Consider the following 60,948-nt stretch of genomic DNA (forward strand, 5'->3'; position numbering starts at 1 on the left):
AATAGCAGAGTTGTTAAGAATGGATACCTTCTTCGGCTCAGTGCACTCACAAGCGAAGTGACCCTTCTTACCACAGTTGTAGCACTTGATCTTTGCCTTATCCTTCTTAGCACGCTTGCCCTTTTGGCGCTTTGCTATCTTGCCTTCTTTAGGCCCAAGGTTACCAGCTCCTTTGGCATTCCTCCCTTGTCCTTTGCGTTTAGGCCTGAATGCCTTCCGCTGCCCAGATTGGGTGACAAGGATGGTGTTTTGGTGCGCCCCCATGCGCTTTGCCTCAAGCTCGAGATGACGAGAAATATTAGCAAAAGTCTTGATATTTTCACTATGTGTCAAAACAAGCTTCATTTGCCCCCAAGTAGGTTCAGGCAGTGAACGTATCACCGTTGTGACCTGTTGTTCATCAAAGAGATTATTACCAGCAGCCTTTAGGTCACGTATCAATGCTGACATTGTCCTTAGATGTTCAGCTATGCTATGTTTTGAATTCATAACATATTGCTCAAACTTCAAAGTAAGAGCTTGCAACCTAGTTGCTGAAGTTCCTCCAAAGGCAATCTTAAGTTGGTTCCACATCTCTTAGGCATTTAGATAGTTCTCAAACTCCCCAATAAGATCATTGTGCATGCTACTCAGCATAGTGAAGCGTGCACAATGATCTTTCTTAACCCAAGACTTATAGGCCTCTAAGTCACGGCGATGTTGGGCAGTATTCCCATTTTCAGGTTGCATCATCACATTGGTTAGGGTTTCAAGGACCTCTTGTTCATTAAGCAGATATTGAATTTTTCTATGCCACATATCATAGTTGGTTCCATCTAGTTTCTCACCCTCAGTTAGATTAGCAACTACATTCTTAGTGGCCATGTTCACTACATTCATTACACAAGTTGACATTAGCACATACATTTTTAGATTTTATTTCCAAAAAAATCCAACTAGACCATGATATTCCTTTCTGCATAGTAAGATCGAAAATTTCGCTAAGCTCATAATCATCTCTCACTATATAAATTGGAATAACACATCTAATTGATTTTTAAATAAAATTTTGTGAAGAATAAAGCATCACACCATACACATATTAAATTATACATATAACATGTGTCCATACATTTTTTGTGCACAACACATTGTGCATAGGCTCCACTATAAGCCCTATTGGTAATTTCATACAACATGCTAAGACAAAATTTGAAAATTATAGGTAACCGTGAAACACATCCCCTTACATGGTTTCCAAAATTAAATTACATAGCCTTAAAATTACATTGCCAAAAACAATGGCCCAAAAAAAAAAAAAATTACATATTCAAGTATCCTATTACAAAGATTCTATTTGTAATTAAAAAAAAATTGGGGATGCCACGTTACCAAATAATTTCAAAATTGTCTTATCCATTCATAATAACAATAAATAAAAATATACATGTTGCATAAATTACCAATACAATCTTTAACTATAGAGACGAGCCAAAGAGTTTCATAAACCCTTTGGATACATATTCATCACATAATGCATTCATTTAATATCAATTCAATCATATCACAATATGTTAAAAAGACATCATAAATTAATTCAAAGATTGAAACCATGCATAATTATAAAGAAAATTAGAAAACTAATTTCACAATTTTCTCATGTTATCACAATTATATTTTAACATCACAGTTAAAAAAAAAATTGCCACTACAAGTACACATATGTCACATTAGAAAAAATGTGGTCTAAACAAAATTAAGAATATATATAGTTTGCCTATAAATTAAAAATATATATATATAAATTAAAAGCCCACTGTTTGTAAACAATATTACAAACCCACACAACCACTTGCATGTGGCTTATCACTTGCACAGTTTCCTTGTTGAAGGAAACAACAACAATATGTGATACACCAACGTGATATGCACATTATCTTTATCAAGGTGTAACTAATAAAGTAGTGTGGGGCCCTTATATTTGTGTGTATATGAAACAAGGATAGTGTTCTAGTGTAACAAACACACTAACATCAACGTGGGGCTCCTTTCTTTCTTTTTTTTTTTCTTTTTTTGGTGAAAGTAACGTGGGACTCTTACACATTACACAATATTAGATAACCACTCAAACAATTAGTGGTTAGTGGAGCCCGTACGGTACACTATTATAAAACAATTTTCACTTTATTGTTCATCCTCTTCCACGTTAGACATCAAATTTTCAGATTTTATCAAATACAACCATAATCTTTAAAAGACCATAACTTTCTCATTTAAAGTCTAAATTAAGCATGTAAACTGTCTTTTTAAAGCTTATGGAATGTACTTTGAAATCATTAACAAATATTTGACATTAAACAAGATTTAATGGGTCAAAATTAGCCTGTAAATTTCAGATTTCATGTAAACAATCAAAAATTACAGCTTTTTATTTCTCTCTCTACATGCCATAACATGCCTAAAAAAAATTACAGATCTGAAAAATTAAAAAAAAATTACAGATCTGAAAAAATTAAAAATTACTTAAACTTTTAATTTTAGCATGCATATGGGATTATATATTTAAGAGATCATGGCCTCATTCAAGAGTGAAAACAAGCATAAAACGGCTTTGATACCAATGTTGAATAAATATATACTTTACTAGAGGTCATGTAGACACATACCTTTGGTGGAGCAGATCACCAAATTGCCAGATCTTTCACTTTGCTTACTTTACGAACTCCTCACGATCTCCTTTGTGGAACACCTCCAAGTCGCAGGAAAGGCTACTAGAGTCTCTCCTAGTTTCCACGCTTCAAATTCTAGGGAACAGTAGATGATGTCCCAGAGAGACGGCTTATTTTGAGAGAGCACTCAAAACTATACATATGTTTTCTCACTGTGTCTAACCACTATCTGACTAATGTAGGAGTATTTAAATACTAGTAGAGATTCACTTACTATCAGATATATGTGATCCCTAAAAGATCTCATCTTTTAAATTTAAATGACTCCACTATTGATATTGATAACTCATATCAATATCTGTTAAGTTCAAATTTAAACTTACTTATCAGATAACCCATGTGGACGATCCATGGGCCATGGTTTATGGGTTGGACCAAAACCAGCCCAATTTCTAATAAAAACAAATAATTAAGGTGCAATACACAAGTTATAAACTCTTAAAGAATTTATCACCAAAGGACTCATCTCTACAATTCCTCCGGCATTATCTCCTATTGGACCAAACATATCCACCCATTTCAAACCCTAACAATCCACCATTTTCTACACTTCAAACCCTAAACTTCTACACACCCAACAGATCCACAATAATAATCCATTGAACAAAGAAACCCTAACGCACTGTTTGGTTAGTAAGAAATGGAAACAAAAAGTCATCATTTCGCAAATCTAATACACGATTCTCTTTGGCATCCCTTAAAATTTTGCATTTTCAGAGTATCCAAACAGATTCAAGACTCACAATCAAAAAAAAAAAAAACTTGGTCAACAAAATCGAAGATTTGAGAAAAGCAAAACAAGGATAGGAATATCGGTATTCGGATCCGGAATAGGAGGAAGTGAGTGACAGACCTGTTTGGATTTGGACAAAAGGCGGGACGAGAAGGCCATGACTGGGGTAGACTCTCAGCGGCGTCATTTTGAGCTGCTTCTTCTTGTTCGAGCTGTTTTGGTTGATAGGGTGCGTTTATGTGAGCTGAGCCTTTGTTGTTGTTGTTGTTTTGTTTTTTTTTGTTTTTTTTATTATATATATATACTAAATGGGTTAAGCTGAGTTTAATCAAACGCAGCTCCAGACATGGATAAGGCTTTAAGCATCTTTGAACAAGAAATACCACTTTGGCTCTATTTGTATGATATGTAGGAAATTGCATACCATTAACCGATATACGTATAGGAACATGGGTACATGATATTGAATGTCATCCGGGTCAAGGCGCAAAGCCGGCTCGAGCCGCAGGAACTTTTGCTAAAATAATGAAGGAACCAGCACCCCCTACGCTCTCTCTTAGGCTTGTGCGGCTGTGAACAAGAAATTGCATGTAAACATTGGTTGATATATCTCCATGCGTTGCTATAATGTACGTGTCGCCAAATTTGGTGTTGCTACATTATCACATTGCTGTAATAGTTCACACAAATATACATTACTGCTATGGAAGCATATAAAAGAAATTGTGTTGGGATTATTGGTGGTACGTGCTCTTTACATCTTTCGGCCAGGTTTTTCCGCGAGGACCGGTTAAGAGTCAGATTATATTCATATGGAAGAGCTTTTTAGTACTTGGCTGATAGCCTGATATGATATAACAGACTAATAAGGAATATCATTGATAGACAGGACGTGGGTTTTGGATTCTCATCATTAATCAAATGTTGGTCTCTCAAAGAACAATCTTATCTGCTTTCTTATAAGTAAACTATTTTAAGAAATTTTTTATGAGAAAATGAAAAAGTGATTAATGTTTTTTTATATTTTTTTTCAACTTTTTATAAGAAATTTTCTAAAGTGGACAATTAATATATATCCTGAGAGTATATATTAACCAGACTCTTAATTTAATACTTTCTAATGATGACCATGTCTCACTTTGACTGTAAAGTAAGTGACCCATAATAAATAATAAGACTAGTCACTAGAGTCACAAAAATTTAATAAAATATTTTACAATTATAGAAGTGATAAGTATTGAACGATAGATGATAAAATGATATTAATAGTGGTTATATGTGAAAATTAATAAAAACTTGTCAACTCAATTTTTATAGAAAATATTTAAAAAATTATTGCGTACGTATTGTTACTTAATAATAATATATAAACCCCCCCCCCCCCCCAACATGAAGATTGATGTCATATACTTTTATTGTATATTTGTATTTGAATAGTAGGTGCATCATAAATACCTTCACTTACTATTTGCTGAAGGGGTAACAAATCAACCAATATCTATAATATATATATATATATATATATTTTGAGGAAAATATCTATAATATAATATCTAATACTATATATAAAAATAGAAATTGAGAGAAAGTTATGTTCTATAATTAAGTTTAGTTTGCCATGTAGGAAAAATGTTCACTTTAAAAACTGCCTCCTATTAAAAAAAAAAAATGAAAAACTCTAGAAGGACTTCCAAATTAGAGGATGTACACAAAGATGACATATATCTGTTTCTCTAAACATATATACTATGATGACATGTCATCTATTCCTAAAACTAAAAGACTCATAAAATTTTTTATTAAAAACAACTATTCATTTACTACAAAATCCTTTCATTTCTCTAAAAAAAAAAACCCTTTCATTTTCTTCTAAATCCTTTCATTCCTCAATTTGGCCTATTTCTAATATTATTTACTAATCTTTTTTTTTTTTTTTTGGGTGTGGCTATTTAGTATTCACGTTTGACCATTAGATAATGATCAATATAATTATATAAAAAAATAATAATAAGAATCACTTATGCCTGAAGACCCTGTAAACGTTGTATAAAATATTTAAAAAAGAGTTTTTTTTTTTTTTTTAATATATATTGTGGGGCCAGGGAACTTATGATTCGGCCTACGCTTTATTAGGGCCCAGGGCTCATGCCGAGAAGGGTATTTGCCGAGGAAGAATAGGGAAAGGCCGAAATACCGGGGGCACAGCCGAGGATGACCCTGTCCCCGGCACTCTAAGACTTCAAAGAGAAGAGCAACATCTCGTTGAAGGCTGCCCCCAAAAAGCCCCCTGAAGAAGAGGCGAGTAGAATGAGACCCACGTGGGGGTACGGTGCAAAATTGGTTCAAGGTAAATATGTCCCCTCCACATTAAATGCACTCGCCAACGTCCTAACCACATTAATGAGAAAAGACGCCTGAACAAGGTGACTTCGATCATCGCAACTAACAAAAAGTAAGGGGAGGCAGCTGATGGGACAGGTACTGAAGTAGGCACCTGTCTGATCAACAAATGGAGGGCTAAGATCAACCAAGAAGGGATATATAATGTGAAGGTTGATGCGCCAAAAAGAAAGGGCTGGGAAAAAAGGCCAAGAACTAGAGCCTCCCAGACCGCCTCAAGGAGAAAGACTCCTTGAGTGAACACGATTTAATTCTATATAAACACCACGACTAACCACTGTCCGGTGACCAAGACCTAGTTTTTCGACCCCACGCTCTACAAATGATATTGTTTGGGCCTTTTTACGTGTGAACCCAGTATCATTTTTGGGTCGTTACAAATTGAGTCCTTACATATATAAAATAAAAAAAAATTATACAAGTAGATATTCTACTATAATTTAATTCAAATGTATATGTGTGAAGTTCCCTTTTAAAAACTTGAACCCTATCCTTGCTCCCCCTTTCCACCTTACAAGAATTTTGTATTTGTGGAATAATCATCACATGCCAATGGTGCGCGGTGATTAAAAGAGAGTTTTTAGATAATGAAAGTTTTGTAATTATTTAATTATATATACTAATTTAAATTTATATTGATGTAATTATAGAGTATTGATCATTCTTAAAATAGGAAAAATTGGTGTAATTACATAATATTTTTTGGCATAATTACAATAGGATAAAATTTAGTTATAAAATTAGTTATAACCTAAGAGATTAAATTCTATAAGGATGGGGTATAAAACTCATGTTTTACACCATCCAATAAGTGATTGCCACATCATCATTTTACTTAAAATTCAATACATCCTACCACACTTAATAATATCTCGATAAATTTCCAATTTGGTTGGATTTATACATGGGTATTAGAATTGATTGAGCATGATTGTGTTTATTCTTAAATATATGATAGATGATATGGCATGTTGAGATTGGAGGGGTAAAACATGTGTTTTACACCATGTCCTTATAGAATTTAATCTCATTAATTTATAGTAGAAATTGAAGTCATAAATTTTATTTTGTTTGAAATTCATTAACTAGTTTTAAATAGAAATAAATTAATTTACTTAAGGATATTTAATGTTTGTCTTAATAATAAAGCATTATAACCAACCAAAGAATCTAATTATATAAGGATATATAATTTTGTTGAAAATGCATTAATTGGTATGAATTGAAAGAAATTAATGTATCAAGGATATGTTTTATTTTTATTTTTTTAAGTCGATGGGATATATGACTTTTGTTTCAACTTATAAAAATATATAGCTATTTAAGAATGTAATGATACATTAGTTTTAAAAATATGTATTTAATATATAGATACATACCATGTGACATTATTTGTTCAAGTCACCACTCACCACATGAAATCACCGCATGTAGTTAATTTGAAATAAATGAAAGAAAAAGTAAATGATTAACTTTTTATTGGTAATTTGAAAAGGCAGTAAAAGGTAAAACAAAAGTGCAAAACATCCTCTAGACTAATGGTGTCCGTTTAAATGAAAATATTTAAGCAATAAACTTGAAATATATTTGTATATGTTTTATATAACTCTAAACTATGTATGAACTAAATGTGAATATGCACACAAATCTAACTAAATAATTACTAACGTATTAAATTCCATAATAGTGATAGGTTTTTGAAAGGAATGGTAAATATTCAAACACTCATTAATTTGGTCTATTTTAATAAGGTTCAATATTCCTTTAATAAATAAAATTTAATTATAAAATTGATTGTAGTCTAAAGTTACAACCTTACTCAACATCATTAATATTACTACGTATTTCAAAAATATAACCGTTGCATTACAAGTTATTTATGCTCTTAATATACATATTAAATTTTGTGCTAATCGAATATTAGTTACTATATGATTTATAAGATTATATTTTATGCATAATTTTAAATTACAAAAACTTGCAATTTAAACAATTTATTGATAACATAACTATTGATCTTTAATTTTTTATAAATTTTGTAAGCATGGAAGATATAAGAAGAAAATGTAACCCAATGATGGATTTGTCAAAATTCACCTCTAGTAAAAAGATATTAAGTAAGGTTGTAGTTTTAATGAGATTAAATTCTATAAGGACGTGGTGTAAAACACATGTTTTATCCCTCCAATCCCAACATGTCATATCATCTTATCATATATTTAAGAATAAACACAATCATACTCAATCAATTCTAATACCCATATATAAATCCAACCAAATTGGAAATTTATCGAGATGTTATTAGGTGTGGTAGGATGTATTGAATTTTAAGTAAAATGCTGATGTGGCAATCACTTATTGGATGACATAAAACATGAGTTTTACACCCCATCCTTATAGAATTTAATCTCTAAATTAATTTATGCCTTTTCAAATTTTGCTTATTTCTCTACTAAATTGCTTTCTTTCTTATTATTATCATTTTTTATTTTTTTGTGATTTTAAAAGTTTTATACTCATTATTAAATCTATTATTTAACGTTGAGATACAATGAATATGTATATTCATATCTCACTCATCCTTCCATCATCCATAAAAAGAAACAACCTTCTCTCTCTCTCTATTACTAGGCTTCCAATGAGCAATCCCTCAAGCATGCCATGAAATGTACCTCCCTCCCTCCCTCTCTCTCTCTTTCTCTCTCTCTCTCTCCCTCTCTCTCTCTCTCTCTCTCTCTCTCTCTCTTTCTATATATATATATATATATATATAATTCTTTTTAGATATGTGTTTGGAAATACTATTCAAAATGAACTAAAACCAGTTTTTTTTGAAACACAAAAAATTAGGGTTTATGCCAAGAAAATAAATAGTCTTTTTTGACTAATCACTAGCAACTATTTATTTTAATACTTATATAAAACTTACATAATTTGGATAGGAATTGGTTTAGATGAAGATGATGATGTCGTGTTTATTATATGTCTACTCAGTAAATTTGTTACTTTATACTTTAATTAAAAAAAATACAAAAGGAAATCTTTATTAGGTTTATACAAGTTACTTGGTAAAAATGCTGAATTGTATTTTTTTTTCCTCTAGAAATCTTAATACATTGAGTGTGGTTAGGAGGAAGAGAGGTGAGGATGGTAGGGTTGGTGGTGATCAGCAATCCAAGTTAGAGTTAATAGGAAAGAATGCAAGTCTGCAGGTCACATGATATGTGGTTCTCAAGCCCAAGAAAAATTAAAGTGTTTAAAATAGTTGTTTGGAATGAAAAAAAATACCAATTTACCTTTTTGGGAGATATTTTTGTGATAATTGATTGACTTGATTCTTTTAACATTCATTTAGTGATCATCAAATTATAAGTAGTTTGATTTTTTTAAAACTCAAAAGTAGAAAAATTTTTGAACATGGCTTTTTTGTATGGAAATGATATTTGAATATTCTTAGAAGTGGTAAAATTGATCTAAACATGCTCAATAGACTCTTTTTTTTTTTTTTTTTGGGTCATTTGAGCTCTTAGAAAGTGATAGAGTTGGGTCATAGTCAAACTCTATAATTGTATTGTAGGGAATTTAACCAAAATCCCAACCTGTGAGAAACCAAAAAAAAATAGAGGAAACACACGCCAAAGAAAGCAATCAAATGCACAAGATTATATTTACGTGGTTCAGCAATTTGCCTACGTCTATGGAGTTGCAGAGATTTCACTATTATCAGGGAAAAATAAAAATACAAGGTGCGGCTACAATTTTCTCTCTATATAAAACACGGCAACACCACTCCAAATTAAAACCCTAATCACCAAGTCGGTTTCTATAAAAAAAAAAGGGGCTCAATGGACAAAGCCTCAGCAAATCTCCCATTAAAAAACCACGCAATATTGTCTTGTGCATTTGATTGCTTTCTTTGGTGTGTGTGTGCGTGTGTTTTTTTTTTTTTTTTTTCTCACAAGTTGGGATTTTGGTTAAACTCCCTACAACCGGTATCAAAGCCTAGGGTTAGGTTTAAGTGGGAACAATGGCAGAGGAAGCAGGAAAGGCGTCTGGAATAGAAAAGTTTGATGGCACAGACTTTGGATTTCGGAGGATTACCTTTATGGGAAGAAGTTGCATTTGCCACTTCTAGAGGAAAAACCTAAGGCTATGAAGGCTGAGGAATGGCCTCTTCTTAACAGACAGGTACTAGGAGTTATTAGGTTAACTCTGTTTAGGTCTATTGCATACAATGTTGTAAAGGAAAAGATCACAGCAGATTTGATGAAGGCTTTGTCTGGTATGTATGAAAAACTATCTACAAACAACAAGGTACATCTGATGAAGAAATTGTTCAATTTGAAAATGGCAGAGAATGCATCAGTAACACAACATTTGAACAAATTTAACACTATCACAAATCAATTGTCGTCTGTAAAAATTGATTTTCATGATGAGATTCGTGCTCTGATCGTCTGGACTTCTTTGCCAAACAGTTGGGAGGCAATGAGGATGGTAGTAAGCAATTCTACAGGAAATGAAAAGTTCAAGTACAATGATATATGAGATTTAATTCTAGCTAAGGAGATTCGCAGAAGAGATGCAAGCGAAACCTCAAGATCTGGTTCTCCCCTAAACCTTGAGACAAGAGGCAAAGGTAATGACATAAATTCAAACCGAGGAAGATCAAAATCCAGAAATTCTAATCGGAATAGAAGCAAACCTAGATCAGGCCAACAAGTACAATACTAGAACTATGGGAAAACAGGTCACTTTAGGAGGCAATGCAAAAGTCCTAAAAAGAAGAATGAAGATGATTCTGCTAATGCTATAATAGAAGAGGTACAAGATGCACTACTTCTTGCAGTAGACAGTCTACTTGATGATTGAGTTTTGAACTCAGGAGTTTCGTTTCATACCACTCCACACCGAGAAATCATACAAAATTATATTGCAGGTGATTTTGGTAAGGTGTATTTGGCTGATGGTTCAGTCTTGGATATTGTAGGTAAGAGAGATGTTCGGATATTGTTACCCAATGGATTTGTTTGGTTACTGGAGAAGGTTCGACATATTCTTGACCTGAGGAAGAATCTAATTTTTGTTGGACAACTTGATAATGAAGGACATGCAATACTATTTGTTGGTGGTACTTGGAATGTTACAAAGGGAGCTAGAGTATTGGCTCGTGGAAAGAAGACTAGTACTCTATATATGACCTCATGTCCAAGAGACACAATTGCAATTGCTGATGCAAGTACTGATACAAGCCTATGGCACTGCAGACTTGGCCACATGAGTGAGAAAGGGATGAAGATGCTGCTGTCAAAAGGAAAACTACCAGAATTGAAATCCATTGATTTTGACATGTGTAAAAGTTGCATCTTAGGAAAGCAAAAAAATGTGAGTTTCTTGAAAACTGGCAGGACACCAAAGGCTGAAAAATTGGAATTAGTACACACTGATTTGTGGGGGCCTTCTCCAGTTGCATCCCCTGGAGGTTCAAGGTACTACATCACTTTTCTTGATGACTCAAGTAGAAAGTTATGAGTTTATTTTCTGAAAAATAAATCTAATGTATTTGAAACCTTTAAGAAATGGAAGGCCATGGTTGAGACAGAAACATGTTTGAAAGTAAAATGTTTGAGGTTAGATAATGGAGGAGAGTACATAGATGGAGGGTTTAGTGAGTATTGTGCTACACAGGGAATTAGAATAGAGAAGACCATTCTTGGGACACCACAGCAGAATGGTGTGGCTGAGCGCATGAACAGAACTCTCAATAAGCGTGCTAGAAGTATGAGATTGCATGCTGGACTACCAAAAACTTTCTAGGCTGATGCTGTTAGCACTGCAGCTTACCTGATAAACCGAGGACCATCAGTTTCCATGGAGTTTAGACTTCCTAAGGAGATTTGGAGTGGTAAAGAGGTAAAGTTTTCACACTTAAAAGTTTTTGGTTGTGTTTCTTATGTTCATATTGATTCTAATGCTCATAGTAAACTTGATGCAAAATCTAAATATGTTTTTTCATTAGTTATGGTGATGAGAAATTTGTCTATAGGTTTTGGGATGAACAAAACAAAAAAATCATCAGAAGTAGAAATGTGATATTTAATGAACAGGTTATGTACAAGGACAGGTCAATTGTAGTGTCAGATGTTACAGATATAGATCAAAAGAAATCTGAGTTTGTCAACTTAGATGAATTGACTGAAAGTACTGTCCAGAAAAGAGGTGAAGAAGATATGGAGAATGTAAATTCACAGGTAGATCTGAGTACACCTGTAGCTGAAGTTCGCAGATCTTCCAGGAACATTAGACCTCTACAGCATTATTCACCTGTTTTAAATTATCTTCTGTTGATTGATGGCGGTGAGCCAGAGTGTTATGATGAAACCTTATAAGATGAGAATTCAAGCAAGTGGGAGTTAGTCATGAAGGATAAGATGGATTCCTTATTGGGGAATCAGACATGGGAACTGACTGAATTGCCAGTAGGAAAGAAAGCTTTGCACAACAAATGGATATATAGAATAAAGAATGAACATGATGGTAGCAAACGTTACAAGGCCAGATTAGTTGTTAAAGGATTCCAGCAGAAAGAGGGCATTGACTACACAAAGATATCAACAATCAAATTGGTACTGGGAATGGTGACTGCAGAAAACTTACAGCTTGAGCAGTTAGATGTGAAGACAGCATTCCTTCATGGTGACTTGGAGGAAGACCTTTACATGATTCAGCCAGAAGGGTTCATTGCTCAGGGACAAGAGAATCTAGTCTGCAAACTAAAAAAGAGCTTGTATGGCCTAAAACAAGCTCTAAGATAGTGGTACAAGAAATTTGATAGTTTTATGCATAGAATTGGGTTCAAGAGATGTGAAGCTGATTACTGTTGTTATTTTAAGTCTTTTGACAATTCTTACATCATATTACTGTTGTATGTGGATGATATGCTTATTGCAGGGTCTAGCATTGAGGAGATTAATAATCTGAAGAAGCAATTGACCAAACAGTTTGCAATGAAGGATTTGGGTGCTGTAAAGCAAATCCTTGGTATGAGAATCATTAGAGACAAGGCTAATGGTACATTGAAACTTTCACAGTTAGAGTATGTGAAGAAAGTTCTCTGCAGGTTTAACATGAATGAAGCTAAACCAGTGAGCACACCCTTGGGTAGTCATTTCAAACTAAGCAAAGAACAGTCACTCAAGACAGAAGAAGAAAGGGACCGTATGAGCAAGGTGTCCTATGCCTCAGCTATTGACAGCTTGGTGTATGCTATGGTATGTACAAGGCCAGACATTGCACATGCAATGGGAATTGTGAGCAGATTCATGAGTAGGCCTGGAAAACAGCATTGGGAGGCAGTCAAGTGGATTCTGAGACATCTGAATGGTTCATCAGATACATGTCTTTGCTTCACAGGTGAAAGTTTGAACCTGCAGGGTTATGTAGATGCTGATTTTACTGGTGATATTGATAGTAGAAAGAGTACTACTAGGTTTGTTTTTACTCTGGATGGTACAACTATATCATGGGCTTCAAATCTACAGAAGATTGTTACTTTGTCTACTACAGAAGCTGAGTATGTTACAGCAACTAAAGCTGGAAATGAGATGATTTGGCTACATGGTTTCTTAGATGAATTGGGTAAGAAGCAGGAGACGGGCATTCTACACAGTGACAGTCAAAGTGCAATCTTTCTTGCCAAAAATTCGGCTTTCATTCAAAGTCGAAGCATATACAAACAAAATACCACTTTATTCGTTACCATGTTGAAGATAAGTTGGTAATACTTGAGAAGATTTGTGGATCTAAGAACCCGGCAGACATGTTGACTAAGGGTGTCACCATTGAGAAGTTGAAGCTGTGTGCAGCTTCAATTGGTCTTCTAGCTTGAGAACAGGAGGATGAGTTGCAGGGATGAGGGATTGTGTTTTTTGGAGGATTTGTGGTTGATGTTAGTGATTGAACTAGTCTCCAAGTGGGAGATTTGTTGGGTTTTTGTGGAGCCTAGTTTTGTTTGATCCAGTTTGACGACCCGACCCAACCCAAATAATATTGTGTGGTTTTTTAATAGGAGATTTACTGAGACTTAGTCCATGGAGCGAAGGATTGGGCCAATAGGCCCAAGCTGCAGTGCTCATGAAAAATTTTTGGGCCCGTTTTTATATAGAAACCGACAAGTGGTATCAGAACCCATGGTGGTGTGCGGCGAAGGTGGTGAGGTGTTCATGGTCCCTATCCAGCAGGGACAGAGAAAGCCTGAACGGCCCACACACAAAGATCCTAGAGAAGAAAAAAGAAAAAAGGCCAACAAAGGAATATTGCTAATGGTGCTAAATAATGGCGTGGTGCTAGGTTCCCATGGACATGGACGTGCGGGGTTCCCATGGATGTGTGTGCGGGGTTGACACGTGGTTCCCATGGATGGCGTACCAGAAACCCATGGATGACGCGTTGATGAAGTAAAAAGCCCATTAGGCAAGGGGGAGTGAGTAGGACTTGTTCATGACATACAAAGAGGTAGACTCACACGTAAGGGGGAGATTGTTGGGTTACACGTATGAGTGAAGTCCCACATTGAATAAAAATGAGAAGAATGAGTGGTTAATATAACATAATTGAGTACATACCCATTGGGTTTAGACCTTTTGGGTTAAAGTGTGTCTCTATATGTTGTATTAATTACTCAAAGAAGCTCCCCAAAGTGTTTATCTCCCCGACATTGTATAATAGTCATTGTTGTGGTTTATACAAATTTCTATAATTTTAGTAGTATAAATGTCTCTCACAAGTCTCACCTCTTTTTTTTTTTTTTTTGGTTACATCTATTTACGAGATTATGATTGTTGACAAGATATGCTACTAACCTCTATAATTTTTCATCCAATAATCTAATTTTTTTTTTTTAAAGTATCCTAAATTTCTTGATAATGCAAAAATTTACCAAGAAAAATTTTCAAATGATGAAGGATTGAAATCTATTTAAGTTTTAAGACTGACATTTCTTAATTTAGTTTGAATATTTAAGGATTGCGTTCTTTGACAAGATATGGATGTAAGGTAAACCAAGTTTAAAAATTCAAGAGTAAAATCATGCAAAACATGAGTTAACAACTAGTTTTATATATAAAAACAAAGAGTGGAAGAATATGAGGTTCTGCAATATGATACATTCTTTAAGATTTTTATTTATTTATTTATACTTTTAGCTCAACAAAGTTTGTATTTATATGAAAGTATTAGTTCATTAAATGAATTTATAATTGTAGATTAATTTTTTATATTAAATAAATTTATATGATTATTTTTATAAATTTATATAAGAAACTATTTTTATTTGTGATAATAATAATAATAATAATAATAATAATAGATTTACAATATGATATTTGTAATTTCCCAACCAAATTATGTGCTTAATTAATGGGGATAATGTACTTACTCAAATTTTTAGAAATGTGATTTATTTATTTTTTTAGATGAATTATTTTTTGTAAAGTTTACTTTCATAAGGAATTTTAAAAAAAAAATTCAATAATACTTAATGGCTTATTTGAAATTTTCTTTCATTAGTTGGGCTTTTTAGAAAATAGAGCATAATTAAGGAGTGGTAAAATAGAAATTCTGATTTTAAAGGGGTGAGGCAGCAGCCCATTTTTCCTTGTACAAGACACGTCCCCCCATGGCCCCACCCCTTTCTCCCTTATCTTTTCTTTGCTACACCAAAATGATAACCCTTTTTGTTCTCTTTCTTTTGTTCTTGTGCCGTCCCTATGTCACCCTCACCAACAGCCCCTCCCCTCTCTTACCGAATATCTCTTTCTCAATAGAACAAATTAACTGATTATTATGGAAAGGTGCTGATTCATTACGTATTTAATTTATGAATTGAATAGGCTTTCTTGTTGGTTTATAAGTTTAATATATATAAAGGTTGCTGTAAGAAATTTCCGTTATATTGCTTGGTAAGGCCAAAGCTTCATAAACATAGAACTTGGTCTATGGATTTTGCTGTTTCAGCAAAGTAATGATTAAGTACAAAATTTTACAAGGGGCTAATGTTATTAAGGAATTAACTATATGTCAGCTACTAGACTTTCAATTGCAATCTAACAATAATTTATAAAATTTCAATTGCAATCTAATAATAATAAAAAAAAAAAAAAATGGACTTATGTATCACTATAACCTAAATACTACTAGTAATTAGTCACATTGGCTGAGTGTGTCAAAGAAAGGAACTCACCTTTGAGACTTGTCTTTTAGTACAGTATCTTTTAAAATGAATTCTAATTGATTGAACTTTATCATGCTCAAAGAAATGACAAGAATCTTCTTATTTTTTGTGTTTTATGTTAGATGCATGCTTCTGGTAAACATGCACTTAAGCATATGATGTATGAATTTATGGTACCGTGAGGAACCTCTTTGAGGTAGGAATTAAGATTTTCTTGAGTTTGAGAGTTAGGTTGGGATTCATGTGCAATTTTATGTAATTAAGAAGAATTGTTAGTAATAAGTTTTGATCCTTCATTTAAGTGATGAGAATGTGGACACTTGAGCTCCTCTTATCATAATCTCTTGTGTGTTTTGCTTTTAGGTATGGTATATGTGAAATGGGCATTAGGTGAGCATGAGATTTGTTTAGTAAAATTATGATTGTATGCAACATTTCTAGTTAAAATGTTTTAATACATAATAATTTTAGTAAAGAGATATGTTCATGAACTTTTGAAATCTTATATATGATTTTTAAGCATATTGGTGCTATTAAACATATCACAAACATGATATTTAAGAAGGGAGATGATTTACTGCATAAAATAGGTGGCAGCAGAATGAAGCAACAAGTGTCCAAGGGTCACGCGCAATGCACATGACCAGGTGGACCCTTGTCACTTATTTTTCACTGCCACCTAACCCACTATGTAGCAAACCCTCTCCCATTTAAGAATGATGTGGATATGCTACTTTTATGAAATGTTTGTGTAAAAGAATGATTTTTAGAAAGCTTTGGTTTTGGGTTATGTCCATTGTTATGATTTGAACTCGGTTAGTAGGGGTAAATATCTGGCTTTCCATGGAAAATATTAATTGATTGGCAATTAAAAGTGGTGAGGTCTCCGTTGTATTCACCCTTGTTGGAAAATGCCAACTTGTGGAGGATGCCAGCTAATCCTCATAGTTGTTGATCTGAGCACATTGAAAAGGGTGTGATATATTCAGATATGATCCTGGGATTTTCTAGTACTATGGGGAATGATAGATTCCTGGCACAATGTGCTTGAAACGTCCCAAAAGTTGTGACAAAAGTTATTTAATATAAGTTCCTCATTCTGTCCTTTTTTTATTACATGAAAGGAAAATAGTGTATCTTCAAACGAAAGTTCATAATTTATTTTAAGAATTATATGAAGAATATTTATCAAGTCGTCATATTCATAAGATATTTGATTTACATGCATTCTTATTAAATGCTAGTGTAACTTAACCTTATTGGGCTTTGCAACTCACCCTATTATTTTTCAGCACATAGGTTCTTTTCCTAGAAGCAACGAGAATATTAGAAATGGCAAGGGGATCTATGGTTCACGTTTGTTAGATTGTATAGCTCTTATGCTGTATAAAAGGTATAAATATTTTGTTGTATAGAAGGAATCAAGATGTACTTGATTCTTATGAGCATAGATGTTAATTTTAAACCCAAGACTGTTAAGCTTGTTTTAAAACCCTAGTTGTATGTCTTGGGGGTTAGGTGTGTATATAAGGTTTTTGATAAATGTTTTGTTACGTAATATTTTCACGAAAACCTTAAGTTTAAGTTAAGTTGTTAAACTTGCAAATTTGAAAATAATAAAGTTTTAAGTTTTATGGAATTTTGTATATTGACATTTATGCAAGAAATAAAAATGAAAGATGAAAAATGAAATTTTGATAATTATTTTTAGCTTTAGTTGGTTCGTGTTGGTATTGAATATAACTTAATATTAACATATTGGTTATGCTCTAAAATCTAAAGTACAAGTTTGGGTTGTGACAATTTTCTTCCTCATATTTAGTTGATTTATCAATATGATCTAACATACACTTAAATCTAAAGTTATGATAATGATATTAAACTAAAAAAAAAAAAAAAAAAAAAAAAGCCTCGTGCACAAGTGGAGAGCATGCATTGAGGCTAGTGGACGAGAAATTATTAGAACCTACGGGAGGACTGCTGACTTGGTCCTCCCAAGCCTTACCAACTAATAAAACATGACAGTTATTAAAGAAAAAGATGAGTCAGCTTCCATTAACCACACTTGCAAAGAAACTTAACTCTCCATTAAAATGCAAAACTAAACCCACTGGAAAAAATCAAACCCATTATCTTCTTCTTTCTTTTTCTCCCCCTCTCTATTTCCCTATTTCCCCACACTCTCTTCTCAATTGAAAATTAAAATCCCTAGAAGTCTTGGCCATGGAGCGCAATGCAGTGACATAGTCAACAGAGGCTCTCAGAACTGAGATGCCACAAGCTCCAGGGCGGCCGGTTTTGGTATCAGATTCGATAGGGACCTGAGGATTTCGGTGGTGGGGAGAGACAAATTTGGAGTTTTAGGTTCTTTGCTGAGATGGAACCCATGCCCACTTCAATCTCAACATTGATTGTGATGATGAGATGAAGGTGCGAGCGATTTTTTTTTTTTTTTCATCATGGTTTTATTTTAAGAGCAAGTCAGCAGCTAACTTGTTGGAATTTGGGAGAGGAGATTTTTGCATTTGAGTGTTGCTTTTGCATGTTGCTGGGTTCCTTGATTTGAAAGTTGTTGTCATTATTTATTTGTTTTTATGGGAAACGTTGTTGTCATTTGTATAAGGGAATGTGAATAAAACATCAGGATCATTATCCCAAAATTATCAAGGAGGTGTAAATTACTCTAACTAATTCAAATACTTGCTTTGTGTTCATTCTAAAGGCATACACCAACGATAAGGATACGGTTTTGTACATACCACTAACTTTGAATAATTTTCATTTTCTTTTTTCCAAATTAACAATATTGAAGAAATAGCAAAGATTGATGTTCGAAAGTTTGAATCAAGATTGAATCAGTTATATTCAGTTGTGGGTTTGTTGCTGGCTTTGAAGAATTGGTTTTGATGCGAATAACGAAATAGAGTTAGGGAGAAAAAGAAAGAGGCAGATCGCAGATAAGATAATGGGTTTGATTGAAATTTGCAATTTTGTCAATGAGTTTAGTTCGCTTTTTAACCCAAAGTTAGGTCTGTGTAGTTAGAGGAAGCTGTCTCATTGTTTTAACAGCTGTCATGTTTCTATTGATTGGTAGGACTTAGGAGGACCAAATCAGCAGTCCTCCTGTAGGTTCTAATAATTTCTCCTTGTGGACAACTATTAAGATAACATCTAATTCAAAAAGCAGTTTAAAAACCTGTATCCCGGAACAGTTGAAGAGGTTGCACAAGTCTTGCCGATTAATAACATCATTGTAAACGTATCTCCGAATCTTCAAGATTATAAAACCACGTACCAATCACATTCTTTAGTCAGGTTCGTCATAAAAGATGCAGATATAAGGAGAAGGGAATGAATGAAATAGACCTTAACATAATTGTGATGCATGTGTGCGTAAAGACAATTTGAACACAGAGACCGGCGGCAATCTATGCAAAAGTGGTCCAAATCGTTCTTCTTCGCATCTTGATGCATGATGCAAGTACTGAAGTATATGCTGTTGAACATATCATTTAGCCATGGAGGTATCCCAACATAACTCTTCTGTAAAAATCAAATGTACGTAATTATCTTCTTCTACGCTGAAGTGTATATACTTCATCACAAAAAAAAAATAAGTTCCATGCCCACTTTATTAGAACCACTTATTTATTTTTACCAATGAGTTAGGATTAATTTACAGTAAAATTTTACAAATTGGCTACTAGGATCTTTATCCTTGTCTAGCCTTTTTCGAAGCTAGCGCTTTTTTAGTGAAAAATCATGCATAGTAACTACTTAATTTTGAGCACAAATTCCACGTTCTGTAAATTTTTTCCAACCGTACCTCTGTCTGTACTCTGTCATGGGTGCATTTAAAATAGAAACGTTTGTTTATGGTATTTCCAACCGTACCTGCCATGGTTATAACTGGTTGAAAGAGAAAACATCACGTGGTGGCAGAGATATTTAAACATGAGTAGTATATTCATGGCTCCATGGTGTAGAGTTTTGCTGGTTTTGCGTTGTAACTTATTAATATTATTGTGGATGAATGCTAGTTGGCCATGTATAATTGGTGTATTCAGTGGTGTAGGTGACATCACTGACATCCCTATGAATAAACTGTAGAGAAAGGTAGTACTGTGGGACTAAATTTAATGAATACAAATTAAATTATATTTTTTTCAAATTGAAAGAGAAAAACATCACGTGGTGGCAGAGATATTTAAACATGAGTAGTATATTCATGGCTCCATGGTGTAGAGTTTAGCTGGTTTTGGGTTGTAACTTATTAATATTATTGTGGATGAATGCTAGTTGGCCATGTATAATTGGTGTTTTCAGTGGTGTAGTGACATCACTGACATCCCTATGAATAAACTTTAGAGAAAGGTCGTACTATGCGACTAAATTTAATGAATACAAATTAAATTATATTTTTTTCAAATTGAAAGAGAAAAACATCACGTGGTGGCAGAGATATTTAAACATGAGTAGTATATTCATGGCTCCATGGTGTAGAGTTTAGCTGGTTTTGGGTTGTAACTTATTAATATTATTGTGGATGAATGCTAGTTGGCCATGTATAATTGGTGTTTTCAGTGGTGTAGTGACATCACTGACATCCCTATGAATAAACTTTAGAGAAAGGTCGTACTATGCGACTAAATTTAATGAATACAAATTAAATTATATTTTTTTCAAATGCTTTTTTCTTGTGAAATAGTAGAGAAAAATGATTATAGGAAGTAGGATTCTAATCATGAAATTTCATGGTTATAAGTAAACCCTTTTTTCCCGAGCTTACTAAAGATTAAAGTTTTTAGTTTTTAGTTGTTGGGTACATTAGCAAGGGAGGCAAGTATACATGATATTTACAAATTTTGTTTATTAGATTCTTAGAAGCCAATGTTTTAAAGTTAACGCTTTCTAAATTTTATCAAAGGAATTTTTAGTATTGAATATGAAAATTTGTATTCTAGTAGGACTTTGAACCTCTACCTTTTAAAGTAAAGATAGTTTCTAAACTGGACTACTTTTAGAAAATAATAGAATTTTAAATGAAGTTTTCCAAAATGTTGTTCTTTAACTGTTTCAAATTAAGTGATTTTAAATTCGTATTCCTTTTTCCTAGCAGTATTTGAAATGCTTTTTGATAGATTTTAGACCCCTTAAAACCAATTGATTTAATCTAAATTTTATCAAAGGAATTTTTAGTATTGAATAATGAAAATTTGTATTCTAGTAGGACTTTGAACCTCTACCTTTTAAAGTAAAGATAGTTTCTAAACTGGACTACTTTTAGAAAATAATAGAATTTTAAATGAAGTTTTCCAAAATGTTGTTCTTTAACTGTTTCAAATTAAGTGATTTTAAATTCGTATTCCTTTTTCCTAGCAGTATTTGAAATGCTTTTTGATAGATTTTAGACCCCTTAAAACCAATTGATTTAACCTAGGTAATTAGCCAAGTTGTTACTTAGTCTAATTTAACAAGTCTAGGTTATCACAATAACAAAAATCAAATCAAGCAAAGCAGTGGAAAATAAATAACACAAGATATGATTACCCAGGAAACCAAACCGGTAAAAACTTGGAGAGGATTTAACCTAGCTATCCTCAAGGTAAACTTGAATCCACTATCTTGAAAGAATCGAAGTTCATACAATAAGACTTACAAGCCCCCACGCTCGACTTCTTATTATTACCAACTAATAAAACTTACTGACACGACCATGTGCAAACTCCGAATCCACGGACTCCTTCTTTCTTGGATTCACCACCAGATACAAGCACACAAGCTTGTGTTTTCTTTAAGTTTCAATGGTAGCAACTGAGTTGATCATCAAGGTGTAGATAAATATTCTCCTTGAAAACCCTAAACTTGTGTAAAGGAAAGCTCCTCTAGATCTCACAAGAAATTTACACAAACCGTAATATAAGTAACACTAAAACGTGGCTAGGCTTTGCCTTTTATACTTAAGACAAATAAGAAACTCTAAAAATGTTTTAAAACACCTACGGCTGAGTTGGAAAATTCTGCAAAAAAACATTCTGCCCAAGTTTCGATCGATCGAGCCTAAACTTCGATCGATTGAGCCAGGCCGAAATGCATTAAGCTTTTCTGCATTAAGCTCGATTCCAACTTTACATAAACGCACAACTTTGAGCAAGACTAAAACACTTCTAAACACATTATTTTGATCATGATTTGCCAACAATACAAATTAGAGTCTAAATACATAAAATCCTAAGTCTCTAGAACCTAACAAACTCTCCCTTTGGCAATCCATGACAAAACACAACTAGAAGCTCAAAGTTTACAAAATAAAAAGCCCTTTACAAAAATAATGCTCATAAAACAAATTCAATCCTAACTACTATCCATCAGTTGTAAGTATAGACAGCAGCTCAATTGAATCAACCTGTATATTTCCTGAAACGCTAAACAAAATACATAACCGCATATGTGAAAACAATACAAGTAAACAAATAAATTCTTGATTTCAAACAACTCACAATAAAGACATATATCAATGAATAACTCATAAATATAAATCAATAAACAGTTTGAAACAAGAAACATATAAAGTACCAACAAAAAAATACTACTCCCCCTAACATGAATATCCCATAAAAAACATGGCAAGAGCTAAAAAGGTAAAATACAATATGAAGCACCTAGATACAATCTAAACTCCACAATCTCCAACCAAAGAAAAAACTCTCCCCTTGAAAGCAAAAACTCTACAAAGTACTCCCCTTTTTTGTGACGGAATGCCAAAGGGCAAACAAAAATCCATCATCAAAAGGAAGGTGGTCTAAACTATGTCAACTCCGCACGCAAGGCATGAATCTCATCGAGCATGTCCACTAAAATCTATCCATGAGTCGCCTGAATGGTCAAGACATGATCCAACGTACGACGAATGTCTAAATCATCCGAAGCAGTCGATGGAGGAACATCAGCATCAACAGCAGCACCCGATATCTCAGTAGCATCAGCACCTGTAGAAGAGGGAGGAGGGGGAACAACACTAGACGACGCACCTCTAGGACGTGAAGGAGCAACTCTCAAGTGAGCAACCCTCTGTTTAAGAAAGGTGGCACCTATAGGAGCAACAACATGCACAGGCTCACCAAATGGGAAACTATCTAGACCTAAAAAGAGCAAAATCCTATGAATGAAAATAGGATGAATAAGTGCATGCCCTACGACAAAACTCCTATGAACCACGTTCAAAGAACGAAGGAACAAATGAGGAAAACTGATAGACGCTCTAGAAACAAACGCATATAAAAACACACATCGCTCTAGAGGGATGGTGTGGAAATAAGAAATAGGCCACAACGAATGACATCCTATCCTAAAGAAAAGATAGGCAGTCTCGGTAAGTTCAGCGAACGTGATCCAAGAATCAGAACCCCACTGGATAGATAACCCAATGATGTATGACATGACAACATCTAATGAGGGTGACTCATCATAGGGATAGTCAGGCTCCCGAACAATCGGAACCCCAAGAGCCTCAGCCACTACCCGATGGGTAATGGGGAACTCAACACCTCGTATCCAACTCCTAACAAGAGTGTTGGAATCATAGACATGGCAAGAGAGGTTCGAGAAGAATTCTCTAATCAGGGCGATCGAGAGTGGATGATCTATCTCTAAGAGAGGCAACCAACCTCTAGACTCAAAGTTAGCCCTAATGGCCGAATCAATCTCATCTAAAACTACAGCTCGCTCAGCCCATATCTTATGCTTACTGTTCAAAGTATCAAAGGCCTCTCTGCACTTATCATTCCTAAACACCTCACTCCTAGAGGGAGACTCAGAGGAAGTGGAAGGGGTCCTATGGGCTCTAGTTTTCCTAGGCATGGTGTTAGGATAAGGACCAAAACACAGAACAAAAGAACAAAAACACAAAAAACAAAACTAAGGGCAGACTACAAGTTAGCACAAAAAAATATAGAACAAAAATCTATATGATGCATGAACAATTTAAATGAGATGATGCATGTCCTAATGCAGTGCAATTTAGTCCCAAAAAAGTTCAAATTCACAAAATTGGCTTGAACATAGAGGTATTAACACAAAAACCCCAAAATTTGGAAAACCACTTGATCAATTTGAAAGATATTGACGAATTGATCATCATACATGATAGAGTTCAAAAAATAATGACCAAATACATCAATTGACCAAGCCAATTTCATCAATTGAACCCAATTTGACAAAATTCCCAATTCGAATCAATTTCAAACCCTAGAATTTCCAATTTTTCAAAAACCACAAAATTGATCAAATTAAACTACAAGAATCATGATAGTAACATCCTAGAACAAAAACCCAATGATCAATTTCATCAAAAATGGTTTGAATCATCAAAAACCCCAAAATATGAAAAGTGCTGAAAATACCCAATGAATATGCATGAAAAATGCATGAAATCATGAAAATAAAATACAAAAGGAAGGGCAAAAAGGACTTACCGGCCTTGGGAGACAAAAACCTTGCAAAAATTTCGGAAGAAAACGACAAAAAATCTTTGGTGGAGCCTTAGCCAAGTCGGAGAGAGAGGCAAGTTTGAAAAACTTTTGAAAAAGTGCCTTTAAAAAGTCCAATCTGACTTTTTAAAAAAACATGATTCACGAGTTTCGATCAATCGAAAAACAGCCTCGATTGATCGAAACAGACAGAGACTTTAACAAAACATTTTGAAAAGAGTTCAATCAATCGAAAATCAGTTTCGATCGATCGAAACAGACAGAGGCTCTCTCTAATAAATTTAAAAAATTTCGATTGATCGAAAAATAGAATGGATCAATCAAAATGGGTAGAGGCTCACTAAATCTGAGGAAAAACACAGTTTTTTGAAAAACATTTAGAATCAACTCAAAGCATTGAAATTTAAGAACAAAATGCATGAGTATGTGATGATGTGATTGTCAAAAATAAGAATTTTAAGCCCAAATTCCCCAAAAATAAAATTTCTTGTATTCTCCATAAATTTTCAAGCAACAAATTAATTTTGCACAAAATTCAAAGTATTTGCAAAACTTGGTTGGTCAGACCATAAACACACACAATAACATGTACAAAGTTTAGCAAAGAGTAACTCGTGTAGTGTGTGCAACTAGCAAAAACTTGAGATACATGTGAGATGATATGTGAATAGCAATCAATCACAAAATCTACAAAATTCATCACAAAGAATTTAAAAGAGACTATCACCTAAAGAGTCACATCATATAACTCCCACATCTCCTAGATCTTAAGCTTGCAATCATGTAAATTTCTTGAATTTATGCCTCATAATATACATATCAATTTTAAGTCATGTGAGTTTGGCATCAAGCCTAATAGTACACACTAATTTTAAGTATTAAACAATTTAAACCGAGGCTTCACCTTATATTCTTTTTGTACATGTGCTACACTTTCTCGAGCACAAAATCTTATGATATGCACTAAGGTGTTCATGATTGGCTAGTGAATAGTGATGAGATGGTTATTTATGCATTTCTCTAAAAGTTCAAGTCCAACATGCAAAAACATGTGACTTCAAGATTAAGGCAGAGTAATCAAAAACCATAAACATTTTTCCCACACAACATGCACTACAAAGTTTCAACTAGTAAAGTGCAATAAGTAAGCTCATCAAAGCTAAACAAGGTATAAATGACATGTTATATGAAAATAAATTGACCAACCTTGTTCTCAAAAACCAAGAAGAATAGTACAAAACAAAATTTACTTCATTTTTCCTCCCTTTTTTATTTTTATTTTTTTTATTATTAAAAAAAAACACCTAAAATGAAATGCATGAATGTTATGTAATGCAAATCCTAGAAAATAAAAAACAAAACAAAACCAAAGAACAATGGTCACAAAGGGTAGAGCAATAAAGTACAAGGACCAAGAAGACCAAGACAGATCAGGGACACAGAATCATACCAATTACTTGACGAAGAGTCTCAAACTTACTTCTATCAAGAGGTTTGGTGAAAATGTCGGGATTCTGACGTTCAGTAGGAATATACTCAAGACACACAATCTTTCTTTCAACAAGATCCCTAATGAAGTGATACCTAATCTCTATGTGCTTAGTCTTAGAATGTTGAACAGGGTTCTTAGATATGTCAATAACACTAGAGTTATCAAAGTAAACCACCATGGTATCTTGGGATATCTCATAATCAGTTAAAACCTTTTTCATCCAAAGAAGTTGTGAGTAATAACTTCTAGCAGCAATATATTTTGTCTCGACAGTAAACAATGACACAAAATTTTGCTTTTTACTCATCAAAGCAACAAGATTAGCACTAACATAAAAACACCCACCAGTGGTGCTTTTTCTATCATCAGCATTACCAGCCCAATCAGAATCAGAGAAACCAGCAAGAGACAGATTAGACTCTTTACTATAAAGTAATCCATAATCACAAGTTTCAGCAACATATTTAATTATTCTTTTGACAGCATTTAAGTGTGAAACTTTAGGATTAGATTGAAATCTAAAACAAACACCAACACTAAATGCAATATCAGGCCAACTAGTAGTCAAATATAAAAGACATCCAATCATACTTCTGTATAATGTAACATCAACAGACTCACCTGATAGATCATTTGTTAATTTTGCATTGGCGACCATTGGTGTTCTGACATGGGTAGTATTGTCCAGTCCAAATCTCTTGACTAGATTCTTTGCATATTTTTCTTGGTTGATGTAGATCCCTGAGTCCGTTTGCTTCACCTGTAATCCCAAGAAATAAGTTAGTTCACCAACTATACTCATTTCAAACATTGTCTTCATTTTATCTTCAAAAGAATAAGCAAGAAAGTCGTTAGTAGCACCAAAAACAATATCTTCAACATAAATTTGAGTTACAACAAAATTGTTCTTATCATTTCTTATGAAGAGAGTAGTGCCTACAAATCCCCTTTTGAAGCCATACTCAGTGAGATATGCAGTCAATCTATCATACCAAGCCCATGGAGCTTGTTTCAAACCATATAGAGCTCTCTTCAATTTATACACATCATCCGATTCGTGAGGGTCAACGAAGCCTTTAGGTTGTTCAACATATACTTCTTCTTGCAGCATTCCATTCAAGAAAGTACTTTTGACATCCATTTGATATATCTTGAAGTTCAAATGACTAGCTATAGCCAACAGTATCCTAATGGATTCCAATCTTACTACCGGAGCAAAGCTCTCATCAAAGTCAATCCCTTCCACTTGTGTGTAGCCTTAAGCAACAAGTCTTGATTTATTTTTGATAACAGTGCCATGTTCATCTGACTTGTTCTTAAAGATCCATCCATTTAGTTCCAATTACATTTACACCCTTTGGTCTAGGAACTAATTCTCACACATCATTCCAAACAAACTGATGAAGTTCTTCATGCATAGAGTTTACCCAATCAGCATCTTGAAGTACTTCATCTACCTTTTTTCGTTCAAATTGGGACAGATAGTATGAGTGTGTAATTACACTTAAGGCTTTTAACCTTAATCTCATATTATCATTCAGACTTCCCAATATATTTGGGAAGGGACGATTAAGCCTTACTCTAGAGGAAGGACCTTTAACTAGGGATGTGGATGTACTCTTCTGTTCTGATGAAGGACTAAAATCTCGTTGAACCTGTTGAGTCTCATGAACCGAAGTGGATGGTTTAGGACTTGATGGCATAGAAATTGCATCATTCAACACCATTAGCTCCTCATCACTATATTTCCCAATATAATCAACAGGAAGTGAGTTATTAACCTCCATAGGCTTATCTTGAGCTAGAGTAGTACTTTTTGAATGTGCTTCTGGACAAACTTCATCATTGATCACAACATTTGATGATTCCATGACAGTTTTGGTTCTTAGATTATACACTCTATATGCTCTACTAGTAGAGGAGTACCCTAGAAAATATCCCTTGTCACTCTTTGCATCAAATTTCTCTAGGTTCTCTCTATCACGTAGAATGTAACAATCACTACCAAATATCCTGAAATACTTAACGACCAACTTCTTTCCTCTCCAGAGTTCATAAGGAGTCTTTTTGGAATCAGGTCTGAAATACACCCGGTTGAATGTATGGCAAGTAGTGTTAACTGCTTCTCCCTAGAAAGATTTTGGCAATTTTTTATTGTGCAGCATGACACGTGCCATCTCCTGAACGACCCTATTTTTCCATTCAACTATTCTATTTTGTTGTGGTGTCTTGGGTTAAGAGAACTCTTGATGTGTGCCCTGTTCATTGCAGAAAGTAGCTAGCTTTGTATTCTCAAATTCTCTTCCATGGTCACTTCTAATTCTGGCAATCACAGTATCTTTTTCAACCTGCAATTTCTTACACAGATGTATTATCTTCTCAGGAGTCTCAGCTTTATCTTTCAAAAGCACAACCCAAGTATATCTGGTAAAGTCATCCACAACCACTAGAATATACTTTTTTCCTCCTAAACTCTGAACTCGAGCAGGACCCATAAGATCAATGTGCAGTAACTCCAGAGGTCTTGAAGTTTGAACACTAGCCACAGACGGATATTTAGATTTTATCTGTTTACCTATCTGATATGGTCCACATATGCACTTATCTATCTTCTCAAACTTAGGTAAACCAACAACAGCATCACATTTGGAAATCTTTTCTAACTGCTTATGACTTGCATGCCCCAACCGTTGATGCCATAAATCAACTTGATCAATCTTTGCACTAAAACACTTGTTGCTTATGCTTGGTGTTAATCCATAACAGTTGTCCGCTGTTCTTACACCAACACACATACAATCACCTCCTCCATCAAGTATCTCACATTCATACTTAGTGAAGAAAACATTCAGTCCATTGTCGCAAATCTGACTAATGCTGAGTAAATTTGCCTTCAGTCCATCAACATACCAAACATCTTCAAAGACCGGTAACCTTGGGATGTCTACAGTTCCAATGCCTCTGATAACAGATTTGCTTCCATCTCCAAAAGTGACTGTCCCAATCTTTCCTTCAAAGAGGGTCTTGAATAATCCTTTGTTTCCTATCATATGCCTGGAACAACCACTATCTAAATACTAAAGACAAGAATCACATGCCTTTAAGGCGGTTAAGGCAGTATAACACAAATAAGTATTACCACATATTATAAGACCGAGACGTCCAAGGAAAGATTTAACAAACTCAACAAGAGACAAATATACAAAGTAAGCAAGTTGATGAATAAGCAAAAAGAATTTCTAAGAATCCATAACAAAAGGGTCAAGGATCAGCTTAGTGATCAAAAGATTAACAACAGAAGAGCAACCCGCTCTGATACCACTTGATAGATTTTAGACCCCTTAAAACCAATTGATTTAACCTAGGTAATTAGCCAAGTTGTTACTTAATCCAATTTAACAAGTCTAGGTTATCACGATAACAAAGATCAAATTAAGTAAAGCAACGGAAAATAAATAACACAAGATATGATCACCTAGGAAACAAAATCAGTAAAAACCTGTTAAGGATTTAACCTAACTATCCTCAAGGTAAACTTGAATCCACTATCTTGAAAGAATCGAAGTTCATACAATAAGACTTACAAGCCCCCACGCTCGACTTCTTATTGCTACCAACCAGTAGAACTTACTGATACGACCACGTGCAAGCTCCGAATCCATGGACTCCTTCTTTCTTGGATTCACCACCAGATACAAGCACACCCGCTTGTATTTTCTTTAGGTTTCAATGGCAGCAACTGAGTTGATCATCAAGGTGTAGATAAATCTTCTCCTTGAAAACCCTAAGCTTTTGTAAAGGAAAGCTCCTCTAGATCTCACAAGAGATTTACACAAACCGCAATATAAGCAACACTAAAACGTAACTAGGGTTTGCCTTTTATACTTAAGACAAATAAGAAACCCTAGAAACGTTTTAAAACACCTAGGGCTGAGTTGGAAAATTTTGCAGAAAAACATTCTGACCGAGTTTCGATCGATCGAGCATAAGCTTCGATTGATCGAGCCAGGCTGAAATGCATTAAGCTTTTTTGCATTAAGCTCGATTCCAACTTTACATAAACGCATAACTTTGAGCAAGACTAAAACACTTCTAAACACATTGTTTTGATCATGGTTTGCCAACAATACAAATTAGAGTTCTAAATACATAAAATCCTATGTCTTTAGAACCTAACACTTTTTTTTTACTAAATTGAGTTTTCATACTTACTCAAGAATTATAAATATTTTTATAAACTCTCCAATTCGTAAAGGTTCCCTAAGAGAGTTAAGCACCTATGTTTTATGTTCTATTTGATACTATGATCTTCCATATGTTATCATGCTTTGGAATGATTTTTGTTAGGTTCATATTTTTATGTAATTGGCATATTCTATAACAAAAAACATTTTAGTTGTAATTGAATAGTTCTCAGTGGTTTCAAAAACATCATGAAGTACTTTGAAGAAGTATAACAAGTAGTGATATTATTGATACAAAAATGAGTTTCACACACATATATATAAATTAAGTTAGAATAGGATTTTATATTACATAAATACATAAAAAAAACTACAAGTTTTGAAACATTTTAAGTTCTAAGTGTTGGGTTAAAATAGCTTGACCCCGGTTAATTAATTCAATTACCCAAGTTGATTAATTAAGTTCAATTGCGTGCAAATTGTGGAGGCACCAACAAATCACCAAAAATATTAAATGCAATGAAAAATAAATTTAACACGGTGATTTGTTGACAAATGGGAAAAACCTCGCAAGGCAAAAACTACACCGAGTGATTTTAAGGTCATCACTCCCAAGAATTCACTAATCTACAATCAAACGGTTACAAGTATAAGGAATATTACCAACTATCCTAGCCTATCCTGAAATACCAACCTACAGTTGAACCGTCGTTCCAATACCCAATTGGACTTGATTTTGTAATAGCCTTCTTTTCTTTGATGCACAAATCTCCAATCTGTGACTAATCCTTTGCACGGATCCTAGTATGTGACTAACTCCAACCACATGAATAATGTTGTTGGTTGCCAAGTTCTTTACTTTATTAACAGTGAAGATCAAGAAACACTTGGTTACAAAACTCAACGGCGTATAAACACAGTAGTTTCTTACAAAAAAATTAAGCACTTGGTCACTGTCTCCATATATGATGGATTTTAAAATAAGCCTTATATATGTCTAGGGTTGTGAGAAGAGAAACCCTACACATGCACCTATGTTTGGGCCAAATTTCAGATCTGGAAATTCTAAAATCATAATTCTCAATAGATCGATTTTTTGATCCTCTTGTAGTACTCAAGAATGAATCTGGCAGCCTTTAGAAACCTTCTTTTCTGTGATTTTGATGGTGAACAAGGGTATCAACCGTATTGTATATACTCCGTGAAAATGATAAGCATGAATATCAATAAACGGTAATTTCTTGACCTGTAAACGACAATCCCATGGGTTATTGAAATCATTGCATAAATTAGAGTTCAGTGCCGTTTAGTCCCTTGATAGACATATAAATCAGTGCATAAATGATATGCCCTATAAAATCCAAAGCATGTTTAGTTGGTTTGGTTGTGTATGGAAATTTAGTTCTACTTTTAGTCCAATTTTCTGGAATTAAAAAAATTAGGTCAGTTCAGTTATGGTATTCATAAAGTCTAACCAATAATCTGACCAAGTTGCACTCCTAAAATAGTAATGCATTATTGGTTGGTACGCCGTACTTGATATGTTCGCACCCAATATAGTAATGCATGATTGTGCAAATATAATTGGCAGCACAATTATTACGAGTCACAACCCTTACAAAATCAGGAAGGATTCAGGAATGTTAAATGAAAAATATTATTACAGTTGGCCCTTACGAATAACCATCACCTTTAACCTATATATTTATTATTATCTATATATATATATATATATATATAACCGAAGCTTTTGAAATTCTCACAATTTTTTACATCAGCATAATATTAAAATAATAATAATAATAATAATAATAAAACCTTTTTAAAACCAGAATCCAATTCTACCACTATTTTATTTTAGGTTTTATAAACCGGGTATTCTACCACTATTTTCTTTTTCTTTTTTATTTTAGGTTTTATACCCTTTTTCTCTTTTGCCGTTCTCTCTAGCCTCTACCTCTCTCAATTCTCAAAACCCCTAAACCATATCCCATGGGCATTCTCTCACTCCTTTAGTGGCAAAAAGTGCCAGCCTCCCACCACCGTCATATACCGTTAAAGCCGCTACCAGTGCAGGTATTTTAATTTTTGTTATCTTAGATTTAGGTATTTGGATTTGGTTTGATTTTCTTTAATTTAGGTATTTGGATAATTTGTTTTGATTAGTGTTGAATCCATGCAAAATCGAAGATATCTGCTTCTTCTTCAACTCTCTCTCAACCTCTCCATCTTTTCCCTAAAAAACACAACACGAACTGATCTCTGACCTCTGGCCTCTAGGTTATTGGTGTTATATACCATAATTTTATTGGTCTTTATTTGTTTAGGTTGATTGAAATAAATAAAATTTACTGGTAATATATTATTATGCTATAAATTGTTGTTAATTTTAGTAAATTTTAGTTTTTGCAGTAGGGTTAAAGGTATGGTATTCGTTTAGTTTGGATTTCTTAGCTTTTAGTTTAGCTTTTTTTCTTAGCCTTTCTAAGATTTTTTACCCTAGCTTCATTGATTTCTATTTTGTATTCTAGAGTTGATTAAATTGTAGTTTTAACTGCATTTCTCTTTGTACCTGTAATTGATTGAGTTTGGGTTTGGAACTCTATAACTGAGTTTAGTATTGTGTTTTGACGATAATCAAATTTTTTTTTTTTGTGTGGAAACTGAGCTATGGGTTTGAATTTGTTTAGTGGTAGTCTATGGTTGGTCTGCATTTATGCTTGCTTTCAACCAATTTGATGTCAGAATTATGACTTAGGATTTGATCTGCTTTGTTTACTTCAAATTAATTTACTTTGAAGTTAATTAAATTTTAGTTTTAGAACGGTCTCACCACCCTGTTACCTTGCGATTCAGAAAACCTGTTATGCAGTCTTCTTTTCGTCTTTCCTTTTTCACTGATTTTTATTTTTTTTTTGCCATTGATTTCAGGATCAGGTACTAAGTTTTTGCCCTTCTGATTGATTTTTCATAGTTCCAGAAATCCCCCTACAAAATTCTCTAAGCAGAAACCAATGGCTGTCTAAGTGGGTATGTATTTCTTATTTGAATTGTGATTGTGGGAATTATTGTTGATTGAAGAGATTGGCAGTAAAGATTGGGTTTCTAGGGTCGTTTTTGAGAAAATTCAAATAAATTTTTTGGTGTGTTTTGTTTGATTTGTTTCATGTGTTTTGACGATAATCAATTTGATTTTTTTTTTTTTAAATTTTTATGCTTGAAATAGCTGGTCTTCTTTCACTCTCAATAGAATATATATATATATATATATATTTATATATATTTATAGATGACCCCAACAATCCAGCTTTATGGATTTCCCTTTACTTCTTCTGATGTTTCCAATTCAAGTCTAAAATTCATTGTTCCATGGGTGGTTTGAAGGGCCATGAGAATTAGTAATTGGAGAATATCCTATTCCATGAAGCAGAGTGCTTCTAAGTGGACTCACTTTCTTAGCCATCTATGTGTCAATACCTGGTATTTTCTAAAGCACTTTGTGTTCTGCCACTTTCATTATAAATATGATTACGCTAATGAAATTCTTTGTCATAATAGTTGCTCCACTTCTTTTCAATCCTTAAAAAAAAACACCATTATACATATACCTGGGAATTTTCTTTTGTGAATGCATTATTGATTTGAGTAGGTGGTTTTGGGTCAATTTCCTATTTTTTGCAAAATGTTTTTGAGTATATGTTGATAAAATTTTTTGTATTGAACTTTGTTTTCTTTTTTGTATCATAAATTGAAAGATGTATCTTGGAATTAAGTGGTGTGATACATTATAACCAGTAGTAGAATGTGGGGCTTCGTTGTCTTGGGCTACCCCAAAGATGGAACTCTGTGAATTGCATTTGCAACAGATGGTGAAGTCAGCTGTTTTGCAATTCTACAGGGATTTATTCAACTTTTTATGTGACAGTTGTTGGTTTCTATAACTTCAATAGTTTACTGTTGACTTATTATTTTAATATGTGCTATTTTAGCTATGTTTCTTTTGTATCTGTAATTGAGTTTGTGCACACGCTTAGATAAGTCTTAGGTTTTGAACTTTGTAATTGAGTTTAGTAGTGTGTTTTGATGATAATATTTTTTGAAGTGAGTTACATCTTCAATATTTTAAATAGATATTAAAATGGTGATAATCAATTTGAATTTTTTTTTGTATGGAAACTGAGCTATGGGTTTGAATTTGTTTAGTGGAAACTGAGAGAGGTGGAGTTATCAACTTGCTTTCATTACACAACATTCTTGATAATCTTAGCGAAATTGGTGTGGAGTACGTTGAGGTTAGTTTTTCAGTGTTGTTTAGTTTTTCAGAATTGAATATTATATTGCTCAACAACATTATTTTTGTCTTCAAACACATGAACATATGGACATGCAAGGTATGATGCAGCTGACACATTGATTAGATAAGATACATTATTAGATAAGATACATTCAAATACTTGCAAGGCTACATGACTATAACTGAAAGTAACTGCATAAAACAAAATGGAATTCTTAAATCAATTAGAGGATTTAGTTTAGGCTTTTGCTTTTAACATTTGGGTTCCTTTGCCTCTATAAATTACTGGTCACTATGGAAAAAAAGAGTTAAAGTTAGCTAACAGCAGCAACTATGGTGATGCAGGTGATTGTTTTTTCATTGGATAGAATCATAAAAAATTTTATGCTAATCTATTTAATTCTTGAAGAAAATAACATATATAGGAAGAGTTCTCATTTTTTTTTATGAGTGTAAGCTGCCTACTCTCACAATCAAATTGTTTGATGATATGAAGGAGATTAAAAAAGAAAAATTTGCACTACACTGCACTGTTTCATTAAAATCTGCACTATACTACACTGTTTCAAACTTTCTGTACTGCACTATTTCTCTTCTATTAATGTTTCTTGGCTGAAAATTGGATTCTTATTGTTTTGCAGGTAGGGATTTAGCATTTTGATATCTGGCTTATTTGGTAATACAACTACAAGACGAGGAAAGTCAGGTATTTACCAGTCTTTCCTTTATTCTGTACTATTTATTGCATATTTATTGGTAATATGTTTGTAGAAAGAATTTGAAATTGGAATATGATTGCATATTTAAGTTTCTTGGTTATCTACTTGGTTTTATGTTTGGGTTAATTGTTTCATCTCAAGATTTCCATTGTTTTAATTACTTCTATGTACAATTTGTATTTTATCAAATAATCATGTTTTTATTTTATTTTTTTTAATTCTGAAGTTAGTATGTGAATGCTATATTTTTCTTCAATTAAGAAGAAAAATACAACAAAATGACTACAATCTCAAGTAAGGATGGGAATTCTACTTCGTCAAGAAACTTTTTGACTCTTTTGAAGAAATTGACAAAGCAATTTAGCTTAATAAAATGATAGAAGTACGTATTTTTTAATTTAGCAAAATTACAAATATGATATTTAAGATGTATATGTTGTAATACATTCCTCAACCTGTTCTATTGTTAGGCTTACATCAGTGAAACTTGATGTTCAAAGCAATGTGCAACTCACACCAACATCTGTACCCAAGGAAAACAAAAGGGCATATTCAGGGACTGCTACAAAGCAACAAAGGAAAAAGATGCAAAAAACACTTTAAAATTGTCTTTCAATCTCTAAGATTTTCTATGCACAATTTGGTTTTAATGGATTTGTGATTTTGGTACTAAAGACATAGTGGAACAAAGGAAATTTTTTTGCTTTTATGCACAATTTGGTTTTAAATTGAAACAGAGAGGAATTAAACTCCTTTATTTAGTTATTTGAGGATACAACTCTACTTCAACGTTTTTTAAATATTATGAATACAATGAATATTTAGTGGAAGTCATGAAATAAATGAAATTGAAAAAAAAAAAAAAAAGCCATAGCAAAAATACATGGTATTGGGACTTATGTGCAAATTAAAAACTGTTGGGAGGAGCTTCAGCTTAAAACTATGATCTATGTGTCATCTTTTGGGACAGTAATGATATTTTATGTCCTTCTATTATGGATATAATTTTTATTTATTTTTAATTAAAAAAATTAGTAGCATTCCCGTGCGATGTTCTTTTATAATACTTATTAAACCAAATGTAAAAGCATATTATGATTATTGTAATATATTACTTCATAATATCTGTATTTATCTCATTTTTAATATTACTTCATAATATTACATGTTTCATCTTATATCAGAGTCAATTTAGCTTTCAATAATTGAAATTAGAGAGATGTTTAAATCTAAATGTGTTAACATTTGATTTAAAACTATCCCGTGCATCGCACGGGTTTGCGACTAGTTATATATATATAATCGAAACATTTGAAACTCCCACAATTTTCTTTAAAACTAAATAGTGAGAGAGTCCTAACAGAAGTCTCTTTTATATATATATATATATATATATATATAAAGATAAAAGATAAAATCTTTGAAAACCCTAAAACAATCTCCTCTGTCTGTCTCCACTAAGAGAGAAAACCCTAAACTTCAATTTCTTTGGTACGCTTACTATTGCTTTTTCTCTTTTTTGTGAATAAGTTTTTTTTTGCTTTTGTTTTGTGTCTGGTGGAGGTGATCTTGCAACTGTCTGTTCTTCCAGGCCCCATGAGATTTTACATGACTTTCATTGGTGATGGAGTAGTACTTTACAATATATAGTATAACTACAAGTATTGTAGTAAGTTTGCTAACTTTTTGTGTGGTTCAAAGATGCTATATTCTATATTCTTTTAGATTATATAACCTTAAGATTTACCTTATGGAGACGTATGTTAGGTTGTCTCACATCAAAAGTAGATTATTGCATTTGTTGTACAAGTTTTCAATTCCTTTTGTGTGGATATTTTTTCACAGCTGTAGAGTAAGGTATATGCACTATATGTTATCTTATGTTTTCTCTTATAGTGTCATGCTTCTTTATTTATTAATTAAAGATTATATTGGAAGCCTATATTATTTGCACCTTCAAAGTGTTTGACAATGTTTGAGCCAAATTTTTCATCAATTAGGAAGAACTAGATAAAAAAAACTTAGAAAAGCTTTTCATCCTTACTAAAATTATCTCACAATAATGACTTTTTTTTTTTTTTTGTTTTGTTTTTATAATTGTAGGTTTTGAATCTTTTGATTTTTAATTTTATTGGCTTTTGAAAGTTTGACCATCTAAATTTTTGGGTTCAATTTTTTGCAATATCTGAAATAGTTTAGCAAATTTCAACTGTTATAACTATGGATTATTCTCTTGAAGGTAACCTATCTTTCTCTTATATTTCTCTATTTGGTAGTCATATATATTTTGTTTTGTTTCAATAATTTCTAGGCAGTGCCAGTAAATATTTTTTTTTCCTTCCTTTCGGACGTTTTAACATTAGAATTTTTTTGTTATTTTTTTCAATATCTAAATTTGTTAACTAGATTTTTTAAGGGAATGCCTCAATGAAGATATATAGAGAGAGAGATTAAAGATTGGGGAGCTGTAGTTTTATTTTTCCCTTCACCACTAAATTGAAAAGGAAATAAAATCCTTTGAATATTTTTTTTGTTAGTTTATTTGTTTTTCATGATTTCAAATCCTGATGAGAATCACTTTTGCTATGGAATACTAGACATATTTCACCATTAATCTGTTATGAATATATTTGTATTTTAGTGTTCATATACAATGATGATAGGTGTAATCAAGAAACAATAATAATTTATAATAAAAAAACTAACACATAAAACAATTGTAAACTTTGATTTATAGCTTTGTTTTATTTTTTTTATTGTTGGTATGTAAAGAAAAGGTCGGCTAGAGTCATGAAATACATCTTTATAGATTTGAATTTGAATTTAAATTATGAAATATGTTATTAGTAGCTCATCTTCAGCTTGAATTTAATGTCTCACCCTTTTTTTTTTCATATATATGATCAATTTATATTTTTACTCGATTAATGCTCTTTTTTGCCATTCAATTGGTACCTTTTCTTCTTTTTTACATTCATATATTTCAACATCTATTCTTTCCAAATTTGTGTGATGAGGGTTTGTTTTGTTTATTGGCTTACAAGTGTCCAAAGCAATTTTTTTTTATAAAATAGTTCTACTAGTTAAGCCAGATGACTAAAGCAATCTTTACTCAAAATTTGGTACATTTATTTGTCTTTGCTTCCTAACAATGTCATTTTATTCATCTGAAGGTTGAGACTATACAACATTATTGGTGTTAGAGTTTCACTTTTGGTCTTAGTATTTTATTTTTCCTCTTAAGTTGTAACTTCTATAAGTGAAAATTTACAACTTTTGTTAGACTCTTCCTTGCAATTTATTTCAGCAATTGTGTAATTTGGCATTATGTTTCCTTTTCAATCCCATTGAGGTCTAACATCTTTGTTTACTAACAATGTTAGAATTTAGATACATCTTGAATATCAAGAATGATTAATGTAATTTATGAAAGATATTTGATTGAATGAGTATGAAATTAACTATATTTGTGTAATTAATTGTATTGGAGTGTACTTATATTAGTTATATATTTTCTAAATATTATCTCAAGCTCTTGGTTATCACGATATCTTATTGTATGTGATAGATTTTATTACTTTGTAAGTGATAGATTTTATTGGTTTGGTATATAATTTATACCATGATCTTTGTTTTTTATTTTTATTTTCTTATATTGGGGAAGTTATCAATAGCTTTCTCGTGCATCGCATGGGTTAGCGACTAGTAATAATTAATAGTCCATTAGCTAAAAGTTTTGTAATTCAATTAGTTGACATTTTCTAATTTTTTAACAAAGATATTTATGGTTCGAATCTCACTATATCAAAATATTAAATTATAAATATATAACAGTCACATTGGATCCTCTTTAATTTTATTTTTCTTTTTTGAATAAAAACTTTCTAATAATATTACAAACCCAACAATTTCATAGGTTTTTTTTTCACAACATTGTAGATTGCAAGCCAATTTCATTTTAAGCCTTAAGACTAATAAATTTTAATGGGGGGTTTTTAAATGAATTTAAATGGGTAGGAGTAGGGTCCTCTATTCTGTGACCGTCAAGTGTCAACAACAAAAATTAATGTATTCTAGTCACTTTCTTTTGATTTCAGCTAAATCTTCTGCTGTTTATTAAAAAAATCATCTGCTGCATGCAGCCTGGAGGACAAGCTCGACTTGTACATGCAAGAAAGTGACTATTCAAGTGCAGGGTAACTATCAAAATCAAACCTATTAACTAGTCTCACATTATCAAGAAGGATGAGTGTTAGCACTTAACAGTACTACACAGAATGGAATTTAATAAATCACCATTCCTTTTTTGGTACTTGACTCTCTCAGATTGAAGCAACAATATATGCATTTTAGTACTTAAAACAAATTTCATATTAATTTTTTAAAATGATTTTCTTTGAATGTGTTGTTATTAAGGGCATAAAACAATAAATAAATTTCAATTCATAATTTACAAATTAATAATTTAGATAATGATCATTTATATGAATTAGATTTCATCTAAAAAATAGAGAGAAAATTAGAAGATATATTACCTCATGAGTGCTTCAAAATCATCTAATAATACAAGAAATAAATTATTTTTAATTCCATGAATTTGAGATGGCGGAGTTAAAGTATGGACTAAGACACTTAACTTAATTGAGAAATATGTACACGGTGTAAATTTAATCCATATTTTGGCACTTTAATGAGGGTGGTACAACTTTTTTTTCTTTTCAATCTCAAGGGGCCTTTATATTTATTTACATGTAATTAAATTCATCAAAATATATATATATATATATATATATATAACCGAAGCTTTTGAAGCTCTCAAAATTTTCCACGTCAGCACAATATTTAAAAAAAAAAAAAAAACCAAAAAACAAAACATAATTTAACTTTTCTAAAACCCAATCACTGTCTCTCTCCTCCTAATAAACCCTTTCTTTTTCTTTGCCACTGTTCAAACTTTAGAGTTGACTATGTTGACTTAAATATGTGTTTATAAAAAAGCCAACTATGTTGACTTAAATAACTTCCAGAAACAACGAAACTCATTCATTACTATCAGTATGTCACCACTGATATAGTCCGCTATATCTAAAATTACGCGAAATCCAAGGTGGGGCAATTCACAAAGGGACTAAGTGTATGAAAACAATTCCCATGGCTTTGTTTGGTTGCTCTCTGGATGGTTTCATGATTAGAGAGTCAAAGAGTCTAGCAGGACTAGGACGTATAAGGTTTCTTTTTTAACATTAAAAAACAATACTGCCCCTCTTCTTCGTTATGCATGTGATATGTTCTACATACATATAATTCTGTCTCTTAAAATTTTTATATGTATAGTTCACTTAATGCTCTACAAATTGATCCAAATTCCAAAGGAAATGTTGAATAACAATCAGAACAATTAGAAATTTGAGAATTTGGGTTGCTTAATTATATGATTTTGTAATTAGTTTTTTTTCTTCGATGATTTCTCTTTGTGCCATGCTTTGTGTTTCTTAACAAATTCTATAAACCCTCAAATTCATTCACCAAAAAATTACTTCCAAGATCAAACAACACGAAAACAAGTTGAGGCAAATCAAAATATAACCGATCAACTATCTTTGGATGTATTCAATTTGTTCTCATTAATGAGATCTTTGAGTTCTTTCATAAAATAAAATTATAAATAAATAAAGATTTCCAGCTCAGTGATAATGTCCAGGTCATAAATTTTGCTTTTAGAAGTCACAGAACATTCTGTTTGTATTTCTTATATATGTTGTTGATTTTGTTTTTTGCTTGAGTACTTCATATGCCACCCATCTAATGTTGAAATTTGAAATTGATCATTTTGCTTTATTCTTGCCAACTTGGGATCATTGTTTGTTCAATTACAATATACTTAGTTTGTCTTTGGTGTAATATTTGAGTGGATTCATGTTACAAAATAACTTTTTCATTCCTGTTTTAGAACATGCACATTATGTGTTTGACAAAATATCTCACTCTTGCATCTTTTTAAATTAACTTCATGGTTTGTGCGAAATCTTGGTAAGTTTGTTTGTTTTATTTATTTATTTTTTTTTTACACCTCTTGGTTTAAGATCATCTATATAGCATATTCTACAACTTATCTATGATAAAGTATGAATCTTTGATACTGCAATTGTGTGGCCACTATCGAGAAGAAACAATTACGTTAAGCCAATTTTGAAAACTTGACATTTTGGCTAGCTACCACCGACTTAATGTTTTTCATGACCCATTAAAAACCAAGGGATTAAAATATCAAACTGATATGCAACACCAATAAAAATATTTTAAAATTATATTTCTTTAGATCTTAACATGGAAAATGATATATTCAATATTAAAAAAATATATATAATATTTTTTTTAAATTTATTTTCAATAGTTTTCCAGTGCATCGCACGGGTTAGCGACTAGTTTTTTAACAAAGAGAAAGAGACCGGTGTAAATTTTAGGAGTCTTTTTTTTTTTTTTTTTTTGAGTAAAATTTTAGAAGTCAATTTAGTTGAGCTCTACGTGAACTTTATCTATAAATCTAGATACACAACAAATGTTATAATATTTAAAATGAATTGTAATTGACGTTTAATCAATGTGATGTTAGTTGTAATCACTTGTGGGAGTGATATTGTACTACTCACAATTTGTTGGGGTTGGCTCTAAGTTAGGTCTAGCAAAGACCCCACTTGTCCCAAATATTTTTAAAGAATCTACAAAAATGTTTCAAAATTGTAGAAGATAATTGATTTTTTTTTTTTAATAAATAAAACAATGTATATGAATTTTGCATTCTTTCCCCCACCTCAAGAAGACCCCCCAAAATATTAAGATAATAGAAACCCAACCTAGTTAAAACTCCAAATTATTTCACTGCAAATAAACTATTAAGAGTGTGTCAAATAATTTTACAATCAGTTTTCCAAAGAACTTTTAAAAGGGTAGTTAATAATTAACACCAAAATATAAAAACTTAATAATTTCACAACTCAAATTAAACAATAAAATATAATATAAAAAGTTGAATAAATTATATTTAATTAATTTTTAGATATTAAGAAACCCATTAAAATTTATTAGTCTTTAGGCTTAAAATGAAATTGGCTTGCAATCTACAGTGTTCTGAAAAAAAACCTATGAAATTTTTGGGTTTGTAATATTATTAGAAAGTTTTTATTCAAAAAATAAAAATAAAAATAAAATCAAAGAAGATCCAATGTGACTGTTATTTATTTATAATTTAATATTTTGATATAGTGGGATTTGAACCATGAGTATCTTTGTTAAAAAAAAAATCAGAAAATGTCTACTAATTGAGTTAAAAAACTTTTAGTGGATGTGACTATAAATTATTGTTAAAAGTGGTAATTCTAATCATATTTTTCATATAACTCTAATCATATTTTTCATAACGTGTATGGACCAACTATAATCATATTTTTCATTTAACATTCCTGAATCCTTCCTGACTTGTACTAAATGTGCAGCAAATTATATCTGCAGCACAATCGTGCATTACTAATTAAATTGGGTGCGATCATATCAAGTACGGAGTACCAACCAATAATGCATTACTATTTTAGGAGTGCAACTTGGTCAGATTATTGGTTAGACTTTAAGAATACCATAATTGAACTGACCTAATTTTTTAATTCCAGAAAATTGGACCTAAAAATAGAACTAAATTTCCATACACAACCAAACCAACTAAACATGCTTTCAATTTTGCATATCATTTATGCATTGATTTATATGTCTATCAAGGGACTAAACGGCACTGAACTCTAATTTATGCAATGATTTCACTAACCCATGGGTTTGTCGTTTACAGGTCTAGAAATTACCGTTTATTGATATTCATGCTTATCATTTTCATGGAGTATATATAATACGGTTGATACCTTTGTTCACCATCAAAATCACAGAAAAGAAGGTTTCTAAAGGCTGCAAGATTCATTCTTGAGTACTACAAGAGGATCAAAAAACCAATCAAAGCAAGAAACTCTAATCCTAATAGAAGTTGTTTAGGTTATCATAATGTTATATTATATTATGAACGATTTTGGGGGCCATTAGGGATTTGTTCCTAGATGGATTAGTTGTTTTCTGCTTAGGGACTAGATTGGCACTTTCACTTGGCTATCTATTTTAGGTGGGTGTTGGGACTGAGCAAAGATGTATTTAGGTTAATTAAATTAAAGGCTTCTAAATACCCATAAAAAAAATAAAAATAAAAAATAAAAAAAGACTTCTAAAGTGTTTACATATATTAAAAGATGCAATTTTAGTGACTGGACAGATTACAGAATTTTATGGTCTCGAGGTAGGAGTGCTAAGTGTAGGGAATTTAACCAAAATTCCCAACCTATGAGGAACAAAATAAATAGAGAAAACACACGCCAAAGAAAAATAATCACACGCATAAGACAATATTTACGTGATTCGGCAATTTGCCTACGTCCACGGAGTTGCAGGGATTTCACTATTATCAGGGAAAAATACAATAGTGCACAAGAACACTCTCAAGAAACCCAAATCCCAATTACACCCTAGCATTCTCTCACAGAAAAAATAAGAATAAAAGCTGACTGCCTCTCTTTTCTCTATTTTCTCTCATGCGGCTTGCTCACTAGGTTAATTGGAATTTTTCTTGAATCTCACACGGCTGCACTGCATCTTAAACATAATATATATATTTATATATATGTCAAAGTCGGCTGGAGCATTCCCTTTACAACTAGGATTCTATTTACGTTGACTTGGGCTTGGCAATTCAAGTCATACATACGGCCCATTTCAACAAATCTCCACCTTGGCTTGAATTGATCAAGCTACACGAGCAAACTCCTCCATCAGCTCCACCTTAGCCCTTAAGGGCTCACAAGCTGCAAACATCAACCACAATCCTCCATAACACAATTCCTCATCCCTGCAACTCATCCTCTTGTCCTCAAGCTAGAAGACCAATTAAAGCTGCGCACAGCTTCAACTTTTCAATAGTGACACCCTTAGTCAACATGTCTGCCGAGTTCTTAGATCCACAAATCTTCTCAAGCATTACTAGCTTATCTTCAATAAGGTAACGGATAAAGTGGTATTTTGTTTGTATGTGCTTCGACTTTGAATGAAAAGCCGAATTTTTGGCAAGAAAGATTGCACTCTGACTGTCACTGTGTAGAATGCCCATCTCCTGCTTCTTACCTAATTCATCTAAGAAACCATGTAGCCAAATCATCTCCTTTCCAGCTTCAGTTGCTGCAACATACTCAGCTTCTGTACTAGACAAAGTAACAATCTTCTGTAAATTTGAAACCCATGATATAGCTGTACCACCCAGAGTGAAAACAAATCCTGTAGTACTCTTTCTACTGTCAATATCACTAGCAAAATCAGCATCTACATAACCCTGCAGTTTCAAACTTGCACCTGTGAAGCAAAGACATGTATCTGATGAACCCTTCAGATATCTCAGAATCCACTTGACTGCCTCCCAATACTGCTTTCCAGGCCTAATCATGAATCTGCTCACAACTCCCACTGCATGTGCAATGTCTGGCCTTGTACACACCATAGCATACATCAAGCTGCCAATAGCTGAGGCATAGGGCACCTTGCTCATATGGTCCCTTTCTACTTCTGTCTTCGGTGACTGTTCTTTGTTTAGTTTAAAATGACTACCCAAGGGTGTGCTCACTGGTTTAGCTTCATTCATGTTGAACCTGCTAAGAACTTTCTTCACATGCTCTGACTGTGAAAACTTCAATGTACCATTAGCCTTGTCTCTAATGATTCTCATACCAAGGATTTGCTTTGCAGCTCCCAAATCCTTCATTGCAAACTGTTTTGACAATTACTTCTTCAGATTATTAATCTCCTCAATGCTAGACCCTGCAATAAGCATATCATCCACATACAACAGTAATATGATGTAAGAATTGTTAAAAAACTTAACATAGCAACAGTGATCAGCTTCACATATCTTAAACCCAATTCTGTGTACAAAACTGTCAAATTTCTTGTACCACTATCTAGGAGCTTGTTTTAGGCCATACAAGCTCTTTCTCAGTTTACAGACTAAATTCTCTTGTCCTTGAGCAATGAACCCTTCTGGCTGAATCATGTAAAGGTCTTCTTCCAAGTCACCATGAAAGAATGCTGTCTTCACATCTAACTGCTCAAGATGTAAGTTTTCTGCAGCCACCATTCCCAGTATTAGTTTGATTGTTGACATCTTCACAACTGGAGAAAATATCTCTGTGTAGTCAATGCCTTCTTTCTGCTGGAACCCTTTAACAACTAATCTGGCCTTGTAACGTTTGCTACCATCATGCTCATTCTTTATTCTGTATACCCACTTGTTGTGCAAAGCCTTCTTTCCTACTGGCAATTCAGTCAGTTCCCATGTCTGATTCCCCAACAAAGAATCCATCTCATCCTTCATGGCTAACTCCCACTTGCTTGAATTCTCATCTTGCAAGACTTCTTCATAACACTCTGGCTCACCACCATCAGTTAACAGGAGATAATTTAAAGTGGGTGAATAACGCTGTGGAGGTCTAATATTCCTGGAAGATCTGCGAACTTCAACTACAGGTGTACTCAGATCTACCTGTGAATTTACATTCTCCTTATCTTCTTCACCCCTTTTCTGGACAGTACCTTCAATCAATTCATCTAAGTTGACAAACTCAGATTTCTTTTGATCTATCTTTGTAACATCTGGCACTACAGTTGACATGTCCTTGTAAATAACATGTTCATTAAATATCACATTTCTACTTCTGATGATTTTCCTGTTTTGTTCATCCCAAAACCTATAGCAAAATTTCTCATCACCATAGCCAATGAAAAAACATATTTTAGACTTTGCATCAAGTTTACTACGAGCATCAGAATCAATATGAACATAAGAAACACAACCAAAGACTTTTAAGTGTGAAAACTTTACCTCTTTACCGCTCCAAACCTCCTCAGGAAGTCTGAATTCCATGGGAACTGAAGGTCCTTGGTTTATCAGGTAAGTTGCAGTGCTAACAGCATCAGCCCAAAAAGTTTTTGGTAGTCCAACATGCAACCTCATACTCCTAGCACGCTCATTGAGAGTTCTGTTCATGCGCTCAGCCACACCATTCTGCTGTGGTGTCCCAGGAATGGTCTTTTCCATCCTGATTCCCTGTGCAGTACAATACTCACTGAACCCTCCATCTATGTACTCTCCTCCATTATCTGACCTCAAACATTTTACTTTTAAACCTGTTTCTGTCTCAATCATGGCCTTCCACTTCTTAAAGGTTTCAAATACATCAGATTTATTTTTCAAAAAATAAACCCATACCTTTCTGCTTGAGTCATCAATAAAAGTGATGTAGTACCTTGAACCTCCAAGGGATGCAACCGGAGAAGGCCCCCATAAATCAGTGTGTACTAACTCCAATTTTTCAGCCTTCGGTGTCCTACCAGTTTTCAAGAAGCTCACCTTTTTCTGCTTTCCTAAGATGCAACTTTCACACATGTCAAAATCAATGGACTTCAATTCTAGTAGTTTTCCTTTTGACAGTAGCATCTTCATCCTTTTCTCACTCATGTGACCAAGTCTGCAGTGCCATAGGCTTGTATCAATACTTACATCAGCAACTGCAATTATGTCTCTTGGACTTGAGGTCATGTACAGAGTACTAGTTTTCTTTCCACGAGCCAATACCCTAGCTCCCTTTGTAACCTTCCAAGTACCACCAACAAATAGTATTGCATACCCTTCATCATCAAGTTGTCCAACAGAAATCAGATTCCTCCTCAGGTCAGGAATATGTCGAATCTTCTCCAGTAACCAAACAGACCCATTGGGAAACAATATTCGATCATCTCCCATACCCACAACATCCAAGGCTGAACCATCAGCCAAATACACCTTACCAAAATCACCTGCAACATAATTCTGTATGATTTCTCGGTGTGGAGTGGTATGAAACGAAGCTCCTGAATCCAAAACCCAATCATCAAGTGGACTGTCTACTGTAAGAAGTAATGCATCCTGTACCTCTTCTGTTACAGCATTAGCAGAATCATCTTCATTCTTCTTCTTAGAACTTTTGCATTGATTCCTAAAGTGACCTGTTTTCCCACAATTCCAGTATTGTACTTGTTGGCCTGATCTAGATTTACTTCTGTTCCGATTAGAATTTCTGGATTTTGATCTGCCCGATTTGAATTTATGTTATTACCTCTGCCTCTTGTCTCAAGGTTTAGGGCAGAACCAGAACCTGAGGATTCACCTGCATCTCTTCTGCGAATCTCCTTAGCCAGAATTAAATCTCGTATATCATTGTACTTGAGTTTTTCCTTTTCTGTAGAATTGCTTACTGCCATCCTCATTGCCTCCCAACTGTTTGGCAAAAAAGCCAAAATGATCAGTGCACGGATCTCATCATCAAAGTCAATTTCTACAGACGACAATTGATTTGTGATAGTGTTAAATTCATTCAGATGTTGTGCTACTGATGCATTCTCTGCCATCTTTAAATTGAACAGTTTCTTCATCAAGTGCACTTTATTGTTTGTTGACGGTTTTTCATACATACCAGACAAAGCCTTCATCAGATCTGCTGTGGTCTTCTCCTTTACAACATTGTGTGCAACAGATCTAGACAGAGTTAACCTGATAACTGCTAGTACCTGTCTGTCAAGAAGAGCCCATTCCTCAGCCTTCATAGCCTCAGGTTTTGTCCCCAAAAGAGGCAGATGCAATTTCCTCCCATAGAGATAATCTTCAATCTGCATCCTCCAATACGCAAAGTCTGTGCCATCAAACTTTTCTATTCCATATGCCTTTCCTGCTTCCTCTGCCATTGCTCCCACTCAAACCTAACCCTAGGCTCTGATACCAGTTGTAGGGAATTTAACCAAAATTCCCAACTTATGAGGAACAAAATAAATAGAGAAAACACACGCTAAAGAAAAATAATCACACGCACAAGACAATATTTACGTGGTTCGGCAATTTGCCTACGTCCACGGAGTTGCAGGGATTTCACTATTATCAGGGAAAAATACAATAGTGCACAAGAACACTCTCAAGAAACCCAAATCCCAATTACACCCTAGCACTCTCTCACAGAAAAAATAAGAATAGAAGCTGACTGCCTCTCTTTTCTCTATTTTCTCTCATGCGGCTTGCTCACTAGGTTAATTGGAATTTTTCTTGAATCTCACACGGCTGCACTGCATCTTAAACATAATATATATATTTATATATATGTCAAAGTCGGCTGGAGCATTCCCTTTACAACTAGGATTCTATTTACGTTGACTTGGGCTTGGCAATTCAAGTCATACATACGGCCCATTTCAACACTAAGTTCAAGTTTTGTTTATGCTCGCGGTTTTGAGGTAGTGTACACTTCTAGGAGTTGAAGTTGGACGCCCTAAACTTTGTAAGGGGGAATCTTAATTCCAAAGTTAAGCTATGTTGAAGAGTGTTCAAGCGTTTCCTTGTGGAGGTTTTGTGAACTGTAAGTAATTTTGTATGGCATGCATAAGTTTTATTATTCTTTAAATTCTTAGAAATCAAAATGTTTCAAAACTTATGGTTTATTTATTTATTTATGTAAGATAAAATCTTATTCTAACTTAATTTATATATATGTGTGTGAAACTCATTTTTATATCAATAATATCACTTGTTATACTTCTTTAAAGTACTTCATGATGTTTTTGAAACCACTTAGAACTACCCAATTACAACTAAAATGCTTTTTGTCATAGAATATGCCAATTACATAAAAATATGGTCCTAACAAAAATCATTCCAAAACACGATAACATATGGAAGATCGTAGCATCAAATAGAACATAAAAAAAAGGTTCTTAACTCTCTTAGGGAACCTTCAAGAATTGGAGAGTTTAAAAAATATTTATAATTCTTGAGTAAGTATGAAAACTCAATTTAGTAAAAGAAGCATTTCAAATACTGTTAGGAAAAAGGAATAAGAATTTAAAATCACTTAATTTGAAACAGTTAAAGATTGTCAAAAAACTCAAGATCTTTGCCATATCTAGTTTAAGATATCAAGATCTCCACTAAATATGGACAAAGAACTTGCCAGAAAAGGGTGGAAGAGAGGGACAATAGTCGGATCAGCTCTAACGTGTTGAGAGAAGCCAAAACTGAGACTCGAATTGACTTCATTAAATCTTCATCTCACAAACAAAATTGTCATCAATTGCCATGGTGATCAGATTGGTCGGCCTTCATATCAGATCAAATCTTCATATCAGATCAAATCTTCATATCAGATATAAAGATTCGGCCATCATATTAGTAGCTTTACTATATTGTTAGTCTTATTTATTGCAAGTTATGTTTTGGGGGAAGATATAGTAAAGCTACTGGCTAAATGTGTGGTTAAAAAGAAGAGTAAGACTTAGGTAAAGTACTTAGGTATTGTTCCTTAGGTTCCTCTTTTAAAATTCTTCCATGTGGATTTTTTTCTCATGAGATAGAAGTATATCTTTTAGTTAAGTAGTCACATGGCTAAATCTCAAGAGGGGAACTTAAGGAACAGTACCTAAGGTACTGTACGTAAGTTTTATGCTAAAAAGAAAGTAGCTTTTTATGTGTTGTACAACACTTAAAAGATGTGGCGAAAGGTGAATTAATGTTTGTTTATTTGTTTATAATTTATTATTATGTTATATATAAAAATAGAGTGTCCTTAGGGCATTGGTTAATAACCTATTTTATGAAAGTTTTGACATCACTTTTATGGAAAATTAAAAAAATTGTCAAAACCATAATTGTTTTTTTTTTTTTTCCCCATAAAAACTTTATTTAAATGGATTATTAACCAATACCTTAAGGGAATTTATTAGCATTTCCCATATAAAAAAGGTATGATTTAGTTTATAACTTAAATAATAATAATATAGTGTTGTATATACTAAGTGATGTATTTATATTTTTTGTTATTGTCTTGCTTCAAATTTTATTTGGTTGGCATTTCTAGATGTGTCCATTACATCTGGAGTTCGAATCTTTCTTTACCCATTCTAACTATATATCAAATTAAATTATCAAAAAAAAAAAAAAAAAAAAAACACTCGAATGACTCATTTTTTATTTTTATGGCATAAATTACTTGTTTGGGGTCTTCCATTTAAATAATAAAAAAAACTCTTTAAGAATTTTTTTACATTTAGCTTGGCTCCCCTCACAAAAAGTTCCTGGCTCCGTTACTGTGCAAATACTACACAGTTTTCCAAATTTCCAATTTATGATTAGAACAACGATAAAATTTTATTAGTAAAAATTCCCGTATTGTTTAATAATTGGCAAGAGTTAAGCGGCTGGAGCTCACCACAAAGCTAAAAACGTGTTATAACTAAAGGTTTTGCACTCAAATCTTTGATAACGTAAATGTATTGTAGGCCACTCTAAAATGGGAGGTGGGTGAGGTAGATGCAAAATTCACATCATCTGAATTTAATACCCAACAACATGCAGGGAAAAGAGAAAAAGAAAAAAAAAAAAAATTGACTGAAGAGAAATAAGAGATTTAATAGAGAACCGAGAGTACTACACAATTGAATGACTAGGTTACTTTTGGTGTAGGAGTAAATGACAGCAGGTTTTTTTTTTAAATAATTAAGTTGGAGTTTGGACGCGGTTGAGAAATTAAAATTATTTCATTATTTAGTTTATTTTTATTATTATTTATAGATTTTATTGTACTTTTTAACACTATTTATTTGTCCTATTGTATTATTTCAAATAATTTTTACATTTATTTACAATATTTTTAACAATAATTTTTAAATTTTGACAAAATAAACAGTATCTAAACACACTCTAAATATAATCATGGCAGGTACGGTTGGAAAAACCATAAACAAACGTTTCTTCTTTAAATGTACCCATGACAGACAGAGGTATGGCTGGAAAAAATTTACAGAACGGGGGATTTGTGCTCAAAATAAAGAAGTCACGATGCATGATTTTTCACTAAAAATGCGCTAGCTTCAAAAAAGACTAGACAAGGATAAATTAAACCTAACTCATTGGTAAAAATAAATAAATAAATAAGTGGATCTAATAAAGTGGGCATGGAACTTGTCCTGCCGAAACCCAACATCTATATATTTAATTCTGAGAGACGTCAAACCTTAGAGCCTTCCGGATAGAAACTATGAATATATCAAGAAATGTACATCATGCATCAAAATATAAAGTACATAAACGTCATCCCTATCTCTCTTCCTTTTTTTGTGATTCGAAAATATCGTAATTTCAAATTATAATAAATTTAAATTATTAAAATTTACTCAAAAAATAGAAGAGCATCAAGTTTTATAATCAGGACAACAACAAAGTTTTAGTAGTAAAAATTCCTGTATCGCCTAATAATTGGCAAGAGTTGAGTGGTTCAAGCTCACCACAAAGCCAAAAACTTGTTATAACTAAAGGTTTTGCACTCAAAGCTTTGATAATGTAAATGTATTGTAGGCCACTCTAACATGGGAGATAGGTGAGCTGTTGAGGCAGGTGCAAAATTCACACCATCTGAATTAAATACCCAACAATATGCGGGCAAAAGAGAAATAAGAGATTTTAGACTATTTAGTGAAAGAAGAACTGAGAGTACTACATAGTAGAATGACTAAATTATCCAAAAAAAGAAAAAAAAATAGAATGACTAGGTTACTTTTGGTGTAGGGAGGGAGTAAATGACAGCAGGTTTTATTTAAAATAATTAAATGTAACCATGGCAGGTACGGTTGGAAAAACCATAAACAAACGTTTGTGTTTTAAATGTACCCATGACAGACAGGTACGGTTGGAAAAAATTTACAGAACGTGGAATTTGTGCTCAAAATTAAGTAGTTACGATGCATGATTTTTCACTAAAAAAGCGCTAGCTTCAAAAAAGGCTAGACAAGGATAATCATCCTTGTAGCAAATTTGTAAAATTTTACTGTAAATTAAACCTAACTCATTGGTAAAAATAAATAAATAAATAAATAAGTGGATCTAATAAAGTGGGCATGGAACTTGTCCTGCACAAACCCAACATCTATGTATTTAATTTTGAGAGACGTCCAAACCTTAGAGCCTTTCGGAGAGAAACTATGAATGAATCAAGAAATGTACATCATGCATCAAAATATAAAGTACAAAAACGTCAACTCTATCTCTCTTCTTTCAGTTTATAGCAAATTTATTTCAGTTTATATCAAATTGCAATTATATTAGTTATTAGTATATGAAATTCGTTTCAATTTTTTCATATTCTTTTCCGGTAAATTAAGAATGAGACGAATATTATCTGTAAGGTTTTTTTTTTTCCTTTGTGATGAAGTATATATACACTTCTGCATAGAAGAAGATAATCACGTACATTTGATTTTTACAGAAGAGTTATGTTGGGATACCTCCATGGCTAAATGATATGTACAACAGCATATACTTCAGTACTTGCATCATGCATCAAGATGCGAAGAAGAACGATTTGGACCACTTTTGCATAGATTGCCGTCGGTCTCTGTGTTCAAATTGTCTTTACGCACACATGCATCACAATTATGTTAAGGTCTATTTCATTCATCCATTCCCTTCTCCTTATATCTGCATCTTTTGTGAGGAACCTGACTAAAGAATGTGATTGGTATGTGGTTTTATAATCTTGAAGATTCGGAGATACGTTTACAATGATGTTATTAATCGGCAAGACTTGTGCAACCTCTTCAACTGTTCCGGGATACAGGTTTGTAAACTGCAAACTGCTTTTTGAATTAGATGTTATCTTAATAGTTGTCCTCTAGCCTCAATGCATGCTCTCCACTTGTGCAAGAGGCTCTTCTTTTTTCTTTTTCTTTTTTTAGTTTAATGTCATTATCATATCTTTAGATTTAAGTGTATGTTAGATCATATTGATAAAGCAACTAAATATGAGGAAGAAAATTGTCACAACCCAAATTTATACTTTAGATTTTAGAGCATAACCAGTATGTTAATATTAAGTTATACTCAATACTAACATGAACCAACTAAGGCTAAAAATGATTATCAAAATTTCATTTTTCATCGTTCATTTTTATTTCTTGCATAAATGCCATAATATACAAAATTCCATAAAACTTAAAACTTTATTATTTTCAAATTTGCAAGTTTAACAGCTTGACTTAAACTTAAGGTTTTCGTGAAAATATTACGTAACAAAACATTTATCAAAAACCTTATATACACACCTAACCCCAAAGACATATAACTAGGGTTTTAAAACAAGCTTAACAGACTAGGGTTTCAAGTTAACATTTATGCTCATAAGGATCAAGTACATCTTGATTCTTTCTATACAACAAAATATTTATACCTTTTATACAACATAAGAGCCATACAATCTAACAAACGTGAACCATAAATCCCCTTGCCATTTCTAATACTCTCGTTACTTCTAGGAAAAGAACCTATGTACTGAAAAATAATAGAGTGAGCTGCAAAGCCCAATAAGGTTTAAGTTACACCAGCATTTAATAAGAATGCATGTAAATCAAATATCTTATGAATATGCTGACTTGATAAATATTCTTCATATAATTCTTAAAATAAATTATGAACTTTCGTTTGAAGATACACCATTTTCCTTTCATGTAATAATAAAAGGACAGAATGAGGAACTTACATTAAATAACTTTAGTTACAACTTTTGGGAGGTTTCAAGCACGTTGTGCCAGGCATCTAGCATTCCCCACAGTACTAGAAAATTCCAGAATCATATCTGAATATATCACACCCCTTTTAATGTGCTCAGATCATCAACTATGAGGATTAGTTGGCATCCTCCACAAGTTGGCATTTTCCAACAAGGTTGAATACAACAGAGACCTCACCACTTTTAATGGCCAATCAATTAATATTTTCCATGGAAAGCCAGATATTTACCCCTACTTACCGAGTTCAAATCATAACAATGGACATAACCCAAAACCAAAGCTTTCTAAATATCATTCTTTTACATAAACATTTCATAAAAGTAGCATATTCACATCATTCTTAAATGGGAGAGAGTCTGCTACATACTTGTATGCAGCAATTGCTACGTAGTGGTTTAGGTGGTAGGGAAAAATAAGTGACAAGTGTCCAAGGGTCCACCTGATCAAGTGCCCAAGGGTCCACTTAGTCAAGTGCATTGCACATGCCCTTGGACACTTGTTGCTTCATTCAGTTGCCACCTATTTTATGTAGCAAATCATCTCCCTTCTTAAATATCATGTTTGTAATATGTTTAATAGCACCAATATGCTTAAAAATCATATATAAGATTTCAAAAGTTCATGAACATATCTCTTTACTAAAAATATGATTGTATGCAACATTTCTAGTTAAAATGTTTTAATACATAATAATTTTACTAAACAAATCTCATGCTTACCTAATGCCCATTTCACATATACCTTACCTAAAAGCAAAAGACACAAGAGATTAGGATAAGAGAAACTCAAGTGTCCACATTCTCATCACTTAAACGAAAGATCAAAACTTATTACTGACAATTCCTCTTAAGTACATAAACTTGCTCATGAATCCCAACCTATCTCTCAAACTCAAGAAAATCTTAATTCCCACCAAAGAGGTTCCTCACGGTACCATAAATTCATTAATCATATGCTTAAGTGCATGTTTACCAGAAGCATGCATCTAACAAAGCAATATAAAACACAAAAAATAAGAAGATTCTTGTCATTTCTTTGAGCATGATACGGTTCAATCAATTAGAATTCGTTTTAAATGATACTGTACCAAAAGACAAGTCTCAAAGGTGAGTCCTTTCTTTGACACACTCAACCAATGTGACTAATTACTAGTAGTATTTAGTTTATAGTGATACATAAGTCCATTTTTTATTTTTATTTTTTTATGGAAATGGGAGGTCTTATTTATAAGTCAATAGTTCATACATCACCAACATTTAGCTGTCGGGCACAAAGTCTATTAGTCCCGAGGCCTGCCAAATCCCTTACATAACAGATATATACAAAACTAGGACATGAGTTATAAACAAACAAAATATGTTGTTGGTGAGCTCTCCGCTTCGCCAAAGCATCCGCGAATGCATTTGCTTCACAGTAAGCGTGAAGCACTTGAAATTTTATAAATTATTGTTAGATTGCAATTGAAAGTATAGTAGCTGACATATAATTAATTCCTTAATAACATTAGTCCCTTGTAAAATTTTGCACTTAATCATTACTTTGCTGAAACAGTAAAATCCATAGACCAAGTTCTATGTTTATGAAGCTTTGGCCTTACCCAGCAATATAACGGAAATTTCTTGCAGCAACTTTTATATATATTAAACTTATAAACCAACAAAAAAACCTATTCAATTCATAAATTAAATACATAATGAATCAGCACCTTTTCATAATAATCAGTTAATTTGTTCTACTGAGAGAGAGATTCGGTGAGAGAGGGGAGGGGCTGTTGGTGAGGGTGACATAGGGACGGCACAAGAACAAAAGAAAGAGAACAAAAAGGGTTATCATTTTGGTGTAGCAAAGAAAAGATAAGGGAGAAAGGGGTGGGGCCGTGGGGGTACGTGTCTTGTACAAGGAAAAGGGGCTGATGACTCACCCCGTTAAAATCAGAATTTCTATTTTACCACTCCTTAATTATGCTCTATTTTCTAAAAAGCCCAACTAATGAAAGAAAATTTCATATAAGCCATTAAGTATTATTGAGGTTTTTATTTTTTTATTTTTTTATTTTTTTTAATTCCTTATGAAAGTAAACTTTACAAAAATAATTCATCTAAAAAAATAAATAAATCACATTTCTAAAAATTTGAGTAAGTACATTATCCCAATTAATTAACCATATAATTTGGTTGTAAATCTATTATTATTATTATTATTATTACAAATAAAAAACAGTTTCTTATATAAATTCATAAAAATAAACATATAAATTTATTTAATATAAAAAAATTAATGTACAATTATAAATTCATTCAATGAACTAATACTTTGATATAAATGCAAACTTTGTTGAGCTAAAAGTCTAAATAAATAAATAAAAATCTCAAAAAATGTGTCATATTGAAGAACTTCATATTCTTCCACTCTTTGCTTTTATATATAAAACTAGTTGTTATCTCATGTGTTGCACGATTTTACTCTTGAATTTTTAAACTTGGTTTACCTTACATCCATATCTTGTCAAAGAATGCAATCCTTAAATATTCAAACTAAAATTAAAAAGTGTCAGTTTTAAAACTTAAACAGATTTCAATCCTTTATCATTGGAAAATTTTTCTTGGTAAAGTTTTGCATTATCAAGAAATTTAGGATACTTTAAAAAAAATTAGATTATTGGATGAAAAATTATAGAGGTTAGTAGCATATCTTGTCAACGATCATAATCTCGTAAACAAATGTAACAACAACAACAACAAAAAGTGAGACTCGTGAGAGACATTTATACTACTAAAATTATAGAAATTTGTACAAACCACAACAATGACTATTATACAATTATAGAGTTGGACTATGTCCCAACTCTATCACATTCTTAGAGCTAAAATGACAACAACAAAAAGAAGAAGTGTATTGAGCACATTTAATTTAATTTCACTACTTTTTAAGAATATTCAAATATCATTTTCCATACAAAAAGCCATATTCAAAAAAATTTCTACTTTTGAGTTTTAAAAAAATCAAACCACTTATAATTTGATGATCACTAAATGAATGTTAAAAGAATCAAGTCAATCAATTATCACAAATATATCTCCTAAAAAGGTACATTGATATTTTCTTTCATTCCAAACAACTATTTTAAACATTTTAATTTTTCTTGGGCTTAAGACATCAATCCTTATGTTGGGGGGTTTTATATATTATTAAGTAACAATACGTATGCAATAATTTTTTAAATATTTGTTACAAAAATTGAGTTGGCAAGTTTTTATTAATTCTCACATGTAACCCTTATTAATATCATTTTATCATTTATCACTCAATACTTATCACTTCTATAATTGTAAAATATTTTGTTAAAATTTTGTGACTCTAGTGACTAGTCTTATTATTTATTATAGGTCACTCACTTTAATTACAGTCAAAGTGAGACATGGTCATCATTAGAAAGTATTAAATTAAGGGTTTGGTTAATATATGCTCTTAGAGTATATATTAATTATCCACTTTAGAAAATTTCTTATAAAAAACTGAAAAAATATAAAAAACATTAATCACTATTTCGGTTTTCCATAAAAAAATTCTTAAAATGGTTTACTTAAAGGAAAGGCATAAGATTGTTCTTTGAGAGACCTACATTTGATTAATGATGAGGAATCCAAAACCCACGTCCTGTCTATCAATGATATTCCTTGTTAGTCTGTTAAATCATATCAGGCTATCAGCCAAGTACTAAAAAGCTCTTTCATATGAATATGATCTGACTCTTAACCTGTCCTAGCGGAAAAACCTGGCCGAAAGATGTAAAAAGCACGTACCACCAATAATCCCAACACAATTTCTTTTATATGCTTCCATAGCAGTAATGTAGCAACACCAAATTTGGCGACACGTACATTATAGCAACGCATGATATATCAACCAATGTTTACATGCAATTTCTTGTTCACAGTCATATCATACAAATAGAGCCAAAGTGGTATTTTTGAAGCCAAGAACTCACCGGCACCACCAACAGCAGAAGCAGAGCAATTTAAAGGACCATAGGTGTACCATCTGTAATAGGACTCTACAAAATAATTCACTCTATTGCAGTGTAGCATGCAAGGTCAGTTTTTCATCTTCCTCTTTTTTATTGTTTTTGACCAGATAGGAAAAACTAGGTAGAACATGGAAGGTCATACCGGTTCACCCTCTCCATAGTCAATAAATTTGCATTTATATTCAATTTTAATAAACTGGAGGAAGTCAGACAACAGGCAATCCTTAGACAGGGTTGATTTCAAATTGTTTACTTCTCAGTTCATCTAATAAGCCTCTGGGTGCTGGGCAAAAAGTTCTCCATATAGCATTCCTACACATGGTTAATTTTAAAGACTATTTTAGCTTGCAAAGATCGCAAAACATAAAATAGGAAAAAATAGAGAAAAGAAAATACGACCACACAGAAGAGAACACTAAAAATTTAACTGTCCACTGCCTGTTTGTAGAAGTATGGAACATGCAAGATATTTTGAAAGAAAAAAGAAATATTTAGAGAAGAAAAATAATAGAGTTTTGGTTGCTTTGAGGGAACCAAGGCCTCCAAATTTGGTAAAATTGACTATTTTAAGGGAGTCCAACCTCCTACACAACTTGTACTTTCAGTGCATAATATTTGATGATTTTTTTTTTTTTGGCAATTCTGTAGAATTCATACACATAATGCAACATTCAATAATGTAAAAGATGGACCAACTTCTCCTAAACCTGCGGCCATAGTAACCATACTCCTAAAACTAGATCACAAAATGGTGGATTTAGGAACTATTTTTAGGGCAGTCACTTAGGATAATTCACGATCACAATATTTTTTTGTACTTTTTTTCAGGAAAAAAAAAAAAATTATAGATTATTTTTATGTAATGGGTTAAATCAGTTACAAATTTAAATGATTAAGGATTTTTATTTTTTTGTTTTCAAATAGCCTTTTTTTTTTTTGGAATAATTTGTTCACTTTGTTGTTTCGTTTAATCTTGTTTTTATTTGGGTTTTTTTTTTTTTTTTGCTAATTTTATTATTGTTCTTAAGCTTTTTTGGGTTTTTGGGGGGGGGGGGTTAAGGGGTTAAAGATTATGTTTGGGGGCCAAAATCATTTTTGGAGTAATGTTACGTCCATAACATTTTCACATCAAGTCTTATACGACAAGTTTTTATTGGTAGGTTTAAAACTGATGATAGTGTTAGGCCTAAATTAGAATTAGCAATTGTTTAATACATAAGATTTGTTGTGAATTTTTTGTAGATGTATCATTACTTTTATTTTTGTTGAACTCAAATTCTTGTGATTTTCAAGTTACAGTGTTCAACATTTTTATTAGAGTGGTCACAATAGGTTAGCTTAGTATATAAAATTTTTTTTTTGGCAAATATATATAGATTTATTTGCAAGTCAGGGTAGTCCTATGACCACCCTAGCTTAGAAGTGGAGCCGCCAGTGCCAAATATAACTCAAAGGTAAAATATCCTTTTACACTAGTTAGGTTATTCTCAATTGGTAAGAGAATGTAAACATTTTAACACATAAAATTGAATGTGAAATAATCAATGAAAAAAAAAAAGTGAGGTTAGAGAATAAAAACCCTAAGTCAAATATCAACCGTCTACTCTCACTAACCCATAACTCAATCAATGCCTATATAAATAGAAACAATTGATGCCTATATAAACTAGCCACATATATGCTCATCATCATTCTTCTAATTGTTGACAGGTTTTAGCCTTACATGATAATCAAACAAATGAGAAAAATGAAGACCTAGACAATGTAACATTTGGAGACAGAAAAGACCTCGCAGAATCAACCAAGAGGAGGAAACTAAGGAGGAAAGCAGCCCCTTTGAGGGCCCCAATGTTTTAATCAAGTCCTCATGATAGGAACATACTTACATGTATCATTATTTCTAATATGTAATTGTAAGACTGTAACTTCTTTGCATTCAGTATTCCATTTTTCCTTCTAGTTAATGTTGAGTGTAACCTGGATATTAGAATAATATTGATGGTCATTTTGATGCCTAAGCATTGTTTTGCTACCTTATTTCATCTAGAAATTCAATTTGTTGCCAAGAACCTTTATAGAAAACTCTGTTAAGCTCTTAATTTTATGTAGTTGGTATATTCTATGACAAAACATACTTCACTTATATTTGGGAGTGGATTCAAAAATATTTTGAAGTACCTTCAAAAGGTTTTTATTTATTTATTTATTTATTTTAGTAGTAGTATTGACCACATGAAGACTGCTCAAAGAAACAAGTGTGAAAAGCTGAAAATTGGTGGCTTGATACCTGCTTCTATCAAGAATTATGAACCTCGATACCTCTCGATCTTCAAGCTTCATAGATCCAGAATTTTCAAATCTGTTTTTCGGCCCATGATGACAATGCTTTTCTAGGGTTTTCTTCTCTAACCTACTAAATGATATAAAAACTTTATTTTATTTCTGTCATCATACACAGAGACTCACATAGAGAATCTATATACTTCTTGTAAAGTTACTGCGTTTTTATGTGCCTTAGGGTTTTGTAACTATAGACATCAAAATTTTATAATGCATTCACAACCGTCTGATTGATCATTATCAAATTAATATTCAATTGATGATGTGGAAAATCAGCAAATGAAATCAAGCCATGTGGCGACATCAAATGAAGAAAGCCATATGGCAATGTCAAGAGAAAAGACCTATATGGAAAGTTCTTATTAAATGAAAGACAAAATTAAATTCATAATTAATTCTCAATAAATGCTAAGAGAAAATTCTAAATTATGTACTATTAAGTTGCCTATAAATAGAGGCTTCTCATATGAGAAAAAGGGAGATACTGAGAGAGAAAACCCTACTAACACTCTGCCAACATAGAGAGTCATCTCTAAGTTCACAAGAATTCCATTGTTCATCAAGGCTTATTTCTACTTCTTCAAATCAAAGTGGGGATTCTCCTTAATCTAGTTCAAGAT

The 60,948-nt window shown here is 32.7% G+C and overlaps 1 protein-coding gene and 1 long non-coding RNA gene across 3 annotated transcripts; both read left to right on the plus strand.

The window, feature by feature from the left end:
• Positions 1-34,445: 34,445 nt before the first annotated feature.
• Positions 34,446-35,784, plus strand: LOC115979205. The gene is made up of 3 exons (XR_004088983.1): positions 34,446-34,529; positions 35,173-35,237; positions 35,721-35,784. It is a non-coding gene; the product is annotated as an uncharacterized LOC115979205 (long non-coding RNA).
• A 16,549-nt stretch (positions 35,785-52,333) lies between these two features.
• Positions 52,334-60,054, plus strand: LOC115979462. Of its 2 annotated transcripts, XM_031101512.1 has the most exons (5): positions 52,334-52,419; positions 52,662-52,838; positions 52,938-53,012; positions 57,899-58,054; positions 59,699-60,054. In XM_031101512.1, exons 1-5 carry the CDS (start codon positions 52,378-52,380, stop codon positions 59,843-59,845), a joined length of 597 nt encoding a protein of 198 aa, XP_030957372.1. In that variant the 5' UTR covers positions 52,334-52,377; the 3' UTR covers positions 59,846-60,054. The 2 variants fall into 2 exon arrangements, with proteins under 2 accessions (XP_030957372.1, XP_030957373.1); XM_031101513.1 differs by lacking the exon at positions 57,899-58,054.
• Positions 60,055-60,948: the final 894 nt, after the last annotated feature.

This window comes from Quercus lobata, chromosome 3 (assembly GCF_001633185.2).
Source record: "Quercus lobata isolate SW786 chromosome 3, ValleyOak3.0 Primary Assembly, whole genome shotgun sequence".
NCBI lineage: Eukaryota > Viridiplantae > Streptophyta > Magnoliopsida > Fagales > Fagaceae > Quercus > Quercus lobata.

Excerpts from the sequence above, each read along its gene's own strand:
- LOC115979462 (XM_031101512.1), top strand. The coding sequence starts at position 52,378 with ATGAATGAATCAAGAAATGTACATCATGCATCAAAATATAAA. Across the intron at positions 52,839-52,937 it reads TGCATCACAATTATGTTAAG|ATTCGGAGATACGTTTACAA; the intron begins GTCTATTTCATT and ends ATAATCTTGAAG. Across the intron at positions 53,013-57,898 it reads TCAACTGTTCCGGGATACAG|TCATATCATACAAATAGAGC; the intron begins GTTTGTAAACTG and ends TCTTGTTCACAG.